The 60,948-nt window shown below is 41.9% G+C and overlaps 3 protein-coding genes across 3 annotated transcripts in view; all 3 read right to left on the bottom strand.

Annotated features, from left to right (window-relative positions):
• Positions 1-2,142, bottom strand: part of LOC121157640 (mammaglobin-B-like) — a 4,395-nt gene extending 2,253 nt beyond the window's left edge. Inside the window, exon 1 of the mRNA XM_040981968.1 lies at positions 2,043-2,142. Within this exon, the coding sequence (XP_040837902.1) occupies positions 2,043-2,097 (55 nt within the window). The 5' untranslated portion in view covers positions 2,098-2,142. The remainder of the gene's footprint in view (positions 1-2,042) is intronic.
• A 25,399-nt stretch (positions 2,143-27,541) lies between these two features.
• LOC121157637 (mammaglobin-B-like) lies at positions 27,542-31,513 on the bottom strand. The gene is made up of 3 exons (XM_040981964.1): positions 31,385-31,513; positions 29,665-29,852; positions 27,542-27,713 (listed from the first exon to the last, which is right to left on the bottom strand). The coding sequence occupies exons 1-3, from the start codon at positions 31,437-31,439 to the stop codon at positions 27,675-27,677; spliced, it is 282 nt and encodes a 93-aa protein (XP_040837898.1). The 5' UTR covers positions 31,440-31,513; the 3' UTR covers positions 27,542-27,674.
• A 17,428-nt stretch (positions 31,514-48,941) lies between these two features.
• On the bottom strand, positions 48,942-51,839 carry LOC121157646 (secretoglobin family 1D member 2-like). Its single transcript, XM_040981973.1, has 3 exons — positions 51,707-51,839; positions 50,203-50,390; positions 48,942-48,997 (listed from the first exon to the last, which is right to left on the bottom strand). Exons 1-3 carry the CDS (start codon positions 51,759-51,761, stop codon positions 48,974-48,976), a joined length of 267 nt encoding a protein of 88 aa, XP_040837907.1. The 5' UTR covers positions 51,762-51,839; the 3' UTR covers positions 48,942-48,973.
• Between the last annotated feature and the right edge of the window lie 9,109 nt (positions 51,840-60,948).

A 60,948-nucleotide genomic window follows, 5' to 3' on the forward strand; every position in this document is an offset into this window, starting at 1 on the left:
TGGCTAAAAGTCTTCTTCTTGCATGCAGTGAGATCCCATATGGGCACCAGTTTGTGCCCCGGTTGCTTCACTTTCCATCCAGCTCTCTGCTTGTGGCCTGGGAAAGCAGTCGAGGATGACCCAGGGCCTTGGGACCATGCACCTGCGTGGGAGATCTGGAAGAAGCTCTTGGCTCCAGATTGCCACTTAGGGAGTAAATTAATGGACAGAAGATGTTTCCTCTCTGTCTTTCCTCTTCTCTGTATATCTGACTTTCCAATAAAAAAAAATAAATCTTTAAAAAAATATTAAAAGCAATGAAGAAGGACAAAACATAGTGATCAAAGGATCCATCCACCAGAAAGAGGTCACCTTACTAACTTTCTAATGATGTTTTTTTTTAAGATTTTTTTTAAATTGCAAAGTCAGATATACAGAGAGGAGGAGAGACAGAGAGGAAGATCTTCTGTTCAACAATTCTCATCCCAAGTGACTGCAATGGCTGGCATTGCGCTGATCCGAAGCAAGGAGCCATTAACGTCTTCCGGGTCTCCTATGTGGGTGCAGGGTTCTAAGGCCTTATGTTTTCTCTCTTCCTTTTCTTGCTATTCCAGTGTTCTTAATTGTGGGATGAGAAGCTCAAGCACTGGCCTCATATTATAGCTGAAAAATCTTTGTTCTACACAACTCCCCTTATAGTTGTGGCATCTGGGGGGTGCTTCTGTGAGGGTTAATTAGAATAGATGTCCTGGTGTGGCCTGCCAAGATCAAGCCCTGGAGGCTTTACAAGAAGGATGACCAGAAGGCTAGTGTTGTGGTTCAGTGGCTTGAGCTGCCAGCTCTGACAGCAACACTCCATGCAAGTACTACTTAAAATCCCACGTGCTCCACAGCTGATCTGGTCCCTCCTCACGCACCTGGAAAAGTTGAAGAAGGTGGCACCAGTATCTGGGCTCCTCTAACCACATGTAAGAAGTGCATGGACTTTCTGGACTTCGGGTTCAGCCTAGCCCCATCTTAGTTATTAGGGCCACTTTGGCAGTGAATAAATAATGAAAGGCAAGTCTCCTTCCACTTTCTCTGTCTCTTCTTTTTGTGTATTTCAACTTTCAAATAATAGTAATCTGCAACTGAGACAGTCCCATGGACATGGAAGTTGGTGTCTAAGCTTACCATGCAGCCTTCCCTGAGTTATCACTCTGCTATCCTCATCAAACACTGGAACCACGTGGCTTCTGGATCTTAGACTGTGAACCTCCAAAACCATGAGCCAAAATAAACCTTGCTTGGTAGATAACTACTTACAATGTAAGTACTATCAAGTGTTTTAGGTGAAAACACTTACTAAACATGAAAACCTTACTAATATACTATTTTAATATAAGAATACGGACAACAAGATTTCCAAGGACAGCAATGTGTCAAGTGTAACAGTGTCCCAACGGCTGCATTCATTCTGCTATCTATACATAATACAACAGAGTGGCCTGTACTTGCAGAGGATGAAAAAAATGTCAGGATTTGGATTCTGACTGGATCATTCCATGGACCCTGGTTTAGCTTATTTACATGATCGTGATCATGACCCTTTTCAGGTTTTTACCCTTGTGTACCATCTTCAAGAATAAGAAGATATGAGGTCATTGGGTCGCCTAGACACCTGGGCCTTCTCCCTGGGAAGTTCCCTGCTTCCTCTCACAGGGAAGAATTTCATTGAGTACAGAAGTCGGTAAACTCAACAGTAACCAACATGTCAAGGTGTTATTCCATTAAGCCCATCCTGAATTCTCCTAGATATCTAATTTTAACACCAGATCCTGCAACTCTTTCTGGGTTTTCATGGTACTATATCAAAGGTGAAGCACACTGGATGGCAACAAAACACACATACAGCTCCAGGGCAGGGACAAAACTCATGAAAATGCTGCTCTTCCAGGGGCACCTTGGTGATTCTTAGGACTGCTACACCTGTTCTTTGTATTGAGTCTGAATTAAGATGTTGCCTTCATAGTTCTGCACAACAACCATGCTAGCCAAGGTTGCCCTCCCTGCCCATAACTCACCTGCAAGGCAGTAAAGGGGGAGGGCAGCCAGCATGAGGACCACAACCAGCTTCATGTTGAGCAGTTGTTGATTGTTCTTCACTTGTACGTGGCTGAGTTGAAGGAATTCACTCTGGAGGTGACCATGAAGAATTGCTCTATTTATTCCCCAGGGAGCCACCTCATCTCTCCAAGCAAAGAGGGGAGGAGTTACAAATTTAATCTGGGATTAGACTGGCAAAAACTGATCTCCCCACTTGACCCAACCAATAGCCTCTATTTGTAGAAGACAGGAAGCAGGTGATTTTGACCCATGACCTTGTGTTTGTTGTAATGAAACAGCTGTGTTATAGTGATTACTGTTATCAATTTGAAATTAAAAAGTCCGCATTAATTTCTTCTTTTGTCATGTTCACTTTGATCCTCATTTTCACTGGCTTTCACTTATTCTTTACTTTGGTGTAGAAACAATTTTTTGTACTCCTTATTCAAACAGCTATGAACATTGTAAAATACAAACATGCAAGGTTTGTGTTGCTGTTTTAATTGTATGGAAATTTTCAATAAATATTCAGTTAATGTTGAAAACAAAATCAACCTATATGACTACTGGGCATAATTCACAGGGATGCACCTTCAATCTGCACCTCAGCATACCCCTATATAATATGACCATATATTTTAAAAAGAGACATGAAATGCATTGGGATGTCAGTAAGCATATTCCTGACAGTCTGGACCCAGCCAGGGTGTGTGATCGTCCATGAAATGGGCACTTCATCTATCCCCAATTATCACAAGCACAGCACAGATATGAAATTCTGCCTCCCTGGAAGATAGTGAGGAAGCAGAAGATCAGGCATGGAATCCAGTGTTCTGAATACACCAAGTGCTTTCAACTTATGACAAGCAACAAGTGGTGATTACCAGGGAACTACATATTCACTTGGTTAGATCTTCATAGACAGGCTGTGATTCTTTTGCTTTTATTATTATTATTGTTGTTGTTGTTGAATGGCAGATTTACAGAGAGTAGACGATATAGAGAGAAAGGTCTTCCATCTGCTGGCTCATTCCCCAAGTGGCCGCAACATCTGGAGATAAACTGATCTAAAGCCAGAAGCCTGGAGCTTCTTTTGGGTCTCCCACATGGGTTCATGACTCCAAGGCTTTGGGCTGTCCTCTATTGATTTTCCAAGCCACTAGTGGGGAGCTAGATGGGAAATGGAGCAGCCAGGACACAAACTGACACTCTCATGGGATACCAATACATGCAAAGTGAGGATTTAACCAGTGGGCCATCATGCTGGGCCATAGACTGTGATCTTGTGAATATGAATTCTTTTTGAATTTTTAAATAACTATGGTTTTCTATTTGAAAATCTGTGGACTCATGTTTTTCAGTGTCCCTTTCACTTTGTTTTTCAGACCCCAACGGAAATGAAATGGAGTCTGCTCCTTACCTCTTGCTGTCTCCTGAATCCCCTGTGTTTACTAACACACAGGATTGGACTGTCCTCTGAGTCAGTCTCTTCTGTCACCAGGACCCTGACCACTGCCCTCTTTAACCTAGTTCAAACACCTCAAGTCACACAGCTTGCAATTCTTGACTTTGTATAATTGTCATGCAAATGTAGCAGTAAATAATTGCTAATTAATTAGGGGGAGGGAAATGAGGTGATCATCAGAGATTTTATAGATTATGTTGCAGGAAACTTTACTACATTTGTGAAGAAATAGGAATGTATCTCAATAAAATGTTTTAAAACTAGATGACAAAAACTGTAAAATCAGCTTTCATCCAAGCTGTTGATACTATGACATTTATTTTCTGTCTGATGTTTTGGGAAGTTTTGATGATGACCAACCTGACTCAATGATGATCAACCTGATTGTATCAACAATCACCTATTTAATTAGTGACAATTATCATTTGATACAATCTGGTCTAACTAATGTCCTTGAGCTGCAGCCAGATAAGGTACAAGTTAAGGAAAGTTGTCAGGCTATGATTAATTCTTCTTGCCTTTTTCACCAAGATTCTAAACTTCATACAACTTGACCTTATCTTATAGGAATAGTTAAATATTTAATCCTCACACTGAGTTGAGCATTGGTTTGGTTCATTAACTGTTCACACAGATCTCTTCTCTATTGCGTCAGTAATTTGATGTTCTGATTCAATACCAAAATCTTCCCGTTGACTGTATTCCCTCACGTTTGTGGGCTTCTACACCTTAGAGGAGAAGAAGGCTAAGGGGAAGCTGATATAGGAATTTCCTCTACTAAAGTATCTCTGCTGTGTTGGAAATTGTTCTATTTATTTAATCTGACCAGGAAGCCAGCTATGCATTTTCTTAACACCATTGATGTCTGCAGTAAAACTAGTTCTGGGCCAATCAAACCCAGCAGTGTGAATCTATGCTGTCATCACTGCTTCTATATTTACTGTGTTTGTACGTTATTCATTTCTTCTAACTTTATATTTTACTGTTGGTCCTCTTATCCTTTTCTTTATAGGGTTTTACTAATATAAATAAAATGACTTCACATATTCCATGGATTCAATTCTAACAAGATATTCCTCCTCTTACTCTTTCTGTTCTCATTTTTCTCCCTCCTGTGCATGCAGGACCTCATGAGTGCATACCCGTGTGAATGTCATGTTATAAAAAACCCATCGTGGTAGCCTAGTGGCTAAAGTCCTTGCCTTGCATTTGTTGGGATCCCATATGGGCACCAGTTCATGTCCCAATGGCCCTGTTTTCCATCAGCTCCCTGCTTGTGGCCTGGAAATGCAGTCTAGGAGGGCCCATATCCTTGGGACCCCCGCATGGCAGACCTGTAGCGGGTTCTTGGCTCCTGGCTTCGGATCAGCACAGCTCTGGCCATTGCATCTGCTTGGGGAGTGAATTATCAGATGCAATATCTTCCTTTCTGTTTTTTCTCCTCTCTGTATATCTGACTTTCCAATGAAAATAAATAAGCCTTTTTTTTTTTTAAGTGTGGAATTGGAAGAAATTCTGCAGTAATACTCTGGGGGTTGTTTTCTTTTACTTGAATACAGTGAATATAAAACAGGATTTCTGTTTGGGACAAAATTTGCTAATATGCAACCATTCCTGGTGATTGACAGTTCTTTCCAGTTCCTCAAGGATTCTTTGAATGAGAAGGGTAACTATCCTGAGGGTTGGAATTAATGATCAGTGAATGGTAATGTGGTTTTTGTTCAGGAATTTGATTTAATATTCTGGATGCAACATCTACCCATGATACAGAGAATATGTTACTTTTTATAAAGTATATAGAAGAAACAATGAATGTGATGGTAGAGTTGGCAGTTGCTGTAATTAGAGCTTCCCACACATGGTCTTACATGAAATTCCCAGGAACACACAACTATTTAAAAACAAAAATTTTTCCTCCATGCTTTCATCAAACCACGGGTTGCTGGGGTCCATGCAGTAGGTGTGAATAACACGAAGATGTGAAGAGAACAGCTCCCCTGGTTGGCAGGGCGGGGGTGGGGGAGCTTCCAGCTCTTTGGCAGGGCCTGACAGATTTCTCTCTGCCCACCTTGACACAGTTTCACCCCCTTTTTGCATGGACACTCAGCCATCCCACTAAGAATTTTGTGATCTATTGAGGTACTGTTTGCCCCTGTGAGATGGCTTTTTTTGCAACCAACATGAGCTTGAGTGTTAATGTTATTAATAATGTCTTGATGAATGGGCCTTTAGCTGTGCACAGGAGTACAATTAAATTCGTGCTGTTTCTGAACACCTTATTGTGTGCCTACTCATTGTCCTGAAATCTGACCCAGACCCCCCATCCCCATAAACCAAGGCCCCAGACTTTTTAACCCATACATAATTCAAGATAAGGGACTGGTTGTCACAGGCGGGGCCAAGGATAGAACCCAGACTTGAGGAGAGCAGGTGGGGACTGGCAAGCCAAGATAAACAAGGAATGTGGAATCCTCCCTCATTCATCTCTCAAACTGTTATAAATTGTGCCTCCCCCCACCCTCGAGGCTATGTCAAACTGCCCCTAAAGAAAACCTTGCACTGCTTCTGTATGAATAAAGCAGACAGCTTTCTCGCATGGTCCACAATGATCCTGGAATTTCAGTGGTCTGTTTCTCTTCTTTCTACCCCTACTTCCGCACCCTCCTCGAGCTCCGCAATCAGCTGGAGCTGGACACCAGCAACGCGTCATTCAATGTTAGTTTTAATCACAGAGCCTCTCTTACACTGTTTGCTGCAGTTTGAGTTTAGGAACCAGATCTTAGAGTCTTCTGTAACTTACTTTTACTGAAACAGGAAAGAAATACTCCTACAATTTTTGCAATACTGAATCCTGCAAAGGTAACAAAATAACCCACAGCCGAATGCAGTTGCTGACTGGTGATGGGGAGTCTCAGGTGAAGAGTCCTGTAGGAGCAGGTGCCATTTACCTGAGTCTTGGATCTAGGGAGGAACATAGGATGAACCTGCTGGGCAGAGAATAGCAAGCATAGAACACAGAGGGTGAAGGACGCTCCAGTGTCAAAGAGCTAAGGGAAGTGGCCGTAAGTGCTCAAGAGAGGAAAAGAACAGCCACACTGGATGTAAATGCCAGCCAAGTTTAATAAGGTAATAAAACAGAAAGAAGAAAAACCTGAACGTGTCTTATGTGTTTCGAAATTTCCTATGGATGCCAGAGATTGAGTTCAATCATAATGACCCAAAACTGAGTTGTTTATATCTGCGTATATGTGACACCTTTCTTTATAACACGATGCTGGAGCATAAATTATTCTGTACAGTACTCACATTCAGTCATGGGAAATACTAGAAAAGAAGTGTTGCATGCTTTTGGGGTTTACCACAAGACATTTGTCATGGATTACTTGCTTAAATCCTTAACCAAGAAAAGACTTGTATAATGGAATGAAAAAGTTTCCAAGGCATGATTTAATGGAACTCTGCCTGAGGATTTTTACACTCCAATACCTAATTTACCTGAAAATATCACCCTTCGGCATTTTACACCTCCAATAAAGTGATTGCCTTTTTGTAACTTCCATGTATTTGTAGGATATGTTGTGTCTTATACTAATAACATATCCCGGGGGGAAAAATCATTTGCAAAGCTACACTTAAAGGGAGACAAAGGAGAGCAATTCATAGAAGCCTTGCTGACTTGGCCTGTCCTTTCCATACAATCAATGTTGATTAGGTAACCAAGTGGAATCTGGAACTGGAGCATTCTGGCATTCTTTAGGGTCCTGTGTGTCATGACACATATGAAGACAATTCTCTTAAAAATATAGATTTTAAAGATTTATTTTATTTTTATTGGAAACTCAGATATACAGAGAGAAAGATCTTCTGTCCAATCTTCATTCCCCAAGTGGCTGCAATGGCCAGAGCTGAGCTGATTTGAAGCCAGGAGCCAGAAATCCCTTACATGTCTCCCACATGGACGCAGGGTCCCAAGGCTTTGGGCCATCCTCGGCTGCTTTCTCAGGCCACAAGCAGGGAGCTGGATGGGAAGCAGGGCCATTGGGACATGAACTGGTGCCCAAATGGGATCCCGGGCACATGCAAGATGAGGACTTTAGCTGCTAGTCCCACTTCAGAAATATTCTTCACTAGTTTGTGGTGGACTCAATGAGAAAAATAAGTTGTCCCAGAAAATTAATAATTTTTTTCTTATATCAATATGCACATTTCATGTTTTCTGACATTTGAAATTCATTTTCACATCTCTTATTCCTGTACTTTTCTCAGAACCACATTTCTGTGTTTGTGAGAGAATTCAAAGTTCTTTTTGGATGACACATACATTTTTTTTGCTTCCAACTGTTTCTGATATGTACCTTTCTCACCACACACATGGCAGGTTAGCTCACAATTTTTGAATTTCTGTATATTGTGAATATAGTTCTGCCTTTCATATCCCAGCGAAATTGAAATATATGTATTAGGGATTTATTAAAATGGAGTCTCTTTATATTTGGTATTCTGCCAAGTCTGCAAGTAGTTAGAAGATCTGAAAGTAGAGAAATGCCTCCAGTTTTGGAGGCATCTTGGCTTGCTGTGAAATGTGCAAGCTCAAGTCTTCAGGGCTTTTCTTCAGTAAAGCACAAGAGTGGCGAAGGTCACGGCTGGAGTTAGGATTTCCTATCACTGTTGCTCAGTGCGCACCCCTACCTGGTCACCTCACTGAACTAAGAACATTCATGTTTGTTGGAAGCTTGCAAACATCTGCCTAAACAGTTAAAACTGCTACTTGGACTTGAACAGCCCAGATTGGAGTGCTGAGTCAAACATAGATTGACTCCATTTCAAATTCAATTCCATTCTGAAATATCTGGGAGTGCAATGAGATTAGATTATTGTTTATACTCTAATGAAAGCATTTATGCAAGCAACTGAATTTCCAATGTTTGGTCCTGGTTTACTTGGTTTTCCATGATTATTCTCTTTCAGAATCCTCTTGATTTTTCACTAAGAAAATCTCCTGAATTATATGTTTTGTGAACAGGTAGAAAATGAGAATAAGTTTATTTTATTGCAAATAAGTAAGTACTTAAAAAAGGGAAATCTTCAACAATTTATCAGAAAAATGTGTACTATGCTATAGTATACTATAATATATGCACTTAAATTAAAATTATTTCAGGAAAATAATCTTTTTTTAAAAAATAGATTTATTTATTTTTTATTGGAAAGGCAGTTTAGATTTACAGAGAGAAGGAGAGACAAAGAGAGCAAAATCTTCCATCCACTTTATCACTCCCCAAGTGGCTGTAACAGCTGGAGCTGAGCCAATCCAAGGCCAGGATCCAGGAGCCTCTTTGGGTTTTCATGTGGGTGCAGAGTCCCAAGGCTCTAGGCCATCTTCTAATGTTTTCCTAGGCCACAACCAAGGAGCTGGAAGGGAAGTGAAGCAGCTTGGACATGCACTGGCATTCATATGGGATCCTGGTGGATGCAGGGTATGGATTTAGCCTCTAGACTACTGTGCTGGGACCGAGAATAATCTTCTAATTGCATTTTCTACAGAGGCTTGAAATACCATGACAATCTGCTTGAAGTTGCCCTATTCATGATCCTAAATCCAAGTTGAAATGTGTTTCATATTTTTAACACATTTTGAGATAATTTCACAGTTTAAAGTTATATGTATTCACATGTATTTTGACATATGTGTATATAGGAAATGTCTGATTCAAGATAAATTTCATACCTTATTTCACACGCTAATAAATTTTGGAAAGAACATTGAAACTCTATGATTTGAATAATTTTCTTTAAAAATTATTTTATTTTATTTTACTTTTAATATTATTCTTATTATCATTTTATTATGCAGTTCCATAGGTTCCTGGCATTTTCGTTATCCTCTCCCCAATTCCCTCCCCCCACCTAGATCCTATATAGCATTACTAAAATATAATTCTTCATACACACTCATTTGTCCATCATTGCGGACAGGGAAAATGGCAGAGAGTCCAGCATCCTATTGTCAATATGTAGTAAACAGTTTCATTGTAAGTCCATCTTTGTCTGGAAGTAGAAATGCATACCACATTGTATCCTCACATCTGGATGTTAGTCTCCATTACATAAGTACTGTACATTCCCTTAAATGAAAAGTCATGTTACAAAATCAACAATAGAAAGAAAAACAGAAATTTACAATGTCATGAAGTTAAATCACATGTAACTAGATATGACAGTCTCCATTACACAGCTGTTAAATGAAAAGCCACAGAACAAAATTAACATTAGGGAGAAAAAATAAATTAACAACACCAAGAAGTTAAATAACATGCTATTAAATGACTAACATGTAGCTGAAGAAATGAAAATCAAGAACCTTCTTGCAGAAAATGATGCTACTGTATGATCTAAGAGTCATTGAAGAATTTAATCAGAGGAAAGTGTTTTGAAGAGATGAAATCAACAGAAAACAACAAAACCCATGGGCTATAGTTTCCACTGATTTTTTGTTGGTGAAGTGTCTCTTCTAGATAATAAATAGATGGGTTTTGTTTTTAATCCAATCTACTAATCTATGATGTTTGATTGAGCTTAAGCCATTTACATTCAGAGTTTAATATGTATGGATGGTACTTTGGTCCTGTCATTTTAGGAATGGGTTGTTCATTGGTTTAGTCTTCTGTTGTCATTTTACTGGGATGTTCTTCACATTTGCCTTTGGTTTTGTTGGGTGCTATTCCTCTTCTCTGTCAAGAGAACATCTTGAAGTATCATCTGTAGGGCAGGCTTGAAAGAGGCAAATTCTTTTAACTTTTCTTGACTGTGGAAGAATTTTATTTCATTTTCAAAGACAAAAGAAAACTTTGCTGGATATCTTATCCTAAGCAGAAAATTTTTTTTCTTTTAGAATCTGGAAGATGTCACTCCATTCTCTTCTTACCTGTAGAGTTTCCTGTGAGAGGTCTCCTGTAAGTTTAATTGGCATTCCTTTATATGTCAATTGATTTTTCATGTGCATATTTAAAGATCTTTTCCTTATGTTTGATTGAAGAGAGCTTGATGATCATGTGTCTTGGTGAAGATCGCTTTTGATCAAGCCTGTTGGGAGTTCTGTGCCACTCCTGTTGTTGTTTCCCAATATTCTCTCTAGATTAGGGAAATTTTCCCTTATTATTTCATTAAATATATCTATAAAATCAGTTTCTCTTTCTGCACCTTCTGGGATTCCCATAACTCTTGTATTTGGCCTCTAAATGGTGTCTTTCAACTCTTGAATACTTTTTTTGGTCTGATCCAGCTCTACGTTCAATTTTTTGTTTGCTTCTCCCCTTGATGACAGAAAATATCTTCCAATTCTGAGATTCTTCTGCTTACTTCATTTTCTTCTGGAGACTCTCCACTGTACTTTTATTTTGCTTTACTGTGTTCTTAATTTCTGATATATCAGCCTTGAATTGCTTTATTGCTTCCTTAAATTCTTTGAACTCTTGTATGTGCTTTTTATTGTTGATCAGAAGCTTTATAATGAGTTCTCTGAAATCTGTATCACCCATTTTCTCGATGTTTTCCTCAGTTAACTCTGAGGTTGGAACAGGGTTTTGCTCCTTTGTAGGGGAGTTTTCAGTAATATTCATTGTGCCTCTGCATCTTCTTTTGCTCTTGGTCGTTGTACTTCTGGTAAGCAGAGTCTTCTCCTTGAGGCAGGTTTCTAAGCTGTATCGCCCAAAGGACTACAATTTGATTTTACTTATTGCCGTTGGTACACTTTTTGCTTGCAGTCAATTGTGCCACTTCCTCCAGCGAGTTCCAGGTCTGGGTTCTTATGTTAGATTTCCAGAAAGAACTCCACAACCCCTACTCCTGTCTCACCAAGCTCCACATCCTGTGATATCATGCTGAGGCTCCACCATTCTCTGTGCAACCTTTCTCCCATTTCTGGTTGGAGCAGGTCCCAGGTCCCAGGATTAGGGAGACACCAGGTGTCCTATATAGCTAGATTGTTGATGGTGCTGATCTTGCCAGAACCTGTTGGACATTAGGCCTGGGTGCCACATGGACCTATTCTGACCTATACTATGACACAGTCGGTACTATTTTCCTGTGGGACCAGTGCAATCCACTGAACTCAATGAGTTCTTGCGAGCTCAGCACATGCGCAGTTCACTGTTGTCCCCTGCAGTCCTAAAGCTATTGCCACAGTGTACAAAATGGTGCCTGACATACCGCCAGTAGAATTCCTGACCTGCTGGCCATCAGGTCTGAGGGCTACCCAGACTTGTCCTGGGTGGAACCTCTAGAGTGCCACATTGATGCAATTCAGTGAATCAGAAATGAGTTCACTCCCAGCTCAGCATATGCTCAGTCCTTTCCATTGCCTCCTTACGCAAAATGGTGCCCAATTCAACTCTAGGGGGCAGACTGGGCTGTGAAATCCACCCTGTTCTTGCACTGTCTGGGATCTGATGCTCTGTCTTTGCTCCTGGTCAAACAAATGGACCAGCAGGATGGACAGTTCTTTGTCTGGGTCACCTCCCACGCTCCCAGTGAAAGTCTCTTCCCACCTTGTTGCTGGTGTAGCTCCGGCCGCGGGTGGAATTCAGATCACCGTTAGCTGAATGCTGCTGGAATATTGGTCAATGCAACACCACACTCCTGTGTCTGCTGCTTTCTTGTGTCTGTCAGTCTCCAGGTACCCCTTTGCTATTGTTCTGTCCTCTCCTATTTCCTGGAATATGTCCTCTTTGCTTCACCCTGATTATCTGTTTCTCTGTCCATTTAAACGTGTTTTTACCCTATTTTGCCATCTTGATTCTCTTGGTTTGAGTAATTTTCATGAACCTACTCAGAAGATGAAGACTGGTAAAGAATTCAGTATGCCCACCAGGTGCCAGACTGTGTGTCATTCTCTGCAAACTTCCCAGAAATCCTCACAGCAGGGTGACCATTACATTTATAGTGCAATGTGAATTTGTGGAAGATGATAGGGGAGAGAATTTAAACACGATGGTAGGATTTCTCTCTGGCTCCAGATCCTATGTCCTATCCTCTTTATCTCATCATCTCCTTTCCTGAAAATCATATGTTAGGACTCATCAGTTGTGGGCTTGTCTTCACTCTGGTAGATTTACGTACGACCCACAGAGTTCTCTGTTGGGAACCTTTACCACTGGGCAGATTTATCTCTTCCTCTGCTCTGCTTTATGTACTCTGAGTTCAAATGCTTCATTCATCTCTAAGCTGCATAAACACTCTCTGACATCTTACTCTTTTATGTCCTCCTGCATCTCCACAGCTACTCTTCCCCCTCAGTTTTCAAGGCTCCTTACAGGTGGGCCTATTTTCCTTGTATGTGTTCCTATGGAATGTGTAACACACATAACTTGAGTTGGCATGGCAACATCCTACAGTACGTCCTTGATCAGTGCTCTGATAGTTAATTGTCTGGAGCAGAGTTTGACATCATACAATAGTTCATTGTTGGGCTACTTTCTTTGTTTCTAGTTCTACTAATAAAGGAGAGTTCATTTAATTTGAATTATTAGTAAAGGTTCAGGTCAAACCTAATCCCAACACTAAATGTCAGTGTGCCGTCCTTGGCACTAACACTGCTTGTCATGCTCCTGGATGAGGAACTTGAGGTCACGGAGGAAGGAGATAAGCAGAGGAGGTGGTTGGAGACGGGGTTGACAAGGGTCTCTGTTCCCCTCTCTTTCTGAAGTGACCATTACAATGACATGATCTAACCTCATTGTGTCTAATGAATTGGCACAGAAAACATATTTGGAAGCAGAAAAAGGGCAAGGTGTCAGTCCTTGGATGACTCTCCTTGTGTTTTTTTTCTCCTCTAAAACCACAAACTTTCTTCAGTTTGATATTTCTCTGAAGTGTTTGGTTCTGAGCTTAATCTGATCCACATGGGATTGTTGATTTTCTAACTGGATTTAGTCCAGGTTAGGATATTTCCTTCAAATGATTATATGATCCTTCTAACTATGTTACTTTTACATTTGTGAATAATTAGGTCTTAGGGACATCAGAAAAATTTATGTAGTGTTACCGACAATTTATTCCTATGAGAGCAGAAAGTCTGTAGTCAGGCACATTACCCATCCAATCTTCCCTGTGAAAGTATTTTGGATATTACTTATTTTTATTTGAAACCAGATTTACAGGGAGAAAATAAGAGACCTAGAGAGTTCTTCCATCCCCTTGTTTACTCCCCAAATGGCTGCAGAGGTTGGAAGCAGTTGCTTGGAAGGCAAAACTCTCTTCTGCACTTACTAGGAGAATATAGGGGCCAAAGGACTTGGGCCATGTTTGACTGCTTACGTAGGCACATTAATAGGGAGCTGCAACAGAAGTGGAATAGCTGGGACCTGACCCAGCACCCAGAGGGGATGTCAACATTGCAGGCAGAGACTTGCTAAGACACAATATTCGGCCCTGGATGTGGTTTCGGTTGTCACAGCTGGATGGATGTGGTGGCTGTATCTAAGATAGTCTGTGTTCAGAATCAGGATGTTGCTACATTTCCTCATTCACAGTCCAGCGCTTAGCAATAAAGATGATCCCTTTCTTTTGTATATATTTAGCAGTCTTTCCTGACTTTTAAGCTATTCGCTTAATTGAGGAGTTAAGCCTGATAACACAGTGAGAATTTCCTCAATCCTACTCTCTCCTGGGCAACCAGTCAGTGAGAAATTTTAATTATATAGAAAGAGGTTAAAAGTAGATTCACAGGGCCCAGTGCAATGGCTCAGTGGCTAAACCCATGCCTTGCATGCACCAAGATCCTATCTGGGTACCTGTTTATGTCCCAGTTGCTCCACTTCCCATCCTGCTCCCTGCTTGTAGCTTGGGAAAGTAGTAGAGGAAGGCCTAAAGCCTTGGAACCCTGCGCCCATGTGGGAGACCCAGATGAAGCTCCTGGCTCATGGCTTTGGATGACTGTTGCAGCCACGTGGGGAGTGAACAAGCAGATGGAAGATCTCCTTCTTTCTGTAAATCTGCCTTTCCAATAAAAATAAATAAATGTTCTGTAAAATGTAGACTGACAAGGACGAGAGAAAGAAAACTCATTCATTTGAGAAAATACGGTATTTGGAATGTCACACAAACCTTGTGCTTGCTTCGGCAGCACATATACTAAAATTGGAATGTCACACAAACCTTGATACTCTAAACCCAATTTTAGATATCAAGTTCTAGTTTACAAAATATAGAGGAGAGGAGAGGGGCTGGACATCTGATTAGAGTAAGACATCAGTAAGAATAAGTGTGCCCCATACCAGACATGGATATAGCATGTGGTTAGGGTTCCTGATTCCAGAGTCGCACAAATGCAGACCAGGAGTTGTATTGGTGGTGGTTTAAATAGGTGGGTTCTGTCGTACGCATTGGAGACCTGGATCAATTGGTATTTCTCAGATTACTCTCTTGCCAATAGTAAACATAAAGGAGTAAGCTAGCAGGATCCTCTCTCTTTCTCCCACTGTAAATAATTAAGTCATTGCTTTTTTAAATTAGAGAATCCTTGAGTCTCTACTTGAAATAAGTCTAGAGCAAATTCATGCTTATTTCTGGAATACCAACCTTGTGACAAAGTGTTAGGTAAATTGTCTGAAGTGGTGCAACACGAGAACCTTTAGAATTGGATCGAATTTTTGCCATGAGAACCTTTATCTGCTGAGTAATATTTATGAAAATAGTCAAAAAACATGAAGGTAAATTATCATGACTATATATCACTAAATGAAGGGTATATTGGCTAGTCCTTTGATTTCAACAATGTGTCATACAGAGAATGAGATGAACAATACATGTGCAGTACAATGGAAGAATGAAAACTAGGACTGTCCTAAGCAAATTTGATATGTGATCAACTCACCGTGAGATAAGCACATACAGCTTGTTTTGGGAATTAAGGTATTCACGATGATTTTGAAAACAGGAAATATGGTAAATAGATATTAGGATGAAGTTGTTAGGTGTCTAGAGAAACACACAGAAGTGAAATCTCAGGCTGAGGCACAATGTGTTGACTCGATCTGATTCACAAAGAAATGGAGTTCAAACTACTGTGGCTCCACACAGGCTTCCAAGCTGAAGCCAGGGAGTATGTGGAAGTGAGTCTCGGAGCTCCTGATTCACATGTCCAAGGCTGCAGCCTTAGTGATGCTCCAGTGAAATCACTCAGGGATCAACACGAGTCACGAATGGTGCACAAGTGCACAGGTGATGCCTTTCCGTCCACCTGCCAGAGCAGCTACGCTGAACCACCATGGCTCTCCTAGAGCAAGTACTATTTAAAAACTTTCCTTATTTGTAGAAGGAATCAAAATATTAAGACACTTTGAAAGCAATGTTGAAATGATAAAATTTACATTCCTTCATAATTAATGCATTTTTAAAAACAGATGTGAGATTAATAATAAACCCTCTTGTTGGATACATTTTAGAACACATTCTAAGGAGTAATTCTGGTTTATTGCTGAATGAATATGAACGACATGTCCACTTTTGAACATGAATTTGGAATGAATATGGACCATGTGGATGGGCATGGCAGAGCAGGGACTGGTTCTCCATGTAGGTCTTTGACTTGTGTCTAATTAAACTTTGATATGAGCTGAGGAAGACACAGATTGGACTGTGGAGGTGACTGTAAGGATGGAAATGAAGGGACACACAGAGGTCATGGGAAGCTTTAGTGACCATTATACAGGGTGAAGACAGGAGCTGTGATTGCCTAATTAATGGGCTTTTAATACATCCTCAGACTAATCTTCAAAAGCTGTGTTGTGTTTGCCCCTGAACTTTTCCATCTCCTAGAGGGACAGAGAGACTGAGGGACCTGCATATGATGACCTTTCCTGACAAAGGCACAGGTAAGTGGTGCAGCTTCTTTGGAAAGTGCAGGAAACAAATCAGCAGGGATATTTGGCATCACCTTGTCAAGGAATCAACAGGTGTGGGTTCCTGGGTCTCAGATGCCAGTAGAGAAACCCAGCCAACCACACTGGTTCTCACAGAGGAAGTATCCATTTCCCTTCTCCACTTCTGCTTTTCTGTTCAGCATCTCTGACATTGCTACATGGATCTGTACTAGGCTGAGACCAACTGTGTGAGAGCAACCCACTCTCACAGAAGTTCGTAACTCAAGAGGCAGCAGAAAATGGCTTTTCAGAATTCTTACATGTGGCCCCATGTCTGCATTCCCTGGATACCTTGAGGGACATGGCATCCAGACAGATAATCTAAAAAAAGGGGGCAGACCAATGTGTCGGAAAACACATGAAGCTAATTTGAATCTAGCAGGTGTACTGGTAACATCCACCACGTTAGAAGACACAAGGGGCATTCAAGTAGATTTCCTAACACCTGTGTACAAGATCAAGTTCTACATCAAGCCTTTTGAAGAAAGAAATTACCAGTACTGATTTACTGGGTTATCTATTTGCATTCATCATCTGATCAGCATTGTCTCTTTGCTTCACGTTCTAACTCTTGTGGGTGCACAGTGAGGTGGACCTACAGACTTTAGAAAAATCTTCTCAACCCTGGTGCAGTGAAGTCACTGACCTCTTAGCGCTAACAAAACCATTCAACTAAGGAGCATTCTTCCCCGCATCAGTCTCTAAGGCATCATTAAATGACCATCCCACATTCCTAGGCGCTGATGCAGTCTGACAGCAAGCATGGTTCCCCGCTCTGGAGGCACTGGCAAAAAGAAAAAAGAAGTCAAACATTTGTCTACACATTTTCCTCCACACCTTGAGCCTCCTTATCCTAATCAGAGGCCGCATGGGTATGCGTCACTCAATAGGTAATCCATTTTAAAAAACTTTAAATAAATAAAATAAAACCTAAATAATAATGATATATACATGTGCAGACACTTGATAGAGTGTAATTAAATGTTACTCATGGATATAATGCAAATCTTGAAGATATAATATGACCTCTATATATGTCAACTATTTCCTAATTATTTCTGTTCTTGACTAAGTCTATACCAAAGATAATAATGTGGCTGTATGCTTAATTTTGAACTGTGAAGTGCTGATTGAGTGTTCACAAATTATTATGGATCTTTGGACTCTGTGGTGAGGGAGAATTTAACTCTGACCCAGAACAGTTGTGGCCAGTTTCAGCTCTAATACTTAATGGGAGGAATTAGCAAAATACTTTTCACCTTTCAATTTCAGTTGCTTCACAGGTAAAAAATAATGTCAAAAGAGCACTTTTTGATTCATAGATTCATATAAATTGTGTATCATTCATGAGAGGATTAAAGCAGCACCATATATCAGCTGTAACAATTAATGAAAATGGAGGAACACATAACATAATCTTAACAGATAAATCACATTAATACTAACATCAGTGATATGCAACTGAATATGATCTCTCAACAAGCAAGATTTATTTATCCTAAATGGCAGCAAAACGTGCTGCTGAATGGAACTGTGGTTTTAGGGGCATTTTTCCTTTGACACAATATGATTAATTTAAAATATCATAATTTATTGTATTTGGAAAGTTTTAGGTGACAACTGGATTCATATTCATACCCTTAGTTCCCAAATCAAAAGCACCAGAACAAAGTTTATAAGTAATATGTTAGAGAGAAAGACATTGACTATGCCCAACCTCCCGGATTATTCTGCCTTGTGACTTCAGAATGATGTACTCGCTGCTCAGACTTGTCCTTGTGGGTAAGGGCTAATCCTAGGGATTATTTATGGTTTGCTCATCAGCTTTGTGAGCATGTTCCTGACTCAGGAAATCTTTGCAAAGGTCATTTCACAGTGCTCATGCTCACAGCGGCCTCTACCTTAGAATTAAACTGCAATTTCAATGTCTGTGAATGCAAATTTTCTCATGAGCAGCCTAACTTCAGCTGCAACACAGAACATACTCTCAACACCAGCAGGAGCTCAACACTTAGTGTCACAGTCTATTAGTACTCATGAATCAACTCTAAGTCCTATGTTGTGGCCACAAATTTTTTATTCACAATTAAGTGGCTTCCTTCCAAGTAACAAAACAAAAGGAAAGGATAAGATACTAAATGTAGTGAGTTTATGAGAATAATTTGGAGCCATGAACCACAAGGCCACTCACATAATTATCTTAACCATTTATCATGTATCAATTGATATCACAGCAGTTTTATAGTGTCTAATAAATGTTAAGAACAAGGCTAATGCTACAATATTTGAAGATAAAAAAATTAACCAAGGCTATATAAAATGTAAAAGGTTGGAAGCATCCCTGCTATATTACCAAACTATGAACTGAACGTCCCTGAGTTAGGCTTGGAGCTGATGCTTGAGTCTGTATATTTTAACTTCATTTTTATTTTAACCTAATGTAATTAACCAATTTTATTTTTTTTTATGATACAATTCCATAGGCTCTGGGATTTCCCTTCTTCCTCCCAAATCCTGCCGCTTCCCCCACTGATTTCCCTTATATTATTATAACAGTACAGTCCTGATAAATGCTCTGAAGTTCATCATCCTACTGTGTAAGTATGTCCTGACATCGTAGGTATGGACAATGACAGTGTCCAGCATTCTATTGTCAGGATATATTTAACAATTTCACTGCGAGCCCATCTTTGATTTGGAAGTAGCGATGCCTACTGCATTGCCTCTTCACATCTGTATGTGATAGTCTCTATTACACAGTTACTATTCATTCCCTTAAATGAAAAGCCACAAAACAAAATCAAGACCAGTAATAAACGTAGAAAATTTGCAACAACAGGAACTTAAATAACATGCTACTTGCTGGAGTCCAGCTCCAGCTGAGTTCGGAGCTCGAGGAGGGTGCGTGAAGTAGGCGTAGAAAGAAGAGAAACGGACCACTACAATTCCAAGATCATTGTGGACCATGCAAGAAAGCTGTCTGCTTTATTCATACAGAAGCAGTGCAAGGTTTCCTTTTGGGGCAGTTTGATATAGCCTCGAGGGTGGGGGGAGGCACAATTTACAACAGCTTGAGAGGTGAATGAGGGAGGATTCCACATTCCTTGTTTATCTTGGCTTGCCAGTCCCCACCTGCTCTCCTCAAGTCTGGGCTCTATCCTTGGCCCTGCCTGTGACAACCAGGCCCCCACCTTGAATTATGTATGGGTTAAAAAGTCTAGGGCCTTGGTTTATGGGGATGGGGGTCATTGACATTAGTTGGCCATTAGGCCTCTAAGCTCAGCCTTTAGGGTCACAGTAACAGGATAGCCTTTATGGTCCCAGTAGCTATATTTTCTGTCATAACAGTTTTAGCCCATACTCCCATCACTTCCATTAGTTTGTAAAATTCTTATCAAGCCATTTCCCCGAATGCATGCTCTAAGTCTGGGCCAGATTTCAGGGCAATGGGTAGGCACACAATAAGGTGTTCAGAAACAGCATGGGTTTAATTGTGCTCCTGTGCACAGCTAAAGGCCCATTCACCAAGACATTATCAATAACATTAACTCTCAAGCTCACGTTGGTTGGTTGGAAAAGCTATCTCACAGGGGCAAAAAATGTCTCAATAGATCACAAAATTCTCAGTGGGGTGGTTAAGTGTCCATACAAAAAGGGGGTGATAATGCGTCAAGGTGGGCAGAGAGAAATCTGTCAGGCCCTGCCAAACAGCTGGAAGCCTCCCCAGGCCCTGCCAAGCAGGGGAGCTGTTCTCTTCACACCTTCATGTCATCCACACCTACTGCACGGACCCCAGCAGCTACTGAATGTGTCAATGAAGAAAAGAAAATAAAAAACCATCTTCAAAAAATGCTACCGTATGAGCTATGTTTCACAAAAGAAATTAATAACAAAAGTATTTTTTAAGAAACGAAAATAAAAACAAAAATATCAAAACCCATGAAATGTAGCAAAACAGTATTGAGAGGGACAATGATCATATCAGGTGCTTATAAAAATTAGAAATATCTTAAATGAATGATACAATAATACATTTCAAGGACTTATTAAAAGAGAAAAAATGAACAGGATTTAGGAAAGAATAAAGATCACAGCAAAAATAAATGGAATTCAAACTAAAAAACTACAAACTGCAAGAAGAAAGAGCTGTTTTTTTTTTTTTAATTAGTTATGTTGCATTATGTGACACTGTTTCATAGGCTCTGGGATTCCTCCAACCCCTCCCCATGTCCTGTCCCCATGGTGGATTTCTCCACTTTGTTGCAATATTACAGATAAAATTAAGTCCAGATTCTTTCTTTGCAAACATATACAAGCATAGAGTCCAGCATCTTATTGTCCAGATACATTCGACAGTTTCTTGGGGAGACCATCTGTGGTGTAAAGATAAAGCTGGCAGAGTATCATCCCGATCAATTGGTCAATCGAATGCCCCAGCACAACATCAACAACAGTTTACAACATCATGGAATTAATTGACATGATTATTGAATAATTAATATGTTAAAACCATGCAAGTTCTTAACCACATCCTGTGACTACTTCATTGACATTTCATTTTTTTGTTTATACACAGAACCGGATGCTATGCACCATAAAGTGTCTATAGGCTACTATTCAGCTGTCTCGTATCTATTTTCATTTTAGTGTTTAGCAGTTTATAGCGTTGAAGCATAATTCTGCTGAACTTGGCAGATTTTAGGATAGTCTATACTGGCTTATAACTCTAACAAGGCATATGTCAACAACTGAGGTGCAGAACAGTTTTAGGAGTGGTGTGCAGAGAAATCTTCAATACCCTAGTGAGGCGTAACTAATCTTAGTGTCCTACCTAGTAAGGTATATGTGGATCCACGCTGACTGTTTCCTGTCTGGTTCTAAGCTTTCCTTGTTGTTCTCTTTCTATTCTAATTTTTTTTGGCGGGGGTTGGGGGAGCTCTGGAGCAAACCTGATGGTCATTGCAAGAGAGGGTGGGGATCCAAAGTTGGAACTAAGTAAGGACCAGAAAAGGCTCCTCTCCCTAGTCCCGAAGGAAGCTTACTGTTCTGTTTCTGCAGACTGCTCAGGGTTCCTGGGCGTTGTTCCAATGACCTTGGATCATGCAAGGAAGGATTTGGGCTTCTTCCATCTCATGTGGTAGATCCAAATGGGGCTGGGTGACCTCAGAGTTCTTGGCCTCTGAGGGCACTCCAATTCCCCATGTTCTCCTTGGCTATTGGGATGTAGTCCTTGGTGCCCATACTGATAGTCCCTGGTGAGGCTCTGAGAGTCTCCAGGGTTGGGATACATTTCATTGTCTCTGAAGAGTTTTATAGTTATTTTTCTGAACTCCTTGTCTGAAAGGTCGTCAATCTCTGCGATTGACCAGGTCTTTTGGTGACTTTTTGGGGTGGCATTGGCTCCTTTCTCAGATTCATTTATTTTTTCTGTGACCTCGCCCCGTGTCTATGTGATGTTATTGCTGGCTTCAAACCCTCGACCTCTGCTGCCACCTAGTGGTTGACCTGACGTCTTGCTGACCTAGAATTTTTTTTTTTTTTTTTTTTTTTTTTTTTTAAGATTTATTTATTTTTGTTGCAAAGTCAGATACACAGAAAGGAGGAGAGACAGGGAGGAAGATCTTATGTCTGATTCACTCCCCAAGTGACTGTAATGGCTGGAGATGCACCGATCCAAAGCCAGGAGCCTGGAAGTTCATCTGGGTCTCTCATACCTACCTAGAATTTTTTTTTTTCTTCTTTGTGGCACCTTGGTTCCCCTCTCCCTACTTCTTCAGGCTGCGATCTTGTGGGCCGTTTAAAACAGGGTGATCTTTATCATAGCTTTTGGGTCTCCCTTCTGTGGGGTTCTCGTGGTCCTGGGATTGGCGCTGCCCGGTGCTGGGGAGTTCCAGTTCCCAGTATCACCCAGGCTGTTTCTGTGCCTAGTTGCCCTCTCTGGCCTCTCTGCCCAGATCCACCTGCCCCTCTCCTCCTGCTAAGAGCAGGCACCTCCCTGTGTTAGCGACTCACCAAGGTTTGCTCCCTGAATTTCACTTGCCAGATTTTGCTCCAGTCTCCACGGCCCGGGGCACCCTCCTTGTCCTTCTCAGGTTGCTGATCCCAGTCTTTCACATCTGTTTTACTGCTGTGTGCCATCTTTCTCTGTCCTGGCGACACTGCGGGATTTCCCACAGTGTTCCCTGCAGTTCTTTTCCTTTCAGGCTCACTTCAGACTGCTCCCGTCCCTAACTTTTAGGACCCTCTGTGGGAAGCCATACATACAGGCAGAGGCCCATGAAGCTACATACAAAACCTAAACAGCTCTCATGACCAGGAATACGTATTAAAGTTAAACATATAATTGGTTCCCCCCCCCCCCCGAACATAGCTACTCCCTAAAGACTAGCCACAGGGAATAGTTAAGACCCATCCCCTGACCAGGAGACTTGGTTACCATAACAACTCTCCCTGGAACTCTGCATCCCTGGTCGTTACAACCTTTCACCCTGCCAACATCCTGCTTTATCCTGTCTAACGCCCTTCACCTGCGGTGCCTGGAATCCTGACTGCACTAACATTTGGCTGCCCCTAATTGCCTGCCTGCCCTATCTTCCCCTCCCAACATCCCCCCTGACTGAGTATATCAGCTGGCTGGAGAAAATAAAAAATGCCACTTGATCAGACTCCTGTCTTGTGGTCATTTCCTCCATGTCTCGTGTCCCCCATCCCTCGATGTTGCAGGGTCTTCGTCACGTGTTGATGTGCAGCTTGTTGGGACAACCCTCAGTCACATTGGTATAACCCCGTCAGCCATCTTGACTCCTCTTAAATGGCTGTTTTTAAAAAAGCTCTTTAAAAAAAGATGAATAAAGCAAACTTTTAGCCAAACTAGCAAAGAAAAGCCAGATAGAATAAACAAAGAAAAGTATAGATTAAAAATGAAACATTCTAAGAAGCTAAGAAGGTATTCTGTTCTTGCTGAATGGACCCTTTAATCACTCTTCACTGCTTTTAATATTTTTCATATCAAAGACTATATTATCTGATATAAGAAAATGGCTATACCAGCTCATTTTTCCTATCCATTAGCCTGGAATATCTTTTTTCATTTTTAATTTTAGTTTCCACATATCTTTGCTGGGGAGAGGTGTCTCCTGCAAGCAACAAATAAATGGGTTTGTTAGAGTAAAATGTTAGGGTAAAATGTTATTGTTGGGCAGTGTGAGATTCCTTTGCGCTGAAAAACTGCTACTTTGCCAGGCCAGGAGGCGCCTGGACTTTGAGAGGATTCTGCTTTAGTGATAAATCTGTTCTTTGCTGTCCTGCAACTTTGTGAACCCAAGTACAGGAAGGCAAGGGCACAATTCTTCTCCGGTCCCAGGAACAGGAGGAAAATAAGAGTGTAAGAATGGGGTGAGCCATACAGATAATGGGTATGGGAACAGAACAGGCTGCCTCTGCCAGAAGGCCATAAAAATAACATGTTTAAGGTTGTTACTTTTGATGTATTTCCCAGCCCAAAAGGGCCTATATAAGCTTCTGGCTTGGGCTGTTCGAGGTCCAACCACCCGGCTTGGCTGGCCTGTGTGCCCCAAGTGCGGTCTGGCCCCAGCATGCTGGCGCAATAAACTGCTGTTTGCTGTTTGCATTGCCAGCGAGACTCTTTGTCGTTCTCTGGGGGTTGACTAGCTCACACCCTGACACCCGGGGGCTTTAGCCCGGACTCCAACAGGTTTTCTTTTTTTGATCCATTCCATTAATTTATGATGTTTGTTTGATGAGTTTAAGCAATGTTGGTAGGTAGTAATCTGGTCCTGTCATTTTTGCAAAGGACTATTCATTATTTGATGTAGTCTTTTGTTATTTTATTGTGATATTCCCCACATCTTCCTTTGGTTTTAGTGGGTGCTATTCCTTTTCTCCGTCAAGAGAACATCTTTAAGCATCATTTGAGCTTCACTGGGGAAGAATTTTCTTTCATTTTCAAAGACAAAGGAAAGCTTTGCTAGGTAAGTGATTCAGGGCTGACATGTTTTTCCTTTTAGAACTGGAATATGTCATCCCATTCTCTTCTGACCCGAAGAGCTTCCTTGGGGAGGTCAACAGTGAGTCAGATTGGGATTCCAGCATATGGTAATTGATTTTTTCATGTGCATATTTAAAAATCTTTTCCTGTGTTCAACTGAAGAGAGCTTGATTTTCATGTATTGTAGTAAAAATCACTTTTGGTTGACCTATCTGGAGTTCTGTGCCCCTCCTATATGTTGTTTCCCATTTTTTCTCTAGATTAGGAAATTTTCCCTTATTATTTCATTTTTAAACCCAGCTTCTCTTTCTCTGTGCCTTCTGGAACTTCAACAATTCTTATATTTGGGCTTTTGATAGAGTATCTTAATCTTGGATACTTTCCTTAGCTTGACTCAGTTCCACTTTAAGCTTTTTAAAATGTCTTGCAATTCTGAGATTCTTTCTTCTGCCTCACTCATTATTGAGGCTTTCCACTGATTTTTTTAATTTTAATTTTTTAAAATATAGTTTTGGCAATCTTTACATAGTTAATTAGGGTAAAAAGGTTCAAGGGTTGTAGGAAAGTGGGTAAGACTATTATTTTTTCCATATTATTTCCTTCATGTTTAAAGGGGGGTATTAAGGGGAAGTCCCACCCAATTTCCCACCCTCCCCAGGTCCCGGATGTAGGGCATGCTCTGAGGTTCTTGCTCAAGTGGTTTTGATAGTTCACCAGTTATGAATCGCTGCCAATCTTGCCACTCCAAGCACGATGAGGTCTTTGAAGAATCTACTGATTGACATAGTTCAACATAGAGTCTCTGTTTGCCCCGTATTTCGCTGCCAAGATATAGCTGAGATGGTTGGTTGAGCTGTTCTGTCTTCTCTCTGTTCTTGGTTAGGGTTCTGAGTTCAGCATTTCGATTGGGGAGATCTCCAAAGAAACTTTGTCTGAGGTGTTCTCAAACCAGATTCTTGTATGTGCTAGCAAGTACAGGGCCCGGCACAGTCCATGTCCCTGATCAGCTGGTCCACTGAATTTTTAATTTGTTGCATTGTGTCCTTCATTTCTAACAGTTGGGCTTGATTTTGTTTCAATGTTGCTATTTTCGGTGTGACATAATCCTTAAATTCTTTGAACTCTTGTATGTGTTTCTAGTCACTTGTAAGAAGCTTTGTAACAAGTCTTTTAAATTCTTTATCCCCTGGGTGGAAGGCTGGTTGGGGCTTCTTGCTTTATTTTGCCACTTACCCCTGATACAGAAAAGAGAGAGAGGGAGAGAGAGAGAGATAAAGAGAAAGAGAGAGAGAATGTGGAAGCAATGGTCTTGCCCACTTTCCTGTAACCCTTGACCCTTTGTACCCTAATCAACTATGTGAAGACAATCAAAATAAAATAATAATAAAAATTTGTTATCCACAATTTCTTTGACATCTTCTTCAGTTACATTTGTTGCTTCTCTTCCTCTTCTTTTGCTCTTGATCATTGCTATTCTGGTTAGATTCCTGTCCTTAGCTCTAGTTTCTAAGCCATGTTGCCCGTTGGTGTACAGCTCAGTTTTACTGATTGTGTTCAGTACCTGGTTATTCACTTATAGTCACCTGTGCCATTCCACTGCCGCCCTCTGTTCACGGCTCTCCAGGTGTCCCTCTGATGTCAGTCTGTTCTTTCTTCTTTCCTGGGGAACCACATCCTCTCTGCTTCACCCTTGTAATGATACTCATTCTGTCTAAGTGTGTCCTTACTCTAGCCCACTATTTTGTTTCCCTTTAGTCTGTACCGCTTTATTTTGTCTTCTTTTATGTGTCAATGCAGATCTTAAGGTATAAGCCTGTAACAGGCAGATCACATGAGGAAATAAAGGGAACTGGGAACCATACTTTAGCTACAGGAGTGCACATTCATTGGGTACCCATTGCCTTAATGACAGCTGACCAGTAGTGTTTCTGTTGCAGACTCATCCAGTTTGACTAGAGATTTCCTTCCATCATCACCTTATCACGCAGGTGCCTGGACGTAGTGCTGAGGGCCAGCATTGTGGTGTATCACTCTAGCCCTCCGCTTGTGCACTCCCAAACGAACTACAATATGAGTTCCAGCAGCTTCATTGCTGATCCAATTCCCTGCTAATGTGCCCGAATGCTTAGACCCTTGCATGAATATGGGAGACCCAGATGGATTTCTGAAATTCTAGCATAGACTGGCCCAGCTCCAGCCATTGTAGCCATTTCGGAGTAAACCAGCAAATGCAATCTCTCTCTCTCTCTCTCCCTCACAAACACTGACTTTCAATGCATATGACTTCATTCTTGCTATAAAATAATATGTATTTCTTCACTTTTGGAGATTTCAATTTAGAAAAATTGAAGTACCTGTCCCCACTGACCTCATCAACTGGCTTGATTTTTTTTTTAATGTTTGCTATGGACAGTTAACTGAGGTTAATAATTTAGTTTATTTAGAGAAGTTAAGATTAGTAGTCAGTAAAGAGGCATAGCAGGAAACTCTGGAAGCTTCTTTCCCTCATAATTACACAAAGGATCCAAAATAGCAGAGAGAAACTAGTAGAGGGACCTGTGTATCCAGGAGAACATTAATGCAACTATTTGAAAATAAGCAGGGCCTATCTGGACACACTTGTCCAAGAGATGTGAGCCCAGTGTGACCCCACAGGTCTGGAAAGACAGTCTAGCTCCCAGCTTCACTCAAGCAAGGGAAGGGAGCAGTGTCCCCGCAGTGCCTAGTTGACTGAGTACACAAGGCTTGGCTGGGTCTTGAAATCTTCGGGCAAGTATGATTCTGATAGGATCTAGTGACCAAGCTGAGATAGAAGGTAACGACCTGTGCTTCTAGACATAGATATTTGTTCCTCAATAAGGAATGTGCCAATCTCCCAATAAAAAACAGCTCATGATTTTCCAGAAAAAAGATAATTTGATCCATGGAAAAGGAGAAAATCCTCATCAGAGAGTGATTGAACTACAATCCCATACCATTGGAGTTTTTTTTAAACACGTTGTTTGCGTCTGCACACACAAGCAAGTAATAAACCAGGCCTCTGATACCTTCTAATTCTATGGTGGAATAAAACAGAACTTGAGCTTTTTGCAATGATTTTATTGAAATTGACTGTACTTCAGGCTTCAACAATTGTCTTGCAAATTACTAATCAAAGTGAAAATTAAAAAAGGAAGTTGTGGTCGATTACAGTCTGGGGCCGATGGTCTTGTGACAGTTAGAAAGGGGCACAGTAGACGCTGTCGTATATTGCTTGCTGCAAAACAAAAGCAGACACATAACCTAGCCTCTCAGTGCTCTCTTCAACAACCGAATATTGGAATCAAGACTTCCTGTACTTTTCTCACACTTTTCCCAGACAAGCTACAGAAAAAAATAATTGGCCCCGAAGAATCATTCCCCCGCTCCCCCTTTTTAAAATCTGTCCAGGAGACACTGACAGATGCCCAGTAGAGGCTGGGACTCTGAGAACTTTCTGCTACTAGAGATTTAAGTAGTGTTCTGTCCTCTCCAAAATTATTGTTCACTGAAGTAATGTAGGCCACGCAGATGCTTTCTTACTATTTTCTGACAGCCTATTTATTTGAACTGTTTCTAATACTACTCTTCATCACAGAAAAATTTCAATCTGAACTCAAATAACAAAGTATGATGTTGCTGAATTCCTATTTGGCCTTAGAGTGGAATCGATTGAAAATGTGAACTCTGTAACATATATTTCAGCAGTGCAGTAAAAATCACTCCATCAAAATGTCACTTCTTGTGTTGTTCTGAGTGTTTTAAAAATACTTATTTGTTTATTTGAAAGGGAGCGTGACAGAGAAGGTTAGAAAAAAGAAGAGAAATAGTCCGTTTCTGGTTTCAACACCCCCATGAGATCCCAGCAAGGAGTGCAGGCCTAGCTAAAGTTGGGAGGTAGCAACTTCATCTGCATCTCCATATGAGTGTCAGGAGCCCCTTTATGTGAGCCATCAGCTGCTGCCCCCACGTGCAGGCAGGACGGTGAAGTATGGAGTCGCTAGGCATCCTATCAGGCTCCCCATTATGGAACTCTATCAACCCAGCGTTGCTGACCCTGTTCAGCCTTATGCACATTTTAAGATTTTTAATTATTTTCATTTCATTTCAAAAGTAGACACACAGAAAGGGAGGTTGACTGAGGCAGATTTTACATCTGGGGGTTCATTCCCTGAGTGCCCAGGTTAGCCAAGGAGGGCATAGGCTGACGCCAGGAGACATGTTCTTGATCTTGTGCCCACATGTAGGCAAAAGGGACCCAAGCACTTGATTTCATCCCTTCCTATGTTGCAGGGTGCAAATCGAAGTGCTCAAATCAAAAGCATAGTCAAGATTTAAACTCACTCGAGTTTGGGCTGTGGGCAGCCCTTAAGTGGCATCTTAATAACTCCAAGTGTGTTTTTGATGATGAAATGGCCCAACCATCCTAAAGTACCAGTGATGTTTACTTTTCTCAATATGTTGATAGGTATACATCTCAGTTTTCTAACCTGGGCTGTGTTTGGTGGAGTGGTGGGCTATGGAACTAATACTGAAAAAATCCTCAAAGAACACAAACTTGCATCTGTTGAGGTTTGCTACCAATTCTGGTACCCATGCTGGATTCATGATTTCTGAGTTACAACTGGCATTTGTTCCCTCAAGAAGTTTCTGGTGAATTGCTTGCATTCTTTGTGTGAGAATTGACACAAATGTTATTTTCTGGATTCAAAAAAAAAAAAAATTAAAAACTCCTTCCACCACACCATTTTTGACAGTGGAAGCTCTTTGGTGGTTGCTCCTAAAATGAGTGTCTACTTCGTCTCTTTTAAGAAAATGCATGTGTGCTTCCGTGAGTGTGTGTGCTGCGCGTTTATCATACCTCTGTATGCAGCGGAGTTCTTGTGTACATGGACTTGGGAGATGGGTAGGAAAAAGATTTCTAAAATCTTCTTCTATGTCACTGGAGTTTTAAAATTATCATGCATTATAGATTCATGAAGTGAGTTGGAAAATCATCCTGGGGACAAAACTAATGAAATTGATATATCTGTATACACCTACCTATATCTATATCCGTATCTATCTATATATCAATATATATATCTATATATATATCAATGATCTATGATCTATCTATATATCAATGATTACTGCTGATGGATTTAGAGCCTGCTCCTTCCGGATCAACATGAATAAATCAACATTACCACCATGACTCTAACGTTGGCCAGGGTCTCATTGCTCTGGCTGAGGAAGCACTGTTTGAACTCTTCCACGGCCTCTTTGGTTGCATCCGAGTGGATGTACGGGTCAAGATACTCTGTGTATTCATCCACAGACACTTCTGGATCGATGGTGTGTTCTACTGCGTCCTCCAGAAGCTGGCAGCCAGAACCTGGGGAGTAAATATGAGGAAAAGGACACAGAGCCTGAGGTGGGAGCCATCTGGGAATCCTAGCCCTATATCCATCTTCCTAACAATCATGGAGAAATGAGTTAAAAATGTTATGGAGTCCAATATTCTTAGTTGTAGGTTGGGAAGCCCAAGTACTGGCCTTCTACTGTACCTGAAAATTCTTGTCCTACACATCTCCCGCTGCCCCACGCTGGTGGTGTTTGGGTAATGCCTTTGTGAAGTGACTAATTGGAATAGGATGGCATGGTGAAGCTCCACCCCTTCCCCGGAAGATCAGATGATGGAAGATTTTACAGAGGGAAGACTAGGAGCCTGCCATTTCTGACAGCAGTATTCTGCACAAGCTTTGATTCAAGTTCATCCTGTTCAACTTCTCACACAGTTCCTGCTTGTGTCCCTGGGAAAATACAGCATAGCCCTAGTACGCAGGCTCCTCCAATCACATGTAAAATTTATTTGGAGTTACTGCTGTTTGGACTGGAACTGGCTAGGATGTTATAGCCATTTGAACAGTGAACTGGCAATGGAAGATGTCTTTGCCCGTGTAATTCTGTCTTTCAAATGGATAGATTTTTAAAGGTAAGAAAGATACATGGACATGGAAGAAACTGTGGTCACAGTCTGTCTGTCTCCTTCAAAACTCACCGTGCAGCCCTGAATCATTATTCTGTCATCCTCATCCAACACCAAAACGAAATGGTTTATGAATCATAGGTTGTGGATATCCAAAACCATGAGCTAAAACAACCCTTGCTTTGGGTAACTGCTGCCAATGCAACTACTACCAGGTGGAAAGTCATGAAAACCACTTCATTATTAAAACACAACACTTAGTAACACACCATGTCAGCATTATAATAGAGAACAACTGCAAGATTTTTGAGGACAATAAATGCGTCAAATCTAACAGTATTCCAGAGCTACATTAGCTTTGGTATTTATATGCAAACATAGTATTCAGGAAATTCCCTGCTGTGGCTTGCACTGTAAGGAAGGTATAATGTCATCATTTTGATTCTATCACTTCATGGACCCTGGTATAGTTTATTTACATGATTGTGATGATGACCCTTTTCAGGTTTCCACTGTTGTGCACCATCTGTGTGGGACACTGGATCATCCAGTGGCCTGGACCTTCTCTTGCAGTGAAGTATATTTGCAGAGTGCCAAAGTAGGTAAAGTGAACCACATCACAATGTTATAGTACCATTCAGCCAAGCACTTTCTTTCTGCCCTAAGCGTTTCATTCTAACATCCACTCCCCAGATTCATCCTTGTTTTCTGTGAGGCACAGGAATGGCAGTGAGACACAACATACAGCTCCAGGGCAGAGGCAAGGACCATGGGAAGCATAGCTGGTCCCTGGAACTAGTGGCGAATCTTAGGTCTGTTATACCTGGCCCTTTATACCGTGGCTATCATGTATGGGGATAAAGGAATCAGGATGTTACTCTCAAGGGTTTAAGTACCAATGGCTGTTCCCAGGGTGGCCCTCCCTGCCCGTAACTCACCTGCATAGCAGTAAAGGGGGAGGGCAGCCAGCATGAGGACAATGACCAGCTTCATGTTGAGCAGCTGTTGCTGGTTCTTCACTCGTAAGTGGCTGAGTTGAAGGAATTCACTCTGGAAGGGATCATGGAGAACTGCTGTATTTATTCCCCAGGGAGCCACCTCACCTGTCCCAGAAAGAAGGGGAGGAGTTACAAATTTGATCTGGGATTAGATTGGGAAACACCAGTCTCCTCACTTGGAACTCAGCCAGTAGCCTCTGTTTGCAGAGCATAGGAGGCAGTGAATTTGAACTCATGACCTTGTGATTGTTGTAACGAAACAGTTGTGTTGTTGGGACTATGGTTATACATTTGTTATTCAAGTGTTTACTTTTCTCCCCTTCTCTCACTATTATCATTTTCTCTTTCATCCTCATCTTTGTTGGCTTTCTCTTGTTCCCCTTCTTCGGTATGGAAACAGTTTTGTGGCCAGTATGTCTGGTGCTCCTGAAATGAAACAGCTGGGAGCATTGTAATAATGCCAAGCTGCTGTTGCTATTTTAATTTCATGAACATATGTTGTAAGTGTTCAAAGATGAAAACACATTTATATAGCACTACAGGTTAGAATTCATAGTGGCCCTATTTCAATCTGCTCCTCAATACTAGCATAAGTAGCATGACCATGTATTTATTCCTCAACCTGGAGCACCTTTCAGGATGAAAGGAGACATGAGATAGATCAGGAGACCAGTAAACATACACCTGACGGTCCTGACTCAGGTCAGGTATACTCAGGATGCCCTGTGAGCTGGACCTGTCCTCTATCCTCACGCCGCAGACAGATAATCGTGCTTTCCTGGGAGATAGTGAGGGAGCAGCAGAGTCAGGGTATGGAGTCCAGTGTTCTGAACCCACAAAGTGCTTTCAATGCTTATGCATAGTGACTGGGACTACCAGGGAGCTACCTTTTCATTTGGGTGGATCTTTGTGGAAAGACTGACTGTTGTGCTATGTGAAGTCCATCTACAATCTTCAATCTTCTGAAAGATGCATGGTTTTTCTACTTGATACCTAGAAATCCTGCGGATTTTCTTTCTCTGGCATCTATTTCACTGTGCAGCAAAACACCTTTTTCAGTTCCAGTTGTATCTGAAGTCAAGCGTACGCTATCTCTGTGCTGTCTCTTACGTCTTCATGTCTCTGTACTCATGCCCAGGACCTGACTGTTTCTGAGTTAGTCTCTCCTGACAGCTCCAAGACCCTGACCACTGGCCTTTCTAACTTGTTTCAAACACCTCAGGATACAAATCTTGCTGTTCTTGTCTTTCTACAATAGTGATGCAAAAATTGCCAATAAATAACTCTGTAGTTGATTTGAGGAGGGCAAATTAATTCATTTTAAAGACTTTAATGATTACATGGTTGGCAACCTACCTTGATTTATGGCAGAATAGTACCTTAACTCAATTAAACAAAGCCTTAGTTAAGTAACAAAGATGGCAAATACTCTAAAACAAAGCATCAGGCTTCATCCAAGCTCTTGACACCACGACAGTTATTTCCTAGTTAAGGTTTTGGAGGCTTTGAAGAACCAGGCAGGTGAATAGAGGATGTATAAAGAGACCCCCTCCCCAGGCATAACTTGGGTGATCTTAGGTATCCTTTTTCAGTAGTGATCATTATTTTATGATTTCCCCACCTAATGTCCACCTAATGTCTTGGGGCTGTAGCCAGATTAGAGGACACAGCCAAGGTCAGTTGCCAGGAAATGATTCATTCTTCTTGACTTTTTTACAGAAGTATGAACTTTACACAACTTATGTTTATCTGATAGGTACACTTAAATGCTTAATCCTCATACCCATATGAGCATCTGTTCTGTTCACTAGCTATTTACTTAAATCTGTTCTCCAGGATGCCAGTAGTTTGTTTTTCTAACTCAATACCAAACCAGTCCTGCTGCCTGTATCCCCCCAGGTTTGAAGGCCTCTGATCCTTAGATGAGAAGAATCATAAGGGGAAGTTGTGAGGAGAGGATTTGCTCTGACTAGTTCTGCTTTGTTGTTAGCACGGGCCTTCATTCAGCCTGCCGGGAAAGCAACAGTTAGCGGTCTTAAAGCGGTTGGAGTCTACAGTGAAATTACTTCTGCAGTGCTCAGAACTAGTAACAGAAGCTTGTCTCTTAATACATTCCTCTTAATACTGCATTCCTCTAACTTCTTGTTTCCTTGCTTTCTTGCTGTTCCTCTTAGTCTTTTTGTACAAGTTTCATTAGTATCAAGGAAACACATTTTACATATGTCATAGACACAATTCTAAGAAGATAAGCGTACTTCTCTCCCTCCCTCTTACTAATTTTATTCTTTTCCTTCTTCCTCGGTGTAAGACTGTATGTCAGTGTTCTGTGCAGACAGAATGGAGCTAGGGAAAATTCTGTATTTCTCTGGGAGCCATCTTCTTTCACACGTATACTGTGAATTTTAAAAGGGGGATTTCTGTTTACTAATACCTTGACATCATTATGGTTTTTTAAAAAAAGTTTTTTACAATGACTCCCACTATGTTAATTGAGCTTTAGAACGTCACTGCTCTATATCTCTGAATTTGAAAATGTTTATTTCCTTTCTTGTGATTTTCACTCCCTCAGAGGATACTGTGAATCAGTAGAGTAACTGATTCCTCAGGGCAGGAACTATTGAACAGTGAACGGTGATGTGGTTTATACTCAGGCAGATGTCATTTTGGATACTGGGATCAATGTCTACTCATGAGGTGTCTTTGAGTTACTTTTTTTTTGGTAAATATATAAATGTAGATATACATATGAAAAATAGAGTGTCGTAGTAGAGTTGATTGATGCTGTGGCTAAATCTGCTATGAAATACTCTGGAATGGAGTATTGTTCATGCATCATTCATCGATGCATCATCGAATCATATATCATTTAACATTAGCGTTAGCCACGGGGTTTCTTGTACAAGGAGCTGTGTCGTTGTGCGCCACAGGTTTGGTGTAAGAACACGTAGCAACAAATATGATCTGTTCTGGAGCTTGTCTTCTAATGGGAGAGAAAACGTATCAAAATTCTGCAATAACAGCAAAATGATCCCAAAGCTGAATGCAGTTACTGACTGAGGATGGGGAGTCTCAGGTGAGGAGTCCTGCAGGAGCAGGTGCTGCAGTCAAGGTGTCCTTGGATGCAGGCAAAGCTCTACCCAGGGAGGAACCTGTGCAGAATGTTCTGGGCAAAGGCAAGAACCAACATAGAAGCCAGAGCATGAAGAACACTTGCCAACGTCAAGGAAGCTGAGACAAGTGGCCACATGTGGTCAGGAGAGGGAAAGGACAGCCACCTGGGATACAAATGACAGCCAAGTTTGATTAGGGATAAAGTAAATTAGCTAGAAAGAAGAAAGCAAACAAGTCTTAGATGTTTTAAAAGTTCATATGAGTGTTAGGAATATAAATATTTACAAATGATTTCTTGATGTTTGGATATTTGTGACGTCACAGGAATGGAACGTAAGTTGTCTTGTGCGGTGATCACACCTTGGGGAAGGATGGAGACGTGTGGCATGCTTGTGAGGACATCTTCACACCACTAGCCACGGATAGCTTCGTTAAATCCTAACTCAGTTGAAGATTTGCGTAAAGGGATGAAAGGCAGAATTTATTTGCGATCTGCCTAAGTTATTTCTGAACTTGCATGTCTAATTTATTTGAAAATACCCACTGGTTGGTATAGGGTATCTCCAATAAAGTGTTTATTTTTATAACTTCCATGCTTTTTCTTGGACAGCCTTTGTTTATGTTTCTCTGTTGATTCAAATACTAACACATCCCAGGATGAAAAAAAAATGCTTTACAGGGATCATCAAATCTACTTTTACAGGGGTCATCTGTCTTACAATCCTTGTGTTGGTGACTCAGCCTTTCCCTCCACAAATTAATTCTGAGGAGATAGACTAATGAGATTCAGGAACTTTAGGGCCTTGTGTTTTACGACACAAGTGAAAATTAGGTTGTTCAGAACAGTCCTCTCTCAGACTTTGCACATGAACCTGGATTCATTGTGAAGAGAAGTTATGCCATAAAAGCCCGATACTTTTCGCTTTGAAAGTAATTTTCAAGTAATATTTCTCTATTAACTCTTTTCAGAACATATTTTGCAACGATTATGCATTTGTCAATGCACTTCAAAATTATCTTTAAAGATGGCATTACTTGCTTTAATGTTTATTTTTGATGATTTTTACATAGATGAATAGGGTGCAAAGGGTTAAGGGCTACAGAAAATTAGGTGAGACCATTGTTTCTTTCTTTCTTTCTTTTTTTTTTTTTTAAAGATTTCTTTATTTATTGGAAAGTCAGATATACAGAGAGGAAGAGAGACAGAAAGGAAGATCTTCCGTCCGATGATTCACTCCCCAAGTGAGCGCAACGGCCGATGCTATGCCGGTCCAAAGCCAGGATCCAGGAACTTCTTCCGGGTATCCCACATGGGTGCAGGGTCCCAAAGCTTTGGGCCATTCTCAACTGCTTTCCCAGGCCACAAGCAGGGAGCTGGATGGGAAGTGGAGCTGCCGGGATTAGAACTGGCGTCTATATGGGATCCCGGGCGCGTTCAAGGCGAGGACTTTAGCTGCTAGGCCATGTTGCCACCGGGCCCAAGAGACCATTGTTTCTACACTCTCTCTTTTTTCCTTCTTCTTCTTCTTGCTTCTGGGAGAAGCAAGGAGACAAGGGGAGAAGCCATACCCAGGCTCCCAAATGCCTCTGTACCCTGGGATGGAGGACAGCCATCCAGCGCCATCCCAGAGTCCCTGATGTGGGGCAAGCTCCATGGGCCTTGCTCAAGAGGTTTTGATAGTTCCACAGTTCTGAATTACTGCCGATCTTGCCACTCCAAGCACGATAAAATCTTTCCAGAATCCATTGGTTGACAGTTCATCTTAGAGTTTCCATTTGCCCAGATATTTACTGCCAACATGTAGTTGGGGTAGTTGATCAATTTGTTCTGTCCTCCATCGTCTATTGTGATATCAGGTGTCCTCTGCAGGCTCTAATGTGCTACCATATTCCATGTACACTTGGATATACTGTCCACTGCTCTGTCTAAGCCACTGAAGAGGCCCAGCTCTGATACATATGCACTCAAAGTCAGACCATGGAACCTTCATTTCTCTCTATGGTTGGGTTCTGAGTCCAGTGATTCAGTTGAGGGGATAGCTACAAAACTTCATCTGAGCTGATCCCAGACCTGACTGTTGTGTGTGCTTGCCAATACAGGGTCTGGCACAATTTGTTGCACACTGGCAGTTGCAATTGCTGGGTCAGTTCTGTCTCCAACTCTGTCTTCTATGAAAATCAGTGAGTGTTGGAACCCTCCCAATCCTGCCCACCACACACTTGGCCTTCACGCAAAAACAGTGGGAGCTGCAATGTAGTCAGAGTGACTTGGAGTATCCCCCACCAGGCCCACCCCTTGCCTGGTTCCAGTGCTTGCCAGTATGTACAGCAGACTGGTCCAGCCTGTCCCCCATCCTGTTCAGCTCTAATACATGTCAATAGATACTGAAGCCCAGTTCATCCCAACAAACCCCACTACCCAGGCCACACACCTGCCGGCAGGTGCCACTCAAGTCTAGCCACAAAAAGATGGCTTTCAATGATTTCTATTTGTGTCCTTCCTGCATACAAGACAGCATACATTTCTTTTTTTTCTCAAGTTTTTGCAATTTGCATTTTTAAAAATAATCATACTTAGTTGATTAGGGTACAAAGGATCAAGAGCTACAGGAAAGTGGGCAAGACCATTGTTTCCACACTAATATCATCATTTTCCCCCCTGTATCTTGGGTCAGGGAAGAAACAAAGGGTAAAGCCCCACCTAACCTCCCACTCAACCCAGGTCCCTGAGGTGGGGCAACCTCCGAGGGTCTTGCTCAAGCAGGTTTGGTAGTTCAACAGTTCTGAACTGCTGCCAATCTTGCCATTCCAAGTGTGATGAAACCTATTCAGAATCCACTGGCTGACACAATCTCTTCATTGTTGGGGTTCTGAGATCAGCAGTTCAGTTGGAGGGATCTCCAAAGTCAACTTCATCCCAGACCTGATTCTTGTGTGAGTTTGCTAGTACAGGGTCCGGCATAGTCTGTTGCCCCAATCAACTTATGCACATGCATGTGGTTGCAATTGCTGGGTCATTTCTGTTTCCAGCCCCATCTTCTACATGAACCAACAGGTGTTTTAGTCCAGCTCAAACTACCCACTTCATACTTGGCCCTCACGCAAACCAGTGTGAGCTGCAGCCTAGTTGGGTGACTCCCCATAACCTCCATTAGGCATGCCCCTTACCCTGGTTCCCATGCATGCCAGTATGTACTGCAGGCTTGTTCAGTCTATCCCACATCCCGTTTAGCTCTCGTACATGTCAATGGGCATTGAAGTCTAGTTCAACCTAACCAACCTACTATCTAGCCTACGCACAAACTGGCAGGTGTCTTTCTCCAGCTACCTCTGCCTCTGTCCTGGTTTTCGTGTTCTCCAGTGGAAGTGGTAACCCAAGATGGAGGTGCCCACTATCTCCCTACTAGGCCACTCCCACTCCCAGATTATGCACTCTCTAGGTGGTTCTGGAGTTTAACTTGACAGATTAAGTCCCCAGTGCCAATCTGCCTCTGCCATCTGATGATGTGGCAAAGCCCAACTAACACTCACCCACTCTAATTTTTGCTTACACCAGTCAGAACTGTCAGCCCATCCTGGTCCTTCCCCATTCTAGCTCACATGAGGCCCACAAGTGTTGTAGTCCTGCCTGGTCTGGTCTGCCCCCATCCTAACTCATGCTCTCTAGTGGGAGTGGTTTTTTAGCACGGGATCCCACATTCTCCCTGCTGGCTTTGCCTCTTCCCCACCGGTTCTCACGTGTGCTGTTTGGGCACTGCAACCACATCTGGTACTGCTCACCTCACTTTGGCATTCCTTAATGTGCACTAGTTTGTGTTGCAACCGAACCTGACCTGACCTGCACTCTTTTCTGGTGCTTGGATTCACCAGCGGGTTGATGTGAATGGGTTCAGCCTGGTCTGCCCCATACATATGCCAAATGTATGCTGGTTGATATCTTCCTCTGGCCTGGTCTGGGTTGCTCCATACCATGGTTCTTGTGCTCACCTGAGGGGGCTGTGTTCCGATAGCGGTGTTTCCCAAGCTCCTCCTTCAGAACCTCTCCCTATGCCAGGTTTTTTGCATATTGGTGGTTCCATGGGCCAGCCCTCCTTGCTGGCCTTCAATCCATTCCAGTTCTTACTGTTGGATGTTTCACCCCAGCCAAAGGTTATCCATATCCAGACACTGCTCACACAGGGCTCGGTAGGGGCAGAGACCTAGCCTAGTCTGTCCTATAGCTACCCAGGTTCTCCAGAGTGCCAGATGGTGCTGGCGCCTAGTTGGGATTGGTGCGCCCAGCCCCAGTCCACACTTGTGCCAAGGTAAATTGCAGCCATATCCATACCAGAACACAGCCCCCACTCTGGACCGTACACTTTACGGTGAGAATCCCAACCCAGCAAGGGTGTACTCTCACAGCTCCCCAACCAAGCTTATTCCCATTCCTTGATTATGTGCGTGGCAATGGTTACTCTGACCCAGTTGGCTTAGCCCCTGATCTGTGTCAGCCTTTGCATTCGATAGCATACATTTCTTAAATTTCTCTTACACTGTAAATGTGTGTCCATGTTTCATATCCAAGCAAAATTGAAAAATAGACCTTGTGTCTGTCTTTGCAATTGAGTCTGTCCAATGTAATATGTTATCAAGTCTATGGGTAACTAGAAAATTTGCCTACTGTGGATGGAAAATATAGAAATGCCTCTGGTTTTGGAGACATCATGGCTTTCTGTGAAATGTCCAAGTTCAAGTTTTTAGGCTTTTCCTCAGTAAAGCACAAAAATGGCTGAGGGCATGTGGGCATGCCTGGAGTTAGAATTCTGTCAGTGTTGCTCAGTGTTTGTTTCTTATCTGACCATGTCATCATATGAGAACTAAGTATCCCCCATTCATGTTAAAGCTTGCAAACAATCGTCTTCTCAAGTAAAACTGCTGCTTAAGATACAAGCAGTTCATGCTGGAGTGCTTATTTCTGCACTCCAGATCCAGGTTCCTGCTGATGTGCCTGGAAAGGCAATAAATGATAGTGAAAATGTAGGCCTATGCCTTGCACTTGGCAAATCTGGGTGGAGTTCTCAATTCCTGGCTTGGTATTATGAACATGTGCAGAAATAGCAGTTGGGATATCTCTTTCCAGCTCGTTCTCTCTCTCTCTCTCTCTCTCTCTCTCTCTCTCTCTCTCTCTCTCTTTGTGTATCTATAGATACAAGTCTCTATAGCTCTCTGTGTCATTCTGCCTCTGTGTTATTCTGACCTGAATAGAAATATTTTAGGGCCTGGCTCAGTGACTCAATGGCTAAATTCTTACCTTGCAAGCATCAGGAACCCCTATGGGTATCGGTTCATGTCCCAACTGTTCCACTTCCCATTCAGCTCCAAAATTGTGGCCTGGGAAAGCAATAGAAGATGGTCCAAAGTCTTGGGATCCTGCACCCACATGGGAGATCCAGAAGAAGCTCCTGGCTCCCAGCTTTGGATTGGCTTTGGATTGGCTCAGCTCCATTTAGGGAGTGAACCAGAGAATGGAAGATATTTCTATCTCTCATATTCATAAATTTAATCTGCATTTCCAGTAAAAATAAGTAAATCAGTTTTAAAGAGTTATGTATTACAAGAGGTTTGTACTGATATTGAAAAACAGTGAGAGTTCCTCATAGTGTCCATAAATATTGAGAAATACCTACTGGATCATTTTTAAATGATTGAATGAGAGAGACTGGAGCCTATATGAGTTGACAGAAACCAAGTAGCAGCTTTCTCTCTCTCCCTCTCTCTCTCTCTTTTATCACACACACACACACACACACATCATTTGCACATTATATAATGATTTTTCCTCTGCTTCTATCTCAATTTTGTGAAGAGACCTGTGTCCTTTTGAATTTCCAAAATGCTAAAGGATAGACATTAATACAGCAAATGCAAGGCCTGATGAAAAGAGAAGTGTACATAGCTGTGAATATAGGGCATTTGGAAGTAAAGGAAGGACAGGGAACATTTAGGGATGGCAGAAAATTTCTTTGGCTCAGCCTGTCAGAGCAAGGACTGAGTAGGTAAATGAAAGTTAAAATTGAATGAATTCAGGTGATGTGGGAGGTGGGGTTGAGTCCAGAGAAGTCTTTAAGAACAAGGGCCAGAACAAGGCCTTCCCTCACCCCAGGGGTGGGCCATCACAAGGCTTCTGTAAGGATCAGAGATGGGAAAGTCTCAGCTGCTGCACCTCTGCTGAGAGCCACACTGCCCGTCTGTAACCTCACACCACTGTGAGCTCTGCAGCTTGGATTGTCCACAGCGAAGGGGTCACCGGGGAAGATTGAGCCAGATCATCTACACCCAGATCCTGAGTACACCATGTGGTAGTTATGCAACACTACCGGGAAACGTCACACTCTGTAGATTCTTAAAATGGGAAGGGAACAATCAAAGAAGTGTTATGTGGCAAAGTGAGATAAAATGTGCAGACCCTTAGAACAGAGCATGGCATGCCATACATGCTGCATAATGTTGTCTGTGGATGCAATTAGGCAAAACATCGGTGATAATGTTACTAACAAAATCTTTTAGGCACACAAATTATTTTTAATGGTTGATCCTTATTAACTTGATTTTTTTTTCTGATTCTTATCTTTTTAGAATCTGCTTTGTGATTTTTTGCAGTCAGTTTCTGTGCCAAATCTATATGGTTTGTGGGCAGGAAAATGATCTTTTAATCCCATCTTCTTCAAATTGCCGTGTTATTCTAAATGAAGTTGCCTATGTATCTCCCCAGAACTAAAGCTGAATGGGTTTTACTTTTTCCAAATCTTAGCATATTTTGGAATCATTACACAACATTATATGTATATGTGCATGGGGAAATAGTTAATTCAAACTAAATTGTCTCCATTATCTCACATACTATTGCATTTTGAAAAGATCATTGAACATGTAAGTTCTGAGCAGTTTTCATGAACCTGCTTGAGACTATCCAGGCCTGCTGAGGTCTTGACCACACATTCAAGTGGGCGGCACCAGCATTGCCCACCCATTTTCTAACTAATTAAGAGACCACCAATGGGGAACATCTTACCTGTAGGTTTCCCACTCAACAAACAGGGGTCCAGGAAGGCTTAAAATTCCAAGACCCTTCCTCAAACCCTTGGTGTCTCTCTCTCCCTCCTCTTTCGAGAGGCTCCCCACCTCCTGGTTTTCTCTCCGGAGGTGCTTTTCCTCTTCCTTTCCTTCCTTGCTCACCTGGTCCCTTTGCAAATAAACTTTTCTGTCTGCAACAGATTCCCAGCTTTTTATTTCTATACTAGGCTGAGGAAAGAACCCACCGAGCATTTCTGGTAGCACTGCTCAGGAGGTGATGAATGATAAAGAATTTAATACTTTCACTAGTTCCAGACTCTGTGCAGGCTTCTGCCAAATTCTGAGAAACGCTCTTGAGCAGGATGACCATAAGATTTATTACATAATGTGAGATTATGGAAGATGAAAGGGGAAATGAATTAAACAAGATGCCCCTACACATCAGAGATGTCACCATTAGCAAGATCACATGGCTCTCTATGGGCTGTCCTTGACCCTATTTCCTCTTAGTATATGAACTTTGAAAGTGGTTCTTGTGTATGTATGGTGCCTCACAGGGGGATGCTCAATATGTGATATTGTAATTGACTATCTGGAGCAGAGTTTGAGGCATATGTTTTCATAAAATTGTTTAATTATGTTGTGGAATTTTCCCATCTATGCCTACTTTGGCTAGAGTTTGTAGCATGAGAGGTTGTTGGATTTTGTCGAACGCTTTTTTGCATTTATTGAAACTTATTATGTGGTTCTTTTTGCAGTTTTTTGGATATGGTTTATAACTTTATGGATTTCGAATGTTGAACCATCCTGCATTCCAGGGCATGGATCCTACTTGATCCGGATGAAATGATTGTCTGATGATTTTTTGATTCTATTGGCTAGGATGTTTGTGTGAATTTTCAGCATCAATGTTCATCATGCGAAATAGGTCTGTAGTATTCTTCTTGATGGTTTCTATCCGGTTTTGGGGAATATTAAGGTAGATGTTTGGCTTCATAGAATGATTTGGCGAGGGTTGGCTCCTCCTCTATGTTTTGAAGAGCTTGTAGGAGGATTGGAGGTTAGTTCTGTGTCGGAATGTTTTGTAGAATTCGAGTGAAGCGTTGGGCCTGGGCTTTTTTTCGTTGGGAGATCCTTTGATGACTGTTTCAATCACTACTGGTTATGGGTTTATTCATTCTGCCGTTGCATCGGATCTGAGTTTTGTAAATGGGGAGTCCAAGCACTTTTCTATTTTTGGTGGTCCTCAATTTTTGCGGGAGTACGTCTTTGTCGTAATTCTCTAGAATTATATTTTAATGATTGCAGTGTCTGTTGTATGTTGCTAATTCATCTTTAATGCTGTTGATTCTACTTTCTCTTGTTTTATTTTTTGGGCAATCTGGCAGTGGAGTGTCTATTTTGTGATATTGTTCAAAACAACAATTTTTGATATGTTGATTTATGATGTATAGTATGTGCTGCTTGATTCTCTATTTGGCTTTATCTCTCCTTGTTTTTGATGAGTTCATGTATCCTATAGTGCGGTGGGACTCTTTGCTGTGTTTTCCAGATCCAGGAGGTGTTTGTGAGGTTAGTTCCTGTATTTGAGGTCTTTTTGGGCTTTTGACATGCGCTCCGATTGCGTTGAATCTACTCGTAGCATGCTTCTGGCGGTGTTAGGTTTGTCCACAAGTTTTGGACTGTTGTATCAGAGTTGTCAATGGTTTCATGGCACTTTTTTGATTTCCTTTTAATTTCTTTGGACCTTGTACGTTTAATAGCATATTGTTCGTTTCCAAGAAGTGCCTATACTTTCTGGGGGTTTTGAGTTGTGGTTCCCAGTTTCATCCCCTGGTGTCTGAAGGGGTTCATGGTATGAGACTATGTTGGGAAGTTGTTTAGTTCGCTTTTATGTCCTCTCATGTGGTCGATTCTGGAGAAGTGCCATGCACCGCTGAGAGAAGGTCTAGTCCTGTGGCCTTGGATAAAAAGTTCTTATATATGTCTACTAAGTCCAAGTTGTTCTTTAATTTTTGTGTGATCTCTGTTGTTTCTTTGTTGAAGTTTTGTTTCGTAGCCTCGGTCCATTGTTGTAGAGGTGTGTTGAGATCGCTACATCGAATTGTGTCGGGTGTCTTGTCGTCCTTAAGTCGCTGTAAGTAATAGCTTTACTGTAAGTAGCAGGGAGCATTAAGATCTCGGTGCATAAACATTAATGATGGTGTTGCTTCTTGATGGATATTCTTTCACCGTTAATTAATGGGCTTACCTGTCTCTTTGATGCTCTAGTTAGAAATGAATCTATCTCGTCTGACATTTGGATAGCACCCAGCTTTTTTTTCTTGTTATTAGGCGTGGAATATCCTTTTTCCATCTTCATCTTTCAGTTTCTTTGCATCTTTCTGGTTAGATGGTTTTTGTAGGCAACAGATGGTTGGGTCTTGTTTTGATGATCCATTCTATTAATCTCTGTGTATGAGTGTTGAATTAGACATTTGTGTTGAGGGCGTTAAATTGCGATGGTTGCAATTATGCCTCCTGCCATGTGATTGTGTTGTGTGTGTGTTGTCGCTATGTAATTGTCTTGTTTGTGCGGCCTTTCTTATGGAGACTCTTATTTGCAACTATGTTTGTGATTTGCTGTTTTTGCCGGGAACTAGCGCATTTCTAAGGAGACTTCTGCAGAGTGGATTAGTGTAGACATTTTTCTTCTAGTTTTTTCTTGCATTGTAAGTATCTGATTTCGTTTCATATACAAATGAGTCTTTGATGGGTAGATTATTTTTGGTTGACAGTTGTTTATGTTTCACGGACTTGGAGATCTTTGTCATTCTATCCTTGCTCCTGTAGGGTCTCTTCGGAGAAGTCAGCAGTGATTCTGATGGGTTTTTCCCAATGTATGTGATTTCGTTTTCCTACTTCGTATTGTCTCAGGACTCCTTCTTTGTTCTTTGGAGTAGAGAAACTTGATGCACCGTGTGTCTGGTGTGAAGAATCTTTTGGATCATGTCTGTTGGGAGTTCTCTGGTCCATCTGTAATGCGGGGTGGATTCGTGTTCCAAGTGTTTTGGAAGTTTTCCTGTATAATTTCAATCGAGCATGCTTGGCATCCCAGATTTCTCTTTCTACCTCCTCGGGGAGGCCGATGATCGAATATTCAATTTTCTAGGTTTATCCTTCCATCTCTTGCTCATTTTATTGTTTTGCTGAGTTTGTCTCCAGCTGTTAGAATTCGCTGGGCATTTCATTTTGTGTGTCTTCTGCTTTCAGAGTTCCTTTCCTCTGCCGCATTTATTCTTGGTGATGAGGCTTTCAATTTGTTATCTTGGGCGTCCTGTTTGTTTTGATTGTTGAATTTTCGGTGATTAAGCGGTTCTTGGTGTCTTCCAGCTTTGTGTTCCACGTCTCTGAGAAATTTTAGCTATCTATTTTCATCAAATTCTTTGCTGGTAACACTCCATTGTCTTCCTCTCGTATCGTCGATATTTGATAATGGCTTTTGCCCTTGTTTGGTGGGTGCTGGTCTTTCATCTGGAGCACAACTCTTTACTGGTGTTTTTTCCCATTGCGTTGCGTGTCTTCTGGTGAGGCAAATGGGACCGTGTGTTCCGGGGCTGTCAGGTGGTTCTCTGTAGAGATAGGAGCCCTGCAGGCGTGGTGTTGCCGGGCGTCGGTTATTTCAAGGCACCGTTTGTGCGTTCCTCCAGGGCCGGGGCTGTAGAGCTCCACCTTGGGGGCCCAGTGGATTCCAGGGCACACTTGGGCACCCTCTTCTACTGGTGTGACACCCCAGGGGCGTGGAGGGATGGAGGCGCTCTCTGGGTGTTTTTTTGGGGGGCCCCTGCCGGGAATCACAGGCTTAGAAGGTTTTATGGCTTTTCTCCTGCTTCTCCGTTTAGGGATGCCGGGTTTTTCAGAGCCCACTGGTGCGGTTCTCCCACACACGGGACTGTGGGGAGGCGTCCAGGCGTGGCTCTTGCTGCAGTGAATTCCACACTCGAGGTGTGTGGGTGTACAGAGCCCCTGCTCCCGTTGTGCTCACCCCCACACAGGTCCTTAGCGGAGAAAGGAGTGACCAGGCGCCTGTTATAATGATTCACAGGCGGTTCGCACCGTGTCAGTTTGGTGCAGGGGTTTTCAGGGCTCTCCTGTGGGTCCCCACGCTCAGAACTGAGGGTGGGAGGCGAGAATGAGCAGGTTCACTTATGGGAGTGAGTCCTGCGTGTCAGGGACACACAGCGCTTACACTTCACCAAATCTGAGCTCTCTGACAACCTGAACCACTGCGCTGCGGAATGGGATGGCCTGCTGCCGGCGGGGCGCCAGCCGCTCGGATGCGGCAGCGCATCACCCGTGCGTCGGTGGTTTCGTGCATCACCAGGAGGATAGTGGGGCGGGATCCAGACCCTCGCCTGCAGCCTCTGCGCACGAGCCGCATGTTTCCCCTAAGCGCGGAACTTCGAGGCGCCTTCCGCGGCCCCTCGCCACCTAACACAAACACCACTGTGGTAGTTCCATACAAGACCCAAACACGCTTTCCGGCCGCCCCTGCTCCGCATTCCAGAGGCTGGAATCCAGCAGGGGGGGAGAAATGCGGAGGCTGCCGTCAACCCGAGTCACCAAACGTCCGGCTGACTCGCAGTCTGCCTCACCGCTGCTGAAGGCCTCCGCCGCGACGATCCGCCCTGATCTCCCCTGCCTCGAGCTGGCGCGTCTCCGTCTAGGCCGTTTCAAAAGTGATCAGCAGGTCTAGAGTGGGATGTCGGGTTTCTCTGCCTTTGCCTGCTCCGTTCTCGTTGTTCTTTCGAGTGTGTGGATTCTTTTTGGTCCACCTGTCAGGAGCTTCACGGTAACCCTCTCCCTGCGGTTCCCTGCTGTTCCTCTTTGCTGCTTCTGTAGCGTTCTATCCCTCTCTCACTAGACGCTCACTCACAGCCTTCCTCCTACGTCGGCCATCTTCGCTCTCCCCTCCAATATGTTTTTCATGAGTCCTCATCAGTATGCTTGAAGATAGCTTGGGTATCTTGAGAGTCTGAAATTAATTCCAAAGTAGATGCAAAGCTGTAGACCATAGGCATGTTGACCAGAGAACTCCAGCTTTTCAGAGAACTCATACACAAAATGGAAGAAAACACAGAAAATATCTAGTAGATGCAGATGCTTGTGTCCAGTAACACAGGAAGTGATGCGTGTGGGCAGTGTGGATACATCCTGTCTTCAGAATGAGGGTGTTAATGATGACTTCCCAAAAGCAAAACCATGCAAGATAGGTGAAGTGGCCAGATTTCTAAGGGAAGAGAAACCACCCCCTCCACACACACACACAAAGTAAAGATTCAAGTTCAGGTATGATGATATAACTCAGTGTGATGCTCAATAAATGAAGTTTGTATTATTTATTTATTTTTATTTAAACAACTGTGGCTGAGCACAGATTCCCAAGCTGAAGCTAGAGTTTAATGTAGAAGTGTGTTTTGGAAATCCTGGTGCACATGTCCAAAGCTGCAGTCTTTGTGTTTTTGCAGTGAAATTAGTTAGGGATTAATACTCGTCCTGAATGGTCCACAAACCCTTTTTGCAACCTACCAGAGTAATTAGGTTGAACTACCAAGGCTCTTCCAAAGTAAGTACTATTTTAAAATTGTTGAATGGATCAAAACATTAGTATAGTTTGAAAGGAAGGCTGAAATGATAGCATTTTTACCATTTCTCATAACCAAAATATATGAATGTGGATGTGAGATTGCAAATGAATTATCTTGCTTGAAATCCTTAGGAATACAGTGTAAATAATCATTCTTGATGAGTCATTATTGATGAGAAAATTGGGGCCTCATTTCTCTTGTAGAAGGTTCCTTACTGTGTGGATGGGCATGGTAGCACAGGGATGGGTACCCCCCATAGATCTCTGAGTTAGTTTCAATTAGGCTTTGATTTGCACTGAGGGAGACACTGAACAGACTACAAGGATGGCTGGAGGGACGAAAATGAAGGGATCCACAGGGGGTGATGCTCTGTCTTGAAAAGAGGGAGACTTAGTGACTCTTAAAAGGAAAGAAGGGCTACTGTTGGTTGGCTAATCCCTCTACGATGATATCCTCACCCTAGTCTCTAGAAATTGTGATAGTTGCATTGCCTATATACAGAACTGTGTGCAGTTGTGACTAATTGAAGAGTTTCCTAATGGAGATGTAGTGCTGGACATTCTGGTGCTTTCTAAATCCCAACCATAAATTTTATGAGAATGATACTTGGGAACAAAGTACTGATGCAATGAGGAAAGGGAAGGATCACAGAGGCTGGAGCTTGAGAACTGGCCCTGCGTCTGGTAATTCCATTAGTCACCGGAAGTTTGTAGTGGTAAATGATAAATGCTTCCTTAAAGCCTTCATTGTCCCTCATAGTCACTTAATTTCTGCAAACTGAAATGTATGAAGGGTAATGTGCTCTAAATCATTGCAGAATAAGATGTGCAAGATTCTTAACTTTAGAGTAAGCAGAGGTGTATTAGGTCTGTATGTTCTGTGAGTCAGGCGACTAGTCTGGGTTCTAATAGCCTGAAAGGAGCCTATGGAATGAAGATGAGGTCTGGAATGTTCAGATTGCAAGTGTATTTTCTGCTAAATGCTTTTTAAATTACTGATTTAGTGGAAGGTTAAGCTTGTAATTATAAGGAATTAAAAGTGTAGAATTGTAGAAAATAAAATTAAAATAAAAAAAGATGTGTGTGTGTGTGTGTGTGTGTGTGGAGGGGGGGGAGTGGTCTAGTGACTATACAGGTTTATTCTCTGCTTTGTAACACCAAGATCCTGTATAAGCACCAGTTTGTGTCCTGGCTGCTCCACTTCTGATCTGACTTCCTGCTACATGACATAGGTTCAACCCATATGGTAGAGTTGGTCCCTAAGCAGGGTGGCTGAAGACGACCAGGCCATCACAGTGTGGTGTTGCAAGATGTGAATCATGGGACTGGAATGCCACTGAGATTGGGGGTGTGGCCAAGGACAACACCAGTGAGCCTGTTGGAGAAGCTCTTCAGACTTTAGCAGCATTTGGCGTACTGTCAGGTGAATGGGAAAGCTGTGAGTAAGGCAGAATAGTTGCAAGCCTACATGCCTACATTGCAGTCTGAGCCCCAGATATCTTTGGTGACAAAATGGTGGTTCTCCAAGAAATTGATCGCGATCAACACCAAGGATTTAGTCATTAGTAACAGCTGCTGAATTTAATACCCATGTCTGTAGAGTAAAAAGGAGGCACTCAGAGAAATGCAAAGAAAATGATTTATTAAAGCAAGACGTTGAAGCCTTTACATATTGGGAGAAGACTAGGCTATCCTGAAGAGTTGATAGAAATCAAGATCAGACGTTTGCACCTCACAGGTCAACAGTCCCCCACAATTTCTTTCTGAAATGAAAAACAGAGGTAGAAGGAGAAATGACGTTATGAGTGAGGCAGCTTCTATCAATGAGACAGCCTATTGTCAGTGTTTCTAAAAGATATTTTTGGATTATTAGAATTCAAAAGAGTGGGGTGCCTGAGATATTAAAAGATAGACCTAGAGAATGGCCACAAAAGAAGCACAGTAGCAAACTGAGTTTCTGAAGTAGATCACACAAAAGGTAAATTTAAAATTGTGTTTCTTACGGTACAAATCTGAAATATCACAGAGCTCATTCATAATATGCTTTTGTGGTCAGCATCCTTTGAACCTTCAGAGATGAGGGCTGAATGTGATTCTAGTTTCATATGTAAGAGGTAATGTTAAAAATAGGATGGAAGTGTTCAGGAATGCTTTTCTCCTGTATTGCAGATTGTGGGTCTTAACTGTCCCCTCCAAATGAGCAAACAGGGCTGACAGAGTAAAATGAGGTGCTGTAAAACCACACTCATTATCTTCCTGGCACCACATGCTAGGAATTCTGCCCCATGAGTCCTGACTACTAAGGGCCGGATGTCAGCATCTATGGGTTTTTGTAGCTGAACGTTGCAGACTCACAGCAGCAACGGAGAGAACGAAAGACCCATTTATGATGACCTTTCCTGACAATGACACAGGTAAGTGGTGCAGCTTCCCCAGGCAGTGCGGGAAACAAATCAGCAGGGATATTTGGCCTCACCTTGTCAAGGGATCAGCAGGTGTGCGGTCCTGGGTCTCAGATGCCAGTAGAGAAACCCAGCCAACCACCACCGGTTCTCTCGGAGCAAGTGCCCAGTTCCCTCCTCTACTTCTGCTTTTCTGTTCAGCATCCCTGACATTGCTACATGGAACTGTGTGAGGTTGAGACCAACTGTCTGAGAGCAGCTCACTTCAGGGACTCTCCTAAGTCAAGAGGCAGCAGAGCATGACTTTTCAGAATTCTTGCATGTACCCCAGGCTGTTTGCCTTCCCTGGATACTTTGGGGGACGTGCCATCCAGGCAGATGGCCTGAGAAAGAGGAGCAGGCCAGCACAATAGAATGCCATGTGAAGCTGACTTTGGTTTAAGATATGTCCTGGTGACATTTACCCTGTGGCAGGAATGGCCCTGTGCAAGGCACCCTCAGCTGATTCTCTATTCCCGTCACTCACTGTGTAACCGAAGAGAGGCTTTATGTAAAACAGAAATTACCAGTACTCCTGCAAAGCGTTCTCTATCTGCATAATCCATCTTATCAACACATCTTTTTGTAATTATTTTTGCCTCCACAGATTCCGGAGGTGCGTTGAATTTGGCAAGTGAGAGCCGGAGTTGAGACTCGGTACCCAGTATGAAGATGTTGGCTTCTTTTACATATTCTGGACAGGGTGTTGCATCAGCTGGAGAATAAGAGCAGAAACACATATTCTGTGTGACACATTCTATTCTGACACAAACAGGCAGGACCTCTATGATTTTGTTATTCCATCCCAGTGGTGTGAATAATCACAGAATCTGAGGACTTCCTGGAGTTTACATAGCAAGAGACACAACTGAGACCAGAGGAGGAACTTCTTCAAGTGTTTCTTTTTTCATCCAGCACGATCAAAATAAGTTTCACCCAAAATAAGTTTCACACAAAATAAGTTTCTGTGGAAATTGGATAGTCTAAAAATTCAGTTGCATCTATATGTTGACATGAATTCAAGAAAACAGCAATTGGGGATCAGCAATTGCTGTCTGTTCAGCAGACATGGATTCAAGAAAACAGCAATTGGGGATCAACGGGGGGAACTGGAGATTGAAAGGGGGTGAGAGTTTGAGCACAGTTGCAGCAGTGTGAGAGAATCTGGAGGAGGGCGTAGGAAATAATTAACCCTGTGGGGAGGAGGGCTATTCTGAGACTAAGTGAAAGGAGCTCAGATTATGCCAAAGGATGTTTGCACAATTATAAACTAAAGTTTATTGAGAGAATGAGTCTTCCCTCAGATGTGCAATTTTGCCATACGTGATGATATGCCCTTTTATTAGAGAGAATTCTCAGAATTCTCAGAATTCTCTAACTGGAACAATGGCAGATCTGAAAGAACTGTTTTTTCTTATCTGGATTCCCTAGTGCCTCAAAGCTTTGAAAAAACCTGCATGTTTATTTAGAGATTGAGAGACAATTTGGACTTTTCAGCTTGAGCTCTGCAGAGATTCCGCTATAACAAGCCACGAGTTTGAATTTGTTATCTAAGAATCTGCAGGCTGTCTTAAAGACACCTGCATATTCTTGGAGTGAAAAATAATGGATCAACACACATAGTCACTTCATGACTGCAGCACTCAGCATCCTGAATCTTAATCTTACTCTGTCGTCGTGTTAGAAACATGAGGGGAAATGAAGGTCTTTCACAGGATAAGCATTTGCCTAAGGTCAAAGTTCTGGAAGGTTGCAGAGTCCAGCCTTCTACCCAGACCTCCCACTGCAATCTGCTACTGTGCGAGTGACATTCTAGTCTGACTTCCTGAAGTTTCCGGAACTGACTTTCTTGTTGAAATTCCTAGGTACTGAAAAAATGCAAAGTTCATCATGGACGACTATGAGTTAATGTTATGAAGCTAAGGGATGACTTTAGAATTGTCATCTAATCCAGACTCCCTTCCCACCACAAGCATAACCACCTGAGTTGCAGAGAAAAGTCTTACAAAAGTCATCTCAAATGGTACTCACCATCATAGCAGCAAAGGGCAAGAGTGATCAAGAGGAGAGACGCCACCAGCTTCATGGTGCTCTTTTTTGCTTTGAGCTCCCTTTAGAAAAGGAGTAGGGAATTGTCCTCCACTGCAGGAACAGTACTGCCAGTAGGATAGAGGGCTATTTGTACCTGGTGAGCCTCAGTGGTCCTGCCCACAGAGACGTGTGACCAGTCACAAGGCTTGGCTTGCAGTCTTCCTTACTCAGGGAGGACCAATGACGTTTATCAAGATTCAGCCCCACACCCTCACTCACTGGAAGCAAAAGAATAGCCTGAGGGAACTCTGCCCCACTTTCCAGGTGCCCACAGGGTTCCCAGAAACCTCACCTGGAGGCCCATTTTCCTTGTGATATTTTGATTGTTATATCTCTTTAAAATTTGTCAGGGAAAACCACATCTGTGGTAACAACAGGATAATAGGAGAGGGCACAGGATGTAGGAGAACAAAGAAACAGAAGACCACCTGTTTCCCCATGAGCTGTGGAACATCTCACCTCTTGCGTTTCACTTGCACGTTGATCCAGAGAGCTCCCTTTCTCACTTTGTATCGCTACTTTGCTCACGTAGCTACCTTACATGGTGGTTGAAATATCTCATTTCGGGAGACCTGCTTTGTGTGAAAACTACTGCCCCTCCTGTCTTTGCTACCCTCTTATCTTCAAAGCCAGGTGTGTAAAGTGTGTTGTGGGGATATTGCAGAATTTAACATCCTGTTTTCGGCAAGAGTAAGTCAAGGTAGTAACGTGTCAGGAGGCATAGTTAGGAGTTCTGGAGGCTCCCACACCTCATGTTCACTAAAGTGTTGTGAAAATTCAGTCTAGTATCACTTGACAAAAGTCAGAAAGTATTTAAAAGACTCATACCTCTAGGGAGCCATTTGTGTAGACTGAGCAAAGTGGCTTCTGTACAGCCATTTACAGGGTGCTCTGAACCCAGTGTAACCTCTCATAGCTGGAGCATCCTCCAAGCTTTGCAGAGGCCAAGGAAGGGCATCAGGCCTCATGCCCAGTGTCCCATCATTTTCCAGATAACAATTCACTAAGGGAAAAATAGATGAAATTGATCTTTGCTTATGCTCATCAAGGAGAGAGTTAATTCATGCACCCAACACCCTGATAGTAAACCAACAGTATGAAAGTGTGTATGATGGCAACTGTGGCAAACTGTGAAAAAAAACAGTGATAGGACAAGATAAAAAAGTATGATATCAAGGGCAGGAGGAGAGGAGAGAAATGGGACAAGCACAGTGGGATTTAGGGCAAGGGCATTCACTAAGATCTCATAATTTGGTCCTATAGAACACATTCTTTACTTTCCCAAAGGCATAGAACTTTTTCCCTGGAACAAATGGTAATTGTAGCATTGCATCTTATGTCTCATTGTAGGTTCAGTAGCTATTGTACAAATACCGTTCTGTTGGAGAATGTGTGGAAGGCACTGAATGGATGCAGCAAAGGTTTACAAGATATTTCTGTGCTTTCTATTCTATTTAGCTGTAAATACAGCTTTGTTTTATCAAGTAGTCTGTTCCTCAATGTGGTAGGAAATGTATTTGCCATATTTTCCCAATAAAAATGCATCTTAAAACATAAATGAGAGAAGGAGTTCATATTGATACACATGTTTAACAGAAACCAGAATCTACAACAGTCAACTGCGAATCCATTACAAATAAAAACCATTTATGTCAGCTGAAAGAGAATTCTCATAAAAATCAATTAAATTTCTAATGATAAACAATTATGCCATAACTGAGTGGGGAAAAAGGGCACCATTAAAAATAATAAGACTAGCAGGACTTGGACATATGGAAATACAGGAGATATAAGTATGTAGACATTTAAGAGAAAATCATTAAATGTTACTTGTGGATGTAAGAGTGAATCATAGGGGTGCGGTGGCATGGCCTAGTGGCTAAAGTCCTCGCCTTGAACGTGCCGGGATCCCATATGGGTGCCGGTTCTAATCCCGGCAGCTCTACTTCCCATCCAGCTCCCTGCCTGTGGCCTGGGAAAGCAGTCGAGGATGGCCCAAAGCTTTGGGACCCTGCACCTGTGTGGGTTACCCGGAAGAAGTTCCTGGCTCCTGGCTTCGGATTGGCATAGCATTGGCCATTGCGGTCACTTGGGGAGTGAATCATCAGATGGAAGATCTTCCTCTCTGTCTCTCCTCCTCTCTGTATATCTGACTTTCCAATAAATAAATTTTAAAAAATCTTAAAAAAATTATATAAAAAAGAGTGAATCATAGAGGTGCATGCCTTTGCTGTAGAGAATCTTTAGAAATTTGACGATGTCTGTTATTTTGAAATTATTCTCCATAGCTCTGTGTCTATCAGCATTCTAACAGTGCGGTTCAATGCTTAATTCTCAGCTCTAAATAACAAATCATGTCTTTCCAAGTTAGCATGTTGACCAAGGAGTGAGGAGAAATCCAACTTTGACCCAGAAGAATTCAGACTATATTCAACTCTGACTCTTAATAAGGAGAGTTAGCAAAATACTTTTTCTCAGGACTTTTGAAATGATAATTCATAAATCATAAATGTGTGTAAAGTGAGTCTTTGATTTAAAAGAGGACAAAAAACAACAACGTCAAGTCTAATATCAGCCATTATGATTCCCAGGCAAGGAAAAATATAGAACATAAACCTTAAAAGATATCACTAAAAGGCCAACATAAATGATCAAATTGAATGTGATCTGTCAATAAGAAATGTTTGTTTCTCCTAAATGGCAGCAAAACATGTGTGTAACTTGAGTGTGATTTCAATGGCATTGACCCAAGTTAACCTGAGATAATTAACTTTAATACCTTAATTTATTTGGTAAATGCCAAGTGATTGTTATCATCATACAAAATCCATAGTAAGGAGTACCAAAGCTAAGTCTGTAAGTGGGAGTTTGGAGAGATAGATGTTAATTATTTCCAAGTTCCAGAAATCCCTGGCACTACTTCCTCAGCCTGGTGTATTATGTTTGATCACCCATGTCCTTTGCCTTAGGTTAATCCTAGGGATTATCTTGAATTTGCTCATCAGCCCTGTAAACATATTCCTGGCTCAAGAAACCTTTGAAAGTTTTCACTCCGCAACTCTAAAGCTCCCTAAGGCATTCCACCTAAAACTGTACTATGGTTTCATGGTTCTTGTTGCAGACTCTGTATTGTCAGCCTTTCAATTTGTCCAAAAAGGAAGCATCGTTGCTATCCATCTGAATAATAAAGCAGACCTAAACTCTATGAATCACAGTCTATAAATATGTACAAACTAATTAAAGGTCTGTTTTATAGTACAGTAAATGTGTTGCATATACCAAAAGCAAAGGTAAGCATAATAGCATTTGCAGGAAGATAGAAAAAATAAAGAATATGGTTCACGCTAATACAAAGAATTAATTGACCTTGCTATCATTAGACTTAACCATTTCTCAACTGTCAGTTGATATTACAACTTTTTCTAGTGTTTTCTAGAAGTGAAATAAGGAAAAATATTATCATATTAAAAAATAAAATGCAATTAATCAGGGACATATAATATGTTAAAACAACTCATTTTAATCATATTGTGATGTTTATCAATATATTCAGACAAAAGAAATACATATGTTGATATACTTATCCAAAACAATAGACATTCCAGCAGTGTACAAATCAATAATGTACCTGTTTAAGATGTGTTCATTTGTTTGAAAGGTGGAGTTACAGAGAGAGAGAGAGAAACAGAGAGAAACTTTCTGTCTGCTGTTTCACTACCCAAATGGTCACAGTGATCAGAGCCAGTCTGAAACCATGAGCCAAGGACTTCTTCCAGGCTCCCACTGGAGGGATGCAGAGGCCCAAGCACTTGGGCCATCCTCTAAAGCCTCCAGTGCTTTAGCAGGGAGCTGGATTGAGCAATATATCTTAACTGTTGCTCAGGTAGGCAAGTCTAAACATGAAATAGCGCGTACAGCACATACTCTACTATACCACGTGGAGTTTCAAGAAGGTCACAACCAAATACAGTAACAAGGCAGTGAATAAGAAAAAGTTTCCAAGAGAAGATAATGAAAATAGCCAACATTTATATAAAAAGATGCTCTTTATCAGGAGCCACTAGGAAAGTACAAGTCAAAATGAAAGTGAGGTATCACTTCATCCATGTTAGAATGGCTATTATCAAAATGGACCGTAAGCAATGTGGGAGAAAGAGCTCTAATAGTCTGATGGTAGAAATGTAAATGAGTACAGTTAATATGGAAGACAATACGGAGAGTTCTTACAGTTCTACAAGTAGAGGTGCCATGATGGTGTAGCCAGCTAATCTGTATGAGTGCTGGATCATGTCCCAGCTGCTCTACTTCCAATCCAGCTCTCTGTTTATGGCCTGGGAAAGCAGCAGAGGATGGTCCAATTCCTTGGATCCCTGAACCCACATAAGAGACCCAGAGGAAGCTCCTGGCTCCCAGCTTTTGAATGATTCAGCTCTGGCCATTATGGCCATTTAAGGAGTGAGCCAGCAGACAGAAGACCTGAAAACAAATAAAATCCTTTTTGAAAAATATTGCAAGAAGTACATGATCCAGAAATCCTACCACTGTATATATGTTCAAATGACATTGTGTCAAGGAGTTATCTATGCCACCTTGCTTACTATAATAAAAAATAAATTTTATTCTGTGTGTACAGTGCACAATAACCAAGACATAGAATGAAACATAATGGAATTGATTTCATCATAAAAGAATAAGCCCCTGTTTTATGCAACAAAATGGGAGGAAGTAGAGGCTACCATGTTGAATGAAGTAAGTCAGGTGACAAAGACAGAAATCGCAAGCTCTCTCACATATACTGAAGCTAATAAAGAAAAACCATGAACACAGAGTATTGGTTACTAATAAGAAGATAAAGTTTTGATTAAGAAGCCATAGCAGTGCAAGATGACTCTGGCTTTTCTCAGTACTTTTCTCTGTTCTGGTCAGTATTACATCTGCTCCTGCTTGCTTGTATGATTCATGGCTTATGTTTACAACTAACAGTTTATGTCAGATATTCTCTCCTTTTCAAAATCCTTCTTTAGTGACACATGTAAATATCTTCTATACATGAAACACAACAGTTGCAAATACCAGGATGTGCGATGATTTTCATGGATAAGGAATCCACCAGGCAACACACCAAGTAGTTTCCTTCTGTATCTACCCACTTGCTCACAGCACCGTATGATCTCCAATTTCTTTACCTTCCATTGCTGGAGGGGCAGTCACCTGCTGAATTTGGAAGTCAGGAGCTGAAGATGAGAATTTGCCATGTGATTTAGAGAAATCCTGGTGCCACCAAGGCCGTCATCCTGAGAACCCTCCTTTAGTTGCCTATACAGGCAATGAGGGCCGGGCATTGTCACTTACTGTTTAGTTTCAGCATTGTAAATATAATAATGTTATAGTCTCATATCCTAAGATTATCCTTCAGGAGCATGTCCTACAGAGTGTGGAATGGGACTTCATGAGATGCCTCAAAGTGTGCTGGAAGAAGGGGAAGTAGGAATCATGGTTTAAATATCACAACATTCCTCTTTTGAATGATGATTATTTTCTGGATATGGATCCTGTGTCAAGGCACTAAATTCTGTTAATGACACTGAATTTTACATTGTAAAATGTTATAATGATTTATTTTGTGCTGTGTATATCCTATGGAGTCAGAGAAAAGGCTGCAGGACTCTTGAGGTCCAAAGGCAGTGGGACTGTCACTGAAAACAGGAACCTCAACTGTAATCTAGCTCCCACTGTTTATCCTCCCCGTACCTGCTGGCTCCCCCAAATCAGCACCTTTCTAGGTGTCTACACTTGTGGTGATCACCTTATGTACTGTTATTTTGTGGAAAATGTTACTTATTCTAGAAATTCTGGTTCAAAAATCAGAAATGTGGGTTTGTGAAGTAGGCAATATTGACTTACGCAGGATCTGTTGACTCTGCCTATAGGGCTATCACCATGACTGCTGGCTAAGTCAAATCCCACGGTTGTCCCTCTGCACAAATAGTATTAATTTCTGCTGAGCCTCACCCCTCCAGTATGTCCTCTGCTTTTTACATTTTCCACCTAATTACAAAAAAAAAGGGTCTTGACTTGTTATCAGATTTCTCTTAGTAGGTTCTCCATTGTTTATGAAATAAAATTCAGAAATTTGTAGCTTGGAAGATAATAAGAAATAAGATATACATTGTAAATATGTGTAAATTCCCAGAAAGTGGTAAAAGCTGCAAGAACAAAGCAGCCACACACACACACACACACAAATGAAGTGACAGACTGATGACACACCCTGCCATCACAGTGTGAGGCAAATGGGGCAGAAGCTGAAATGTGGATGAATTGAGGAGGATGTCTGAGGAAAAGTACCTGATGACACAGACAGAAGCAAGCACTGAGGATGAGTGAAAAAAACAATAATTTTCAAGGTCAAGTAGAGTAAGGAAAATGACCCGACAGGATTAAGAGAATAAATTGCAGCCTCATATGCAAAGAAATGTCAGCCAAGTTTAATTAGGCACAAGCTGCATGTTGTAAAGGTGAGAGAAATAAACGTGGCTTTGATTTTCCAAACAGAAATAAAAGTGGGAGCCAAAGAACTCTCTCTGAATGCGCTGTTTTCTGTTTGGATTACTTGTGATATCTTTGTGTGCATCACCAGCTGGAGCTTAGGTTATTCTGTTTGGGAACACACTTGATTTTGGAAGAAATTAAAGGGGGGAGGTTTGTACTTACGTGAATAGTTTCACACAGCAGGTTGGACATGGTGTCCTTTAGCCCCAAGTCAAGTGAAAGACAACGATAATAACAAGGGAAGCCGTCGACCTACCCAGGACTTACAGGAACTCCTTATGATTCCCTAGTTATTAGGGACTTGTCCTGTGACCTACAGACCCCACAGACTCTCACATTTCTCCCATTGTTCATATTTGTAAATTTGGTTCTACCAAATTTACAGGAGTTTGCAAAGTCTAGAATCAGTAGACTTTGGTGAGGACTCCGGGGTTGCAGAAATCCTGCTTGGCTGTGATACACCTGTAATTCAAGGCTTTAAAGTCCCTGCTGGAGTAGCTCATCTGTGCCTCAGACCAAGCCTGGTGCTGGAAGTTCGTGGCCATGTTGCTCAGTTCTCAGTACAAAGGTTCCACATTGTGGCACTGCGGGTGTGAGCCTAAAAATGCACCAGAACTCTGCAAAAAAAGAGTTGACTTCCCCCACCAAAGATTGGTTTCCCACTCATAGTGCAAAGGAATTGGAATTGTGTCATAGGAAAACATGAGAATCCTCCAAAGCATCAATGAGCATGGGGAAGCACTTGATACACCCTTACTTCTGAAGCGGAGAAAGAAGAGACTGCACAACCTTCAATGGTATGTCCACAGCTGTGAAAGATGAATGCCTCTCTTCCACGATGCACGCAGAGGAAATACATGGTCACGGTTTGTCTTTGCTTGAAAGAGATCCACCTTCTTCTGAGTCTCAAAGAGACTTGAACACACACTTTAAAAATGCCTGGATGAAAGAGAGATCTGTGCAGAAATGTGGATTAAGTAATTGCATCCTCCAGGGGTGTTCCCATGGCACCTGAGGAACCAGAGGTGTGATAGCCTGGCAGGCAGCACCCTGTTGGGTCGCATTATTGTATGTTCTAGAGTCCTTACAAGGGAGGCATGGGTGACACAGTGATCATATGGGATGACACAGACTATTTGTGTCCATATATATACTAGGTGAACCAGGTGCTGATTTTAAAGCAGCACATAGAATTAACTCCCTGTGCGTCTTTTGTTTTGGACACAATGATAATTTTTTGTGAATCATAGAAGAGTTAAAATGTTTTCTATATCTGGCACATAGGAACTTTGATCAAAAATATTAGCCATAGCTGTTATTTTTGTATAATAGGAAGTGTATTTAGGATAAAGCACCTAGGACAACTCGTGCTATTACTCGTTACTCCCTTTACATGGTCCAAATATTTGAGAATTTAAACTTTTAAATATTTACTTACTTATTTAGTTGAAATGCCAAGTCTTGAGAGAGAGAGAACGAGCAAGAGAGAGATTTTCCAGTTCACTCTTTGACTGTCCGAATGGCCACACCAGTCATGGCTGGGCCAAGCCAAAGTAAGGAACCAGGAAATCCATCCTGTTCTCTCACATGGGCGACAGGAGCCCAAGTCTTTGCACAATCATTCGATGTTGCCGAAGCCAGGAACCTGGAGTCTCTTCCAGGTCTCCTATGTGGGTGCAGGGGCCCAAAGCTTTGGGCCATCCTTGACTGCTTTCCCAGGTCACAAGCAGGGAGTTGGATGGGAAGTGGGGCCGCCGGGATTAGAACCGGCGCCCATAAGGGAGCTTGGCATGTGCAACGTGATGACTTCAGCTGCTAGGCTACCACGACAGGCCCTTGAAGGAAAATCTTGAACAAATGCTTTGGGTAACAGCCTCAACCAGAAGTATGAGCATGGGACAAGTGTCCCGTGGACTACAGCACCCTGGAGACACTGTCCCCACCTTCACTCTTCACCTGTAATCTTGGTTCCAGTATTTTGTATGAACTGTCAGTAAGATAGTAATATTTACCCCAAACGAAGCAGAAAACAATTAAAATGAATGTTGTAAGTGTAAAAAACTTTCACAGGATCCAGAGCCAAATCCTGAATTACTATGTTTCCAAATACCTTTAGGATGTGTAACGCTCCCTAGCCGATATTTGAGATTCAATCTGATATTTCATGCTGGCAATGTGGTGAGTCTTTCCCCCTAATTCTTTCGGTCGTTACTTTTTGTTATATTGTAAATGCTTACCCTCATTGTGACCCACTGATAATATGTTTCTTCTGTTGACTCATACGCTCCTTACACAATGATACAGTGATAATGATGTGTGTGCTGTTCATCACATTTATTTTACAGAAGAAGGAAGTGACACTTGAAGAATAGGCTATGTGTTAAAACCCTTCCCACAGAAGAGAACAGAGCTGAGCACAGTCCTGGGTCATCTTGGTGAAACATCCGCTCTTTCTCACTATGCAGTGAGTCCATCCTAATTTGGAAGGATCCACCCAGAACTTCACAATTTCAAATGAAGAATTCAATATGTAACTGTTTTGAAGCAATCGTATGGTATTCCATGAAATAAAGTACAAATTCTATTTGTCTGCTTAGTTTTTAACTTAAAAAGTACAAAAAACAATCTGA

This window comes from Ochotona curzoniae, unplaced genomic scaffold, assembly GCF_017591425.1.
Source record: "Ochotona curzoniae isolate NIBS_2020 unplaced genomic scaffold, NIBS_Ocur_1.0 contig_3527, whole genome shotgun sequence".
Classification (NCBI taxonomy): Eukaryota; Metazoa; Chordata; class Mammalia; order Lagomorpha; family Ochotonidae; genus Ochotona; species Ochotona curzoniae.

Coding starts and splice junctions, on each gene's coding strand:
- LOC121157637 (XM_040981964.1), bottom strand. CDS start 31,439: ATGAAGCTGGTCATTGTCCTCATGCTGGCTGCCCTCCCCCTTTACTGC. Junction 29,853..31,384: donor CCCCCTTTACTGCTATGCAG/GTGAGTTACGGG, acceptor TTTACTCCCCAG/GTTCTGGCTGCCAGCTTCTG. Junction 27,714..29,664: donor CCAACGTTAGAGTCATGGTG/GTAATGTTGATT, acceptor TTTGTTTTGCAG/CAAGCAATATACGACAGCGT.
- LOC121157646 (XM_040981973.1), bottom strand. CDS start 51,761: ATGAAGCTGGTGGCGTCTCTCCTCTTGATCACTCTTGCCCTTTGCTGC. Junction 50,391..51,706: donor TGCCCTTTGCTGCTATGATG/GTGAGTACCATT, acceptor CTTATTCTCCAG/CTGATGCAACACCCTGTCCA. Junction 48,998..50,202: donor AACGCTTTGCAGGAGTACTG/GTAATTTCTGTT, acceptor TTTTCATTTCAG/AAAGAAATTGTGGGGGACTG.